At 31.9% G+C, this 62,772-nt stretch overlaps 11 protein-coding genes across 18 annotated transcripts in view; 7 read left to right on the top strand and 4 right to left on the bottom strand.

Moving 5' to 3' along the window:
• The first annotated feature begins 6,490 nt into the window (after nucleotides 1-6,490).
• On the top strand, nucleotides 6,491-9,179 carry LOC107023080 (fructokinase-2). Its single transcript, XM_015223627.1, has 4 exons — nucleotides 6,491-7,029; nucleotides 8,016-8,348; nucleotides 8,674-8,790; nucleotides 8,878-9,179. Exons 1-4 carry the CDS (start codon nucleotides 6,625-6,627, stop codon nucleotides 9,007-9,009), a joined length of 987 nt encoding a protein of 328 aa, XP_015079113.1. The 5' UTR covers nucleotides 6,491-6,624; the 3' UTR covers nucleotides 9,010-9,179.
• A 439-nt stretch (nucleotides 9,180-9,618) lies between these two features.
• Nucleotides 9,619-12,508, bottom strand: LOC107023081 (B-box zinc finger protein 24-like). Its single transcript, XM_015223628.2, has 3 exons — nucleotides 11,946-12,508; nucleotides 10,427-10,735; nucleotides 9,619-10,057 (listed from the first exon to the last, which is right to left on the bottom strand). Exons 1-3 carry the CDS (start codon nucleotides 12,126-12,128, stop codon nucleotides 9,848-9,850), a joined length of 702 nt encoding a protein of 233 aa, XP_015079114.1. The 5' UTR covers nucleotides 12,129-12,508; the 3' UTR covers nucleotides 9,619-9,847.
• Nucleotides 12,509-15,684: 3,176 nt separating this feature from the next.
• On the bottom strand, nucleotides 15,685-16,629 carry LOC107023082. Its single transcript, XM_015223629.2, has one exon. It carries the CDS (start codon nucleotides 16,358-16,360, stop codon nucleotides 15,854-15,856), a length of 507 nt encoding a protein of 168 aa, XP_015079115.1. The 5' UTR covers nucleotides 16,361-16,629; the 3' UTR covers nucleotides 15,685-15,853.
• An 840-nt stretch (nucleotides 16,630-17,469) lies between these two features.
• LOC107021844 (BURP domain-containing protein 16-like) lies at nucleotides 17,470-18,955 on the bottom strand. Its single transcript, XM_015222563.2, has one exon. It carries the CDS (start codon nucleotides 18,906-18,908, stop codon nucleotides 17,694-17,696), a length of 1,215 nt encoding a protein of 404 aa, XP_015078049.1. The 5' UTR covers nucleotides 18,909-18,955; the 3' UTR covers nucleotides 17,470-17,693.
• Nucleotides 18,956-24,742: 5,787 nt separating this feature from the next.
• On the top strand, nucleotides 24,743-30,840 carry LOC107021458. Of its 2 annotated transcripts, none has more exons than XM_015222125.2 (7): nucleotides 24,743-25,109; nucleotides 25,596-25,667; nucleotides 26,305-26,338; nucleotides 26,610-28,410; nucleotides 29,141-29,231; nucleotides 30,201-30,382; nucleotides 30,493-30,840. In XM_015222125.2, the coding sequence occupies exons 1-6, from the start codon at nucleotides 25,030-25,032 to the stop codon at nucleotides 30,238-30,240; spliced, it is 2,118 nt and encodes a 705-aa protein (XP_015077611.1). In that variant the 5' UTR covers nucleotides 24,743-25,029; the 3' UTR covers nucleotides 30,241-30,382; nucleotides 30,493-30,840. The 2 variants fall into 2 exon arrangements, with proteins under 2 accessions (XP_015077611.1, XP_027773909.1); XM_027918108.1 differs by having other exon boundaries at nucleotides 24,818-25,109; nucleotides 30,482-30,840.
• Nucleotides 30,841-30,961: 121 nt separating this feature from the next.
• On the bottom strand, nucleotides 30,962-31,484 carry LOC107022476 (mavicyanin-like). Its single transcript, XM_015223077.2, has 2 exons — nucleotides 31,316-31,484; nucleotides 30,962-31,232 (listed from the first exon to the last, which is right to left on the bottom strand). The coding sequence occupies exons 1-2, from the start codon at nucleotides 31,482-31,484 to the stop codon at nucleotides 30,982-30,984; spliced, it is 420 nt and encodes a 139-aa protein (XP_015078563.1). The 3' UTR covers nucleotides 30,962-30,981.
• Nucleotides 31,485-32,311: 827 nt separating this feature from the next.
• On the top strand, nucleotides 32,312-37,248 carry LOC107023832 (COP9 signalosome complex subunit 5a-like). Of its 2 annotated transcripts, none has more exons than XR_003578996.1 (7): nucleotides 32,312-32,334; nucleotides 32,423-32,879; nucleotides 33,491-33,786; nucleotides 33,895-34,042; nucleotides 34,164-34,246; nucleotides 36,696-36,773; nucleotides 36,892-37,248. XR_003578996.1 is itself a non-coding variant. In XM_015224646.2 (7 exons), the coding sequence occupies exons 1-7, from the start codon at nucleotides 32,327-32,329 to the stop codon at nucleotides 36,979-36,981; spliced, it is 1,146 nt and encodes a 381-aa protein (XP_015080132.2). In that variant the 5' UTR covers nucleotides 32,312-32,326; the 3' UTR covers nucleotides 36,982-37,248. The 2 variants fall into 2 exon arrangements, 1 of the variants encoding a protein (XP_015080132.2); XM_015224646.2 differs by having other exon boundaries at nucleotides 33,505-33,786.
• Nucleotides 37,249-37,854: 606 nt separating this feature from the next.
• On the top strand, nucleotides 37,855-42,890 carry LOC107022700. Of its 2 annotated transcripts, none has more exons than XM_027917395.1 (11): nucleotides 37,855-38,178; nucleotides 39,497-39,610; nucleotides 39,885-40,015; nucleotides 40,210-40,412; nucleotides 40,813-41,094; nucleotides 41,217-41,275; nucleotides 41,442-41,478; nucleotides 41,596-41,667; nucleotides 41,766-41,916; nucleotides 42,011-42,145; nucleotides 42,246-42,890. In XM_027917395.1, exons 2-11 carry the CDS (start codon nucleotides 39,505-39,507, stop codon nucleotides 42,663-42,665), a joined length of 1,596 nt encoding a protein of 531 aa, XP_027773196.1. In that variant the 5' UTR covers nucleotides 37,855-38,178; nucleotides 39,497-39,504; the 3' UTR covers nucleotides 42,666-42,890. The 2 variants fall into 2 exon arrangements, with proteins under 2 accessions (XP_027773196.1, XP_015078782.1); XM_015223296.2 differs by having other exon boundaries at nucleotides 39,486-39,610.
• A 209-nt stretch (nucleotides 42,891-43,099) lies between these two features.
• Nucleotides 43,100-48,572, top strand: LOC107021543. Of its 4 annotated transcripts, XM_027917396.1 has the most exons (12): nucleotides 43,101-43,401; nucleotides 44,238-44,428; nucleotides 44,521-44,581; nucleotides 44,726-44,774; nucleotides 45,428-45,482; nucleotides 45,568-45,655; nucleotides 46,413-46,531; nucleotides 46,917-46,974; nucleotides 47,052-47,179; nucleotides 47,741-47,834; nucleotides 48,028-48,182; nucleotides 48,357-48,572. In XM_027917396.1, exons 1-12 carry the CDS (start codon nucleotides 43,200-43,202, stop codon nucleotides 48,414-48,416), a joined length of 1,260 nt encoding a protein of 419 aa, XP_027773197.1. In that variant the 5' UTR covers nucleotides 43,101-43,199; the 3' UTR covers nucleotides 48,417-48,572. The 4 variants fall into 4 exon arrangements, with proteins under 4 accessions (XP_027773198.1, XP_027773197.1, XP_027773199.1 ...); XM_027917397.1 differs by lacking the exon at nucleotides 44,521-44,581 and having other exon boundaries at nucleotides 43,100-43,401; nucleotides 45,439-45,482; XM_027917398.1 differs by lacking the exon at nucleotides 48,357-48,572 and having other exon boundaries at nucleotides 48,065-48,182.
• Nucleotides 48,573-49,084: 512 nt separating this feature from the next.
• Nucleotides 49,085-51,305, top strand: LOC107021126 (ribosomal RNA processing protein 36 homolog). 2 transcript variants are annotated; one of them, XM_015221726.2, is made up of 2 exons: nucleotides 49,085-49,222; nucleotides 50,231-51,305. In XM_015221726.2, the coding sequence occupies exon 2, from the start codon at nucleotides 50,276-50,278 to the stop codon at nucleotides 51,014-51,016; it is 741 nt and encodes a 246-aa protein (XP_015077212.1). In that variant the 5' UTR covers nucleotides 49,085-49,222; nucleotides 50,231-50,275; the 3' UTR covers nucleotides 51,017-51,305. The 2 variants fall into 2 exon arrangements, with proteins under 2 accessions (XP_015077212.1, XP_015077213.1); XM_015221727.2 differs by having other exon boundaries at nucleotides 49,216-49,344.
• Nucleotides 51,306-59,750: 8,445 nt separating this feature from the next.
• Nucleotides 59,751-62,772, top strand: part of LOC107023494 — an 8,072-nt gene continuing 5,050 nt past the window's right edge. The window contains exons 1-2 of the mRNA XM_015224205.2: nucleotides 59,751-61,770; nucleotides 62,037-62,333. Coding sequence (XP_015079691.1) covers nucleotides 60,790-61,770; nucleotides 62,037-62,333 — 1,278 coding nt within the window. The 5' untranslated portion in view covers nucleotides 59,751-60,789. The remainder of the gene's footprint in view (nucleotides 61,771-62,036; nucleotides 62,334-62,772) is intronic.

Raw genomic sequence — 62,772 nt, 5'->3', positions numbered from 1 at the left:
ATATATATATATATATATATATAAATTTTGCTTATAGTAATTTAAAAAATGGATGTGATTGTGAACAATGACTACTCATATAATCCATTATTAATATTAAAATTATTATTTTACTTTGAAATGGACTTTTAATCTAATATTTCGACTTCACTTAAAGTTCATTACTTACAAAAATTTCATGGCTAAATAATTAATTTCATTTATTGATTGGTTGTCTTTTTCTCCCAACCTCCATTGCTTCATGTTTACTCTTTTTATTTTTTTTTCTCCTTGATTTTCATGCCCCATCACGTGCATCCATTAATCAACAACTTATGGCCCCTATGGTTACGTTGTATTCATTCATAGTACCAAAACAAAAACAAAAAAAGAAAATCACTATTTCTTTTTATGGAAATGTTTGAAGCATGAGAGTCAAAATACTTAATTTTCGCCATTCAGTAGTTTAGACATTGTCTTTTTATGTCGAAGATACGGATTCAATTTCTGTAATTAAGAAATACGTACTCATTCCAGGCCGCTTTCATTGTTGAGTGATCGCTCGCTATTTGACCGAAAAAGATGGTCTGGAAGCTTCCTCTCTCCCATACAAGCAAGACGAGATCACCACTTTTCTCAGTAATAGACTTTCTTTACTTCGTAATTGATGATATGGTTACATAAGTCATGAAAATTTAAATAGAAAAAAAAAATGAAGTCTGATATTTTTTTTTATTATTTTAATCACAAAAATAATTGACCCTTGGAGTATTTTAGCATCTCCCATTAACTTTAAAGGGTTTGAGCATAGAAATTAAAATAATCATTTTAGTGATATCTATATTGAAAAATACATTTCTTTATATCCATTTAAAAAATAGTTTTGATTATGTAGCTAGGTGCAATTATTGAATTTATAATACAAGTGGCGTGAAAAAGAAGTTGACTCTAAAGGTGTCCTACTAATTGAATTAAGAAAGCAAATTGAATTTGAAGATTGGATCTCAGAAGAATGTTGAATATGTTTTTATTCACAAGTCAACCTTCAACCACCATTTTTTCCCAGGATGCACTTGCATAAAGTGTGGATTTTCTTTTAAGTTAATAACTCGTAAATTATATAAGAGGGTTAAATTAAGTATCGTATAGTGATGACTATTTCGATAAAAAAAACATGCAGGAAATTTTGATATGCAGACCTCTTATTCAAAATTGAATCACTTGCTCAACTAATCTGATTATTCAGACCCCTTATTTGGAATTGGATTACTTGCTCAACCAACTCGATCAGGTACGAATATAAAAAAAATGTTGAATATACAAGAATAGTACAATTTCCTTGGTCTTCAGTTAAATATTTGGAATTCCAAAGTAAGACATAACACAAGAATATGTATAGAGTAATTAATATTTTTTGCTTTAACTTTAAGAAGTTACTACTCTCTTTATATTTCCATATATTCATGAAAATTTTCAGTAATTAGCAGTTCGAAATATTTAAAGGACATGAATAAAACACATCGATTTTTTTATTTGTTATATTTTTGAATTTCGAACTATTTCATGTAAATTAAAACTTAAAAGAAGATTGTTTTTTTTCACAAAATTATTATTTTCTTTTTTTAAAAAAAAGGTACGGAAATTATTATGCTTAATTGTTATGAGAACAAATTGGTAGTGTTGGATTTAAATTAATTAAAAATGTGTGGAAAATAATAATGGAGCAGGTAGAGTTAATTACTTGCTTTAATTAGAATAAAAGTTGGTTGGATTTGTGTAATCATTAAACAAAGAAATAAATAGACAAGATTTGGTGAGACACCCTCCCATCTAATGATTTTGACTTTGCTTTGCAAGCAAATTGCTAATTTTAATTTCACTTTCCAACTATAAAATTTGATTATTAATTTGTAAACTAATGGGCCAATATGTCACCTCGTTTTTTTTAATAAAATATTCTTATTACTATTTAATAATAGTACTATTATTTTTAAACCGTCCAATTTTTTCGAATTCATACACTATGTATATAGAATCATGAGAGGAAAGAACCCCTACTGCTAGAGATTGTTTTTATTTTCGAGTTTTGAATTTGAAATATTTCAATTAGTTGTAGTTAGATTTGGGTCTGTTAGATCATGCAATATAAAATTATAATATGATATCATGAAATGAAATTAAGTTTTGTTTGAACATGCGATATGAAATTTTTATGTTAGTATATTTTCTCATCAACATAAGAATCTCATAAGTTGTAAAACTATTAAAATAATCCGATTGTTTATTCAGTCTTTACCAAATAAACAAAATTTATAAAATTGTATAATAAATTATTACTACAAAGTTATTTGTTCTCCACTTAAGTAATTGTTTCATTTTATTTAAATGGTATAATGCACAAGTACCCCTCAACCTATGCCCGAAATCTCAGAGACACACTTATACTATATTAAGGTCCTATTACCCCCTAACTTATTTTATTAATTTTTTTCTACCTCTTTTCGTCCTACGTGACACTATCTTGTGGGCCCAACGCTGGTTAGCTTTTTCTTTCTAGCTAGTGACACGTAGGCCGAAAAGGTGTGTCTCTGGGATTTCGGGCATAGGTTGAGGGGGTACTTGTGCATTTTCCCTATTTAAATTGATCAAATTTTAATTGAATAAAAAAAATTGAGCAAAAGTAGGGTAGGATTGTTTAATATAATTCTTCCACGAACAATCTCCTCACGTTAAACTTGCATTTCTCAATCATAGTACGAATAATATCCTCACATTGAACTTGCATCTTTTTTAATCATAATATGAATAATCTTCTCGCATTAAATTTGCATTTCTCGATTATAATATCAATTCTATTTATTCCATCATAACTTTAATTAATTAATACTTCTTACTTAAGTCCACCTAATGCTAATATTTTTCATGCAAAAATTAACGCAATGTCGTGTCACGTTACAATTATTATAATAACATGTGATATCAAAATGTATATAATTCCAGTTGCAGATAGGGAGAGACTACATAGACTGATCAATATGCTATCATATAACTCCTTTGAATTTGATCTTATTTATCTAATAAAATCTCTGTCTCGAGTAAATGAAAAGGCATACTAAATTCTGTTAAAAAGAAAAACGTATTTGAGCTTCTAGCTCCACCCCTGTACATATGGTGCAATACATATGTATCGAAAAATTAAACTTTAATATAAAAAGAGATGAACCGATGAAAAAAGAATAAATACTAGGGTGAATATTTTCTTGTAATTAAGTTAATATTTACACTAATCTGTATATATTTACCATGTGCATGAGTGGATGTAGATATTACCATTAGAGTTTAGCATTAAAAGCTAGTGAATTTTATGTAGATCTATATATATGTATAATATTTTTATTTAATTATGAACTTGCTAAATAAGTAGAGCTGAAATTAAAATTTCATAAATTGTATGTATTTTCTTGCTAATTTGTGGAATTGTATTGTTGCAGTGTCAATATTTTTTAAGAGAATTGTACTTAACAATTTATTATTTAATCCTATAATAATTATTAAAATAAATGAACAGACAAGGGGATACTCTGATGGTTTCATAAGAAGACCCCATTCAACCACAAATTAAATTACAATCATATGATGAGATTCACGTGAATTAAAAGTATAAAATTGATATTTGCGGATAAAATTATTTTAAATTACAGTTATAAAAGATACGATAAAATAATATCGAATTAAATAGATTAAAGTAAAATATTGAATAAAATAAAAAGAAATATCTAAAATAAAATTAATATTAAATTTGTATTCTGATTAATAGAAACTACTTCAATTAGATAAAGTATAATTCTAGTTCGAAACTTAATACATAGGACATGCCACATTATATCACATTCCAAAGGATAATAATATTGTTAAATAAGAATAAAATAGCAAAAGCCTTTGATAAATATTTTATAAACAAAATACGATAGGTAATTTGAGATTAATAGAGATATTAACTAATAAAATCCAAAACTTAACTATTTATCATTTATTTTAAATTTTTAAAAAATATTGCATTGATACAAGTGGGGCATTATTTAAATAAGATATTGAAACAAGTGGAAATTTATTAAAACTAAAAACTACCAGCCTACCAAAACAGAATCTTTGAAAACCACTCGTGTTCTTTATAATATTATCACCTGATATTTATTTATTTAATAAACAATAATTTCCTTTTCTTGAATTTCAACTCTTAGTTTTTATTTGTTTGGCGAAGTGGGCGGTGCTTGAAAATTATGTTCTATCAAATAAAAAATAAAAATATATACATAACGTTTTTAATAATCAAAATTTTAGCATGGTTAAGGTATTTGATACGAAGATGTGCCATGTCTTATCTAATATATATTTTTTTATTTTTAATTATTTGTTCATTTTGATAAATCAAGAAATAATAAAAAAAATATTTGTTATAACTTCAATTAATTACTCTGGAAAAGGTAGAACACTTTTATAATTTTAAATTTTTAATTTATTTACCTCACAATTTATAGGAATAAAATAATAAAATCACTGTATTAATATTTATTTTCTTAGTGTCAATTTAAAAATGAACAAGTAATTAGATACTAATGAGTTACAAAAATAAATGTTACTTTTAGTTTATTAGTTAGAGACTTATTAGTGCTACTAGACTGCTAGCCCATATATAAAAACCCTTATATTAAGAGTCTGTTTGCATTGCTATGCTAAAAAGAATTTCATAAACACATTTTTAAATTGTAAGAAATATGTTTTTTTTTTTTAAAAAGTAATTTGTATTAAACTAATTTATTTGAAAATATCTTAATAAGAAAATTGTGCTTAGTGTAGTTTTCTTTTAAAAAAATGCTTTTGAAAATTAAATTACGATAAATGATAAGTATTAATATAATTTTAATGTTAAAATTATTTTATAAAGAGAAATTTGGTTTAAACATTTATTATAAAAAAATGAATTAACTTATTATTTATATTAAATCAAAATGTTCATATATATATATATATTTTTATTTTTTTATTTTTTTATGACAAGAAAAATCACAATAAAAAGATAACATCATAAAATATTAATTAAAATTTTTATCGTTTGACTCTAAAAATTAAAAATGATAACAATTAAAAAAAGAAAAGAGAAAAGTATAATTTCCACTCTTTTTTCACATTAAAAGTTACTAAAAATACCTCTACTTATAATTGTATAAATCAGATATACTTTGACTATAAAATTAAAAATATTTTTTCTATATAATTTTAACTCAAATATACTTAGGCTAGAAATTTTAAATATATATAATTTTTACTACAACCTTTTTTAGAGATAAATTAAATAAATTAAAAAATATCAAATTCTAAACAAACTAGATTTTCCAAGTAATTTTAATTTTTTTTCAAAACATTTATCTCTATAATAATATTAAAAATTATCTAGAAATTATTATTGTTTTAGGAATTCAGGATTAAAATTAGTAAATATGGTGATAATAGAATAATTTAAATAAGTTGTATCACGTAGTTATTATTATTAAAAAGCAATATGACGTATTAAACTTTTCATTTTGTGCTACATTCAGGAGGAAATTCGAATTAAAACAATCTACTATACACAACTATACTTTATATTTTTGTAAAAGACTGTATCTTACTCGAACTTATGACTAATTTTAAAACAATAATTTCGCTACTTCACCAACAACTTTTAATTATTTTTAATGAGATTAAGAAAACTCAAAGCCACAATTGAAATAGGATAAGGAGTACTAATTGTTAACTTAGTTGAATCCTAATCCCATTTGTATTAATTACTAATCCTTCTTCTACCAAATAGATTCTTTACCGGTCTTTTGTCCCAATGTTCACTCCCACTGAAATTCATACTTTTATCTTTTCACTAATTATACTTTCACAATTATACTAAAAAAAACTCAATTAATTAATAAAAAATCAAAACAATATATAATTAAAACCAAAAATAACTAAACCATCAATGATCTAGTCAATTAATTATTAATTAGACTTCAAATTGTTCAACTTTTAGAAGGATTTAACACCTAGATCCTAGAAGATTAGTTATTAGTTGAATAATTAGGAGATTATTTAGCATAACTTTTACCATTAACTAATAACAAGTCAACAAAATAAAAATTAGCAACAAAATTCTTCTAGATTTTTCTTCTATCCCCTTTTATTTTATTTTTTAGCACTAATTTACTAAAAAATCGTATAAAATATTTATCTATTTTTTCTAAAATCTTCAATATTTTTTGTGGGATATTTTTCTTGTCTTTGATCAAGTTAATAAAGGTCCTACATCCACATAAAAGTGACGTGCCATTTAAGATTAATAATAATTACTATTAGCCTAAAATATATATGTTGCATTATATTTATTTTTTGGATAATTATTACTCCTACTACAATACTTTTTTTAATAATAAAATAAAATAAATCTCTGTGCGTAATTAAATAGTTTTCTCTTCTTCATAGAACTCTTCAACCACCTTCTATATAAAGCTCCTTATAATTTTCACTTATCCTCCTCCTCTTCTTCTCTCTGTTATACTATATAAAAATCTATAGATACACCTATAGATACATATATTTTCTCTATTCATCGTCGCCATGGCAGTTAACGGTGCTTCTTCTTCTGGTTTGATCGTCAGTTTCGGTGAGATGTTGATCGATTTCGTTCCGACAGTCTCCGGCGTATCCCTTGCCGAGGCTCCCGGATTTTTGAAAGCTCCCGGCGGTGCACCGGCGAACGTCGCTATCGCGGTGACGAGGCTCGGAGGGAAGTCGGCGTTCGTCGGGAAACTCGGCGACGATGAGTTCGGTCACATGCTCGCCGGGATTCTGAAAACGAACGGCGTAAAAGCCGAAGGAATTAATTTTGACAAGGGCGCCAGGACGGCTTTGGCGTTCGTGACTCTACGCGCCGACGGAGAGCGTGAGTTTATGTTTTACAGAAATCCCAGTGCCGATATGTTGCTCACGCCCGCTGAGTTGAATCTTGATCTTATTAGATCTGTAAGTTATTTAATCTGTTTTTTTTCCCCAACTCGCATTGGATTTGATGATCTGTGCGTGTTTCTCACGTGCAATTTCGTTGTTTTGTGATCACGAAGAAGCTGGTGAGTTTGTTGTTGTCTGTTTTTGACTCAACTGTAGTAATTAATTAATAAATTGAAAAAGACGTAAAACTTATTTTTATTTTTAGGTGTGTTGGTTTGGTGTCCTCTTTTTTTTTTTTTTTTTTTGACTTTACTGTCATTTTTCTAATTAACAACGTATCATTTTTTGGATCCAATCCGGAATCGCCTTAGTATGTCCACACATCCATTTCAATAGCGATTTCGCTTTTGTAAGTAAAAGGTGATCCCTATCCACTTTTAAAATTTTGTTTGTTTAAAGAGAGACAGCTAGAATTTTGTCAATTAGGAATTCAGTTAGAGATAAAATTAGGAATTATTGTGTTGCATGCAATTAAGATGAAGGTGTAAGTGACACGGATTTTTCTTGAAGAGTGGGGGAGTGTTGTCTGTTAGCTTAACACAACTTTTCCTGCCTTTCAGGTGTTGAAATCTCAAAGACCTATGCTTTGTCTCTTTCTCTTTTGTTCCCACTTGCAGTAGATTTTTAGTTCACATGATATTTGCTACAAAACCAAATTGATTTGTTTGCATTCAAATTAGTTTTATATAATAGATGTCGAGTCTACTCTGTGGCTTGTGGCTAGTTTGTGTATTTATCTTTTCATATTTTGAATCAAGTGAAAATTTTAACTTTGTCACTGTCACGCGAAAAAGTGTATAATGACGATACATACTAGGAGGAATAGTATAGAGTGTATCGAAATCTTAGAGCAAAGAGTGGAGCCAAAAGGGGTAGGTGGGGAAGTACAGTTAAATTCATGTCAGGTGTCATTATCATGGAGTCAGTCATTAATTGTAGCTCACAAACTAATTAATTTTTGTATGGATTATAGTTTAATTTGTGAATTTTTGTGTATATAGGCTAAGGTTTTCCACTATGGATCAATTAGTTTGATCGTGGAGCCATGTAGAGCAGCACATATGAAGGCAATGGAAGTAGCAAAGGAGGCAGGGGCATTGCTCTCTTATGACCCAAACCTTCGTTTGCCGTTGTGGCCTTCAGCAGAAGAAGCCAAGAAGCAAATCAAGAGCATATGGGACTCTGCTGATGTGATCAAGGTCAGCGATGTGGAGCTCGAATTCCTCACTGGAAGCAACAAGATTGATGATGAATCCGCCATGTCCTTGTGGCATCCTAACTTGAAGCTACTCTTGGTCACTCTTGGTGAAAAGGGTTGCAATTACTACACCAAGGTATATTCTATCTTTTGGTATTTCGTTTTTAAATAATTTTTATACTATCAGGGTCGTAATTGATCATATTTTATTTAATTGCTTAATATTGAATTCTCTAGTAGATAGCTGTAAAGTGGTAGGTAAGAAGAACTTAGACGAACCATTGTTGTTTAATTTGTAATTAAAGTAAGCAAAGGAGGACCTACATTATCTTTTCGCCGTGCTACTAATTAGTGTGTCCCCTCATGCCTAATAAGGGCGTTTATTTTTTAAATTAGAATAGAGAATATTGTGTAATAGGTTTTGATAATTTGATCTGACTTGGTTCTTTTTTGGGGTGTAGAAATTCCATGGAACCGTTGGAGGATTCCATGTGAAGACTGTTGACACCACTGGAGCTGGTGATTCTTTTGTTGGTGCCCTTCTAACCAAGATTGTTGATGATCAAACCATTCTCGAGGTAAAATAATTACACCTTTTCTTGGAACTAATTTAAGCGATAACGTGTCAGTATAATACACTAATTTGTGTAAAAAAAAAATTGCAGGATGAAGCAAGGTTGAAGGAAGTACTTAGGTTTTCATGTGCATGTGGAGCCATCACTACAACCAAGAAAGGAGCAATCCCAGCTTTGCCTACTGCATCTGAAGCCCTCACTTTGCTTAAGGGAGGAGCATAGAAACATCATGTTATCTTTTTTCTTTTTTCCATCTTCATATATTTCCCCCCCTTTATGAGTTTTTTTTAACTTTGAAGCTAGTAGGAAGCCTTTTCAGTTTTGGATTTTAATGTTTTGTTGTGATGAATGTCCATCAAGGCACTTAATAAACTAAGCTTTCTTCATATGTATCTTCCTTTTAACTTCTCCTTTACATCATTATATTAGTATATTTCATTATCCAATTCTATATTCTAGGAGACATAGTTTTCACCTATTTTATTTGTCATCAAATCCTAGTAAAGTTGGGAATTTTGCCCAAGAGTTCATGAGTTCGATCATAGCTTCAACTGTTAAGTGCAGTAACTGATGAAGGATTGCAAGAGGCTCCCAGGAAAACTGGCGCTTGGAACATGAATGTTGCAAAAATATAGCATAACCAGCGCAAAATTAATATTTGTTCCTAGGTCAGAGTCTACAAGGTAAAATCACAACTGTGGAGTAGTTCTTGTAACAAAACCAGATTTTACTTTGTAGCAATATGCATAGCATGTCCAAGAATGCATCAATATGTTTTTAAATTGCTATAAGAAGAAGAAATTGATGCAATTCTACCAAAGAGGCGAAAAGTAAGCAAGATAAAGGATATCTTAAGCAGAATAGTGTTTCCTCTACTTACTGAACATGTCTGTTGACAATATGAGCGCACTGCGAAAGTAAGCAAGATAAGGAGTATCTTAAGCAGAACAATACTTTTTCTACTTACTGAACATATCTGTTGATAGTATGAGAGCACTGATTAAGTACTACACACAAGCACACATGCACATTTTAATTGAAAACTTCTTGAAGTTGGAGTTCAACCAAGATCGGGGACAGTAAAATACTCATCATCATCTGGGATTTCAATTCTGGGCTTCTTGTAAGGCATTTGATATTTGGTTGTCCTGTAAATATTTGTATTGCTCGACTGAGGTACTGATAGCTCGGGCACTTCAGCTGCTGTTTGTTCACCAAAGAGATCAATGCCTCCTAACCACTCAAATTCACCAAGCTCAAGTAGATCCTTCTGTATTAGATTGAAACAACCAATATATAGGTTATTCATTACATATTAGATGAATAGACAATGACACCGTAATATACTGAATCAAGGGTCACCACATTTTCACATATTAGACTGAACCCAAGGTCAACTTCATATATACATGTAATGGTGTTATAAAATGTCTCTCTATGTATCGAGGAATCTAAGGAAGTCGTTTTGCATATTTGAGTGTTTCAAATTCAAGTTCAATGCTATGCATAAGCTGCATTACCAAGAAAATCGATAGCTTCTCATCTAGAGAAGTCCTCTATACGTCAATCCGCCAGCCACCAACCCAAGTGGTAGAAAATATAGGATACTTGCAAAATGAAAGGAATAAGTTTGTATTACCTTGTCACTCGACTCATAATCTGGAAATCCTAGTAAATCATCGACAGGCCAAGATGGTGATGTTATACCGGACAATTGCTGTGGAGGCATTTTCAAGCCAACTTGTTGGGAATTCTGCTGAGGTGGTTGTGGCTGTAGTTGGTTTTTTACTGATTCCTTATTACAGCTTGAGCTCAAGGCTACACGGATTCCAGTGGCTAAGAAGCGTTGGTGGTTCTTAGCGAGGCTGCTGGCTGAATGAATTGCTTCGTCACAGTCCTTGCAAAAGAGAGCTCTATCCTCAACACAGAAGATGAAGGCTGCTTTATCCTGCATACATAATAGTTCAAGTTAAATGCAAGCAAATATAAAAGTCTCACAAAGATGGTCAGAGAATTTCTGGAAAAGACATTGATCTTTAACTTCCAATCTTTTTTCTCAGGTATGTTTACATCATTTTGACAGATATAACCATGTTCAGAAAAATCACTTTTAATTATCATTTGACTTACATATGCATATTCCAATTCAACTATAAGGTAAAAATTCTATGTGCAATAATATAGACATGAAACTTCTTTGAGGTTTCGGGTCTTCGAAAGGGTTGATACCATCACAAAAGAAACCTTTTGATTCCAACTTTGAAACTCGGTGGTTAACAAGTCCACACATCTACTTTCTCCACTACAACACTAGGCATAGTTTCCCATCAAGGTAAAACTTGTGACGTCCGCGTACCATACATTCAATGTTGTACTACCTTTGATGTTGAACCATAGCCCTCTGAAACTATCCCATATCCATGAAATCATTTTCACTATGCCCTATCTACACCTATAACTTCTTTCTTGTTTGAGGTTCTTACTGGTTATGACATGAGGTTTAAGATGCGCAGTCTGGTAAGCCTCCATTCCTCCCTCTCCCCTATATCTTTAGCTAGAAAAGCAAGAACTTTATTATCATACTCCCTCTCAGTGGCAAATTTATATGCTAATTTTGGGGCGCGTAAATCCATGGTCTCTCTGTGAAACTAGATATTTTAGGTATATATTTTGTAAAGCTAATGGTGCACTTAGTTGGTTGAATGCTAAGTTATTCGAATAGAGAACTCGGGATCAATTCCCACTTAACACATTATTTTTGTGGTGCACCCTTTTTCTACGATTAAAATCCTAGATCCGCCTTTGCTCCCTCTGCTTTCATTTTGTGTTTCGGGTTGAAAGATCAAGAAGTTTAAGAAAGTGGTCAGAGACTCAAGTGGTCTTAAACTTGAGATCAACATTACACCCTTTAAATACTATGACCTCAAAAGATGTCACATGTTGGAATTGAAGATCAGGAGCTAAAAAGGTAAGAAGACAAACGAATTGAAAGAAAGAGAGTGATAAATACTAAACATAGAAATACAAAATTAACTATATGTGAAATGGTATTATTAATAATCTAATCAGAGTCTAATCAAAAGGAACATCACATGTTAACTTTAGACAAAAAACAAATTATTCCATGAACAGGGCAACAAAAAAAAAAGTTCCCTTACTTGGCAAATATCACAAGGAGGAAGCTTGTTAGATAGGCACTGAAGATGAAGCCTTTGGTGCTTACTTGCTAATTTATTAGCAGCATGAACTTCAATATCACATTTTGCACACAAAGCAGCCTCATCAGCACAGCAAATCACAGTAGCTTGAGCTTTCTCACACACATCACACTGTATCTTCATCTTTTAATCTTTTATTACTCAACTCTTTGCCTCCTAACACTAACTTCAAGACATACCCTTTTGAGTTTCACACAAGAAAAATTGAAAAAATAGTGTCTTGAAGCTTTTTATGAAGAGAACTCAGAACTTTTCAAGATTTGAAAAAATACCCAAATTCTTATATGCCAAAAGGGTCAGTCAGACAAAAAAGAAAAACCCTGCAAAAATCAAGAAAACCCAAAGCAGGTGATTTAGTCCAAAATACTAAAAATGAAAACTTTCAATCAAAAACAGAAAAATGTAGTGTTTGTAATGGGAAAAATGGGAGGAGAAAGTGGAAAAGAAGAAGAATATAGACAATGAAATGAGTGGAAGAGGGAGATTTGTGTGGATAAGAGAATAAGATTTGCGTATAAAATACTTGATGAGTATTGAGACAGCACAGTATTAGCAGGGCTCCACTTTCTTCCCTTTTGTGTGGCTGCTGGGTTGCCGTTAATATTAGTGGCTATGAATATTTGGGCATTATTTATTTCTACTCCCCTTTCGTGGACGATGGCTGTTGGTGGGGGTTTGAAATACCAGATTCACACGCATCTACCTCAATATATCAATGATATTTTTGGAGTCGGAAGCGGATAGAGGATTTGAAGTTTATAGATTTGATGTTATCTCCTGCATTCTGAGTAGCAAATTAAAAATAATAAAAGTTAAAAAGAAAAATACAAAAAACTATTCAAGTCCACCGAACCCGCTGTGTGTCTTTGAGAAATTTAATCCTCTCAAGTATCCGATGTTGCATATTAATTTCTCCCGAGATAAAACGGATTAACCATTAAAGAAGTAGTGGTGCCTCAAACTTCAAAAATTTCAACGAACTCAAAATGACAGCAACGATTCACGCACCGACACGATCGATCGATTTTATTTTGTAAGAAATGTATTCAAGAAGAGGGAAGAATTCGATGCAGAAAAATGAGAGAAAACCTCTCTATTTATAGTCAACAAAGGATAGAGGTCACAACTCTTTGAAAATAACATACCTTTCAAAAAGGCCACAACCCTTTGTAAAAGGTACAACCTTTCAAACGGTAAGAATGCTTTGGAAAAGACATATGCTTTAGAAAAGACATAATTGTTCATTAAGGTTACAGTCTTTCGGCAAAGGCATAATTAACCCTTTAGCGGACTCTTCATTTCCTGTTTACACCTTTAGAACCCAACATTTGAGATGACGTTTAACTTATTGTTCGTTGGAGTGGGGTGATAAGAATGTGTTATCGAGATTTTAAAATTTGTTTTTATAAAGGAATTATTAGATCAATTATGTTTTTGATCAGTTAAAATTACACGTTTTGAGAGATAAGGATGCATAGATTGATAAGAGATAAGATTATGAATTGAGATATATGGGGCATGTGGCAGTAGTTTTTATTATGGGCAAGATGCAAGAATTGAGACTGAAATGATTTGAACATGTTAAGAGGAAAAGTGTACATGTGGTTCGATGAGGGTGTAAGAGTTGACCGTGTTAGATTAAAGATGAAGTAAAGGCAAATCGAGAAAATAATGAGAGACGTGATTAAATATGATATGACGTGTTTTAATTTAACGATAATATAACTCTAAATAGAAAAGCATGAACGTCTAGCTTTTATGATAGATCGATATGTAGGTAATAAAGTGTTTTCTTTCTTCTAAATATTAGAGCAACGTCCTTTTATGGAGCATCTACAATTCTACATCTTCTATTATCATTATTATTGTGCTAATATTATCTTATTCTTAATTGTATTATTAATTATCATTATTTTTCCTTTTTAAGTTAATACCACCCAAATCTGCTGCGGACTTTACTACTAAAACCTCAAATGGAAAAGTTTCATCAAGGAGGACTAAATTTTATTTTAATTAGTCGAGGAAAGACACAAATTCAGGTTAAAATAACCATATTGTAATTCCATTTCTATTTTAATTATTTTTTTTTTAGAAAAAAACATAAAATAGAATAGATAACTATATCGAAGTATTTTATGTGATATAGAAGAAATAAAAAAATATTTTAAGCCCATATAATTTATTGTGTATTTGAAGAGTGAATTTGTTTCTCCCAATCAATTTTTATTTGTAGAATTATATAGAGAAGAAAGAAGTGTAAAAGATTAAATAATCAAAGTTAAGGCAATGCCTCTATATTTATATAGCCGCAATTTGGAGTTCGTGAAAAATGTCTGTTCGAAATATAATATTGTTATTTCAAAATTGATATACATATTATAAATTCATAATCGATAAAATTATAAAATTTAATTTTTATGTACCATTTATTTTTTTTCTTTATTTTTTTATTCACATCAACTTTAACACAACAATAAATTGGGAGGTTGGGAGTTCAAATTATTGTTGTTTTTGTGGGGTGACAAGTGAAGAATTGAGATTGGTGCATTAAAGTGTCACTTTCACTTTCAATATTGGTGTTTTTCATACTTAGTACATTGGCTATAAACGATCAAGATCATTCTTGAATTATTGTTTTTCATGGTCCAGATGATCCAATTTATGTGGTTCTAAATTATCCCAACACACTATATATTATCTTTTGCATTATTAATCCAGATCCTTCTAACCCCTCCTTTGATTTCACGTGTTAAATTGGGATGAAAAAAAGACGATACAAATTCAATCGTTCGATATTTAGAGAAAATGATGTATAGCCCTCTAATCTCAACTACATACTATAAAATAGATAATTGGATTTACTATCATATAAATATCGATATATACGTATCAAAATAAAGAGATATTTAAGCGCAAGTAAGGTAAACTCAACTAATTTATGGTCACTATCATGCATTACTATGGATATGTGTAGCGATAGGTTTGATTTTTTTTTTTTAGTGTTTATCGGTATAACTTCTTGATTATCAATTTATATATGTCAAAATCATTAAGATACATACTTATTCATTATCGGTGTTATTATTGATCGTTATTGAGTGAATCGCTATAACACTAAAAAAAATCTTGAAATTTCTTAAAAACAAGATGACAAACCAAATAGCCATGCACATGAGTACATATATTAAATTTTGCTCAAAATAAACATTGACATTGTGCAATAATCGAAAGTTTGCAACAACCAAAAATAAAAGTTATGAAATTAAATTTTAAGTTAAGAACTTTATATACCAAATAATTAAACTATAATTTATTAATTTGCTATTAAATTATCAATTAACTCGTTAAGCACCGATAAGTCAATACTAAAATAGTCAAAGCCTTATCAAGAAGATCCGCTAAACCAATATTTTTTTTTGGTTTCAAATTATCAATTTTAATTTGATTATCAATACTAAAATAGTCAAAGCCTTATCAAGAAGATCCGCTAAACCAATATTTATTTTGGTTTCAAATTATCAATTTTAATTTGATTTTGAATAGCCCTAAATACCAGAGCTATGAATCAACAAATGAGAGTAAAAATTAAAAACATGACACTACGTGGCAATGTTAAGCAAACACTTTAGCAAATCTGTTTTTTTTTTTTTTTTTAGAAAAATAATTTATACAAATTATATAAATGTAGATAAAGACTGTTAATCATCTAATTACAATTATTCTACTTGCTTTCAGTCTCTTATTAGGGGTTACAATAATTTAAAACATGACTAATTTGTACTTTTTGGATTAACCAAACTTGTAAAAAACTTTTATCCATTTTTGTAATTAAAAAAAAAAGCATACGTTTAAGCCAAGCTGACGTATACCGAAGTTGCAACACCGAGCGCGTAAGCACCAATCGCCGCCGCAATTAATTCTTTCCCAGGCTTCACCACCGCACCAACGCCAGCAATCCCCAAAGCACCAAGCGGAACCCGCTTTAGAAGCTCTTTCCCTGCACACGAAACGACAGCGTCCGAAAATACCTCCACTGAGAACTCCTTGAATTCCTTGTTCCCAAGCACAATTTCACTCTCCTTTTCGCCGGATCGGCGCGTTGACACGATTTTGAAGGCCTTATCGACCTGTAATCGGGTCGGAGGCGATTTAACCCAATTGTTTATGAGAGGGACGGAGGGAGAGAGAGAAGCGTGCAGGCGTTCCACGGCGGAGAAAAGCTGGTAGGGTTTCACTCCGGCGAAAGCGTGCTGTGATAGGGAGAGACAATCATCATAGACTGAATCACATGCCGAGTTGAATTCGGATGAATTTTGGAGTGAATTGCTAACTCTCTTAGAAGCTGAGAGCCCCATAGCTGTAAGTCAATTTTGTGCTTCTTCTCCCTGCTTCAGATATTTTGGTGCTATCAGAAGTTTTACCCGAATTTCTCATGGGTCAGATACACCCTTATCCGGCCCATAATAGGATATCCATATCCGGGCGAGTATTTAAAATATAGCCAAAATTTCAATTTCTTGCACTTTAAACACTTTAAAATAACTTCATACGTGTGAAGTTTAGCTTATTTAGGCATTTTTATATGAGGTTATAAGATTATCGACAAGAGAAAATTGAGTATCATGTCCCTCGAAATATCTTTTTTTCTTTAAGAGGGTGGCGGAGTTCGGATTTTTATTGAGAGGTTAAGATAACATGTTAAATAGTGCTGACAAATAGTTTGTAGCAAATTTCAAGCTAAAACATTGAAAAATGTTGCTAGCCATATCTGAATCCACGCGCCTACTAGTTTCTGAACCCCTATAACGGCCCAAGCCCTTACTTGTGTTGAGGGGTTCAATATTGAATATATGGACATAAAATATACATTTGATTCTATATCATTGTATAATTTTTCGATTCAAGAGTTCGGATAAACACTTTCAACTCCATGTAGATCCACCATTGCCTCTAATATGATATATCAAAATATAATAAATATCAAATAATTTTTTATTGTATTGCTTTTGCAGAAAACTTAAATGTAATAGCAGCTAAGTTGCTTGGATTGTGTCGCACCCGTGTCGACACAACATGGGTGTAGGTGTGAGATCTGTGTTTAATTTGGTCAATCAATTTTGGGTACTTTGACCAAAATCAATGGGGGCAAAAGTCTAAACAGTTTCAATATTTTCTGTAATCAATACAAAAGCTAAGATGAAATTGAAGAAAATGAGATACCTTTTATATAAAAATTTCCATGTCACTCTTTTTTCTCTAATCTCCTCGCGGGATTCTCCTCAAGTTCTCCACAAAATATCTCACAATTTAGTTTTATAACTCTATTTTTAGATATAGATGAGTACCCACACCGATGTTCATATTCCTGAATCTTAAAAACTAGATTATAAAGAATTCGATCTCTTGATCGACACCCGTACTCAAATCCGAGCAGAATAGGAGTATTAACTGAAAGTTATTAAAATACACATAAAAAGACCAAAGGGAATATCATTTTCTAATAAAAACCATCACAATACACACTTCACACAAGAAAGGGAAAGTAAGGATTTGGACTTTTTTTTTCCCCATAATTACAATACCTTACTATTCCTAGAACAGAGAAACAAGAAAAAAGACAATCCATTTTTACAATTACACTCAAAGCTTAATTAAAATGCATAAGTAGACTCTTTTTTTAATTTTTTTTTATGCATGTGCATCATCTCCAACCCAAACAAGATCAGCTTGTGACATCCAATGACAAACCTCTCCTTTTCCAGGTGAAAAATTCAATTTTTTGAAAACTGGATGATCAGCTGGCCATGAGGAAGTATCCATATGACAAACAACCATAGCTTTATTAACATGAACATTAGTGTTTAAATCAACTAGCTCCACCGCGTAAATATTAGTTGAAGATAGCAAATGACAAAAGTATGTAGCAAAAGGAAGGAATATCTCATGGCATGAGACACTCCTTTGGGAATTGATTTTATGAAATTTCTCAATTTTTAGTTTCTGTCCTGACCCTTGTATGCTTTCTGTTGTCAATGAAATTAGGTGATTTTTTTTCAAGGTACTCTTTGAGAACTCTATCATTTCTTCTAAGGATTTCGCGCATGTTTTAACTTCTCCTTTTAGAGTAGGTGCATTGCAATTGAGGATGGTAGTTTTTGTGGTATCTTTTGTGTATGGTGAAGTGAAAGTTTGAGGGAATAAGTGTTGGAGATGGTTTGAGTTAATGGAGATCTTTGAGGCAATTTGTGATGGAAGAAATGAGCGATGAGGGAACGGGTTCACTAAGTTGTCTAGATGGACTGTGTTTCCAGGTTTGAGGGTAGAGACTCTGAAGAAAGAGACTTCTCCAAGATGATGACTATGAGAGTGTGAAGTTGCATATATTTTTGATGTATAGACCTTAGCTTGTTCGGGAAGATTAGCTGGATAGACCTTGGCTTGATCAGGTGTGCTGGTCGCGTAGAATATCTTAGAATCTAGATTGGGGATTTTGGTTGTGTAGACCTTAGCTTGATTAGGAATTTTGGAGGGATAAACTTTGGCTTGATTTGGGAGTTTAGCATAGAATTTAGCTTGATCAGGGGTTCTGGTTGTGTAGAATATCTTAGAATCTAGATTGGTGATTTTGGATGTGTGGGCATTAGTCTCAGAAGTGCAAAATATATCAGCAAGCAAACAACTTTGAGTATCAAAAGAAAATGCCTTTTTGGACACTAATGAAGTGTAATATTGAGAGTTAATCATGTTCATTGGAGATAATTTAGAAACAAGAGATGGAGGCATTTCATTGACAACATTTTCTTTCCAAAACTTGAGTTGATTAGAACCCACAAATGGTACAGAATTACAAGTAGAAGACAAGACACTTAACAAGAAAAACATAAACCAATGTGAAGTAGCCATTTTTTTTTTTTGGAAGACTTGAATTATATTAGTGTTGCTTGAGATATTTTTATCTTATTCCTTATTTATAATGTGAAAATCCCAGACATTGTGATATCAAGTTACACTTAAATAATGTTAAAGTTCTTGAAATAATGTATACTATACACAAGTAGAAGTCTCTTTTTCATGCAAATGGCCAATTTAACTAGAGATAAATCAGTCTTATTTTGTACTTACTCCGTTTAAAAAAGAATGACTTTCTTTCCTTTTTAATCTGTTTTTAAAAAATGATCTCTTTTTTTTTTGTAATATCTCCACATGGCATGTTAAGGTCATAAGATTAAAGGCTAATTTTATAGATTTGACATAACTATAATTTAAGATCACATGATCAAAAATCTTCTTTATTTTTTAAATTCCGTGTTAAATCAAATTAGATCGTTATTCGTGAAACATAGAGAGTAACTTTTTTTCTAGATTATTTGGACAAGACAATGATATTGCAGCTGCTTGCATTATTAGCTAACAAGAGAAAATAGTGGTTAATGTTGAAAAAACAACTACTCTATTACTTTTTGTCTTGTCTCAATTTATATAACTTACTTTTTTTAAAGTCAATTTTTAAAAGAATGATACATTTCTATATTAAGTAATAATTTGATTATAAAATATATATTTCAGTATTAATGAAATAATTTATAACCATACAAATTTCTATCATTTATTTTGAATCACAATTTTTAAATTTTTTATTTTTTTCTTAAACTCTAAATCGAGTTAAACTCTTTCATAAAACGGGACAAAGACAGTAGTATCTTTTAGAGATGCATGCATTTTTGTTACCAACTAGAAAAAATAATTAAGTTAAAAGCCAATATATAGTGGATTATCCATAAGCCATGATAAAAAGGAGAAAACAATAAAATACTAATAAACTTTAAGCTACATCACTATGAAATTACTAGTCCTCCACGCTTAGCTAAATATCTCAAAGTTCGAACTCTTAGAAATAATAAAAAATCATATTAGAAATGCTGTCTTTTAAAATGGATTTGACAATGTAAAAATTTGAATTTAATCAGACACTAATTGAAAAATATAAAAGAAAAAGAAAAGAGAAGTGTGTCCACCAACAAGTGCTTTTCTTCCTTGTGAATTGTAAAATTTGTTACGTGATTATTCATGATTTAATCTACTTCATGTTATAAGAGAAAAATGACAGAAATAAGTATGATTTGTAATATTGAGACAAAGTAAATAATTATATGGTACCATAGATAAAAAAATGACCTGATAATATAAATTTTCTTTACACGATTAATTTATATATATGAGTAAGCTAATAATTATATAGTACATATACATGGTGCTTATCCAATAGTGTTCATTTTCACTAAAAATGATGACCACTTGTATAGTGGTATTAATATAGCTAAAGTAATTAGAAGAAGAAAAGCTTAGAGGATGAAATTTAGGCTGATCAAGATTTGGCTTTAACTTTTTGTTTATATCATGGATCAGTGAAGATAAGTTCTTGCCTATTTGTTAATGGTATCTATTACTATACTAAATAATTGGGATTAGCACTAACCTATAATTATTTGAATTATTCCTAACTAGAGGATATAAAGGAAAATTTGGGATTTAACCTTTCCTTTTAAAAACATTTCTAATTGCAAAACAGGGAATGTAAAAATCAAAAGAGGGGTTTATATATAGTACTTTTAGTTCCTACGTAAATTTTAGTTATCTTTTTTTTTTAGTATTTCATTAAGTATATTTAACTTTAAATTTTTTGTAAATGTACCGTCCACTTTTGTCTTTTGATCCTCTGTATGAATATTTGCAATTTTTCAGAATTATTGATCGATTAAATTATGCAATGTTAAAATTATATTGTCATTCCATATAAATATATTTAAAAATATCCAAATACAACATATTTCTTAAGCAAAAGAATTAAAAACATCAAGAATGGTATTTTTCCATTAAAAGAGACTCTCTTTTTAAATAAGTAATTAATTACGGATCACCAAAAGAGTTAAGGTAAGATGTATCCGACCCCTTCACTCTTAATGAGAGATATTGGTTTTGAGCTCATATGGAAAAAATAAAGTATATTAGGAATGTTTTCCTCTTAAATAAGCTTACATGATGCAAATTTAAATCAATTATTTTTAAGTAGCTTTATGTGAAAATTTCCCAATTTAAATCAATCAAATCCAATACGAATACATAAGAAAAGGAAAAGGTAATTTTAGGTTCAACCTATTTCTTTTTATAGATTTTCTTTCTTTTTCTTTTTTCTTATTTTTCACAAACTCACCCCTCTAAAAATATCTTTCCTCAAATTCCGAAAACATAGGAAAACCATTAATTTCCATAATCACAAACCCTTATAATCCCTTAATCCAAAATTAACCTAAACAATTGCCATGATTATTTTTTTTAAAAAAATCCATAATCATGGCAATAAACATGACAAATTGTTGTCCTTTTTTCTTCGTAATTGTTTTAATAATATTTCTTTCTTCACCTCAATATTCAGATGCTGCTGAACAACAAACAAGTTTCGTAAATAAAATGTTTCCCACAATTGAGGTAACATTAGCCAACGACAACAATTTCTCAATCTATTACATGTGCAGAGATTTCGATACAATTAATGCCTTAACAAAGCTATCTCCAGGTGATAATTACAAATTTAACATCTCACAAATTGCTTTCCCTATGAGATGGTGTTATTTGTACATTAATCCTCGTACCCATGGATTCTTTTGGGCTTATAATGTGAGATCCAAATGTACAAAATGTTTTTGGAGTGTTACAAATTTTCCTTATTTATATAAAGCGGATCGTGTTAGGTGGGAACGTGAGAAGCTTTTTGTCCCCGTTGGGTTCAATATCAATGATTATTTGATAAAGAGTATTTGAGACCAGAGTCTATCAGAAAGATAGGGATAAAGATCTGCGTTCCCGTTACGTTAAAAGAAAAAATATAGAGGGGAGAAAAGGAGAGGGATATGAAAATGTTTGGAATTTAGGATTCCAAGGTTTATGAAGGATTCTTTGATGTGAATTGAGAATTTGAGATTTATAGACTATATTATGGTCATTTGTAAAGTGTCATTAAAATGAAATGATACTCATTTAACTCCTTTAAGCTTATACATGTTCATGTTGTTAATTTGGTATAACTAAATGTTTGTTATGCGTCAATTGTCTCGTAATGCTAAGAAGAGAAATACTATTGAGTTTATTGGTTAAATAATTGACTAATCTTTTGAATGAGTCTCGATCTCCCATTTGGTTCATAATATTATTGATCAACAATAAACTTCGTAATTAAAGTGTCATGACAACATAATGACTTCGATCCCAAAGGAGTGCTAGCCGTGACCAGTTGTGCTCAACCATGATCAGTTGGCGATCTATTTCGTGAAGTGTGACTTTTTTATTTTATTATTATTGTCATCTGCTAGCTGGTACATATTATGAGGTTTGATTAATTCAAATTCTTGTTAAAAAAGTTTACTTTGAAAAATAAAAGCTTCCTATCAAAAATGACTTTGTATAGAAGGATACCTTTAATTATCTTTGAAGCATGACATAAAATTGGAATAAATTTATTAAAGCATCATAAATAAGTTGGTGAAAATCATTTTCTCTTTTAATTTTATCTAAAAACTACAACTTCCTCTCCCACACTTAGTAGATCTCTCTCAGTTTACATAGATATTTCATTTTAATATTTGTCTATTTGATAGGAAATAACCTATTTTCAATTAAATATATATTTTTCTACTAAAACATTAGAAAATATTCTAAAAAAATATTCAGAACTTGCAAAGTATTTTACATGATTTGAGTGGTCGAATCCCCCTTTTATTTTTGTCGGCTGTGAATTGATTTAACTTTTTTTTTGTTATTTGGATGATTCTCATCACTACGTACTTTATTTAGTTTGGGGTTGAGCCGCTCTTGATCCAGCCACCACCTTATTGGATTTGAGTAGTTGAAATGAGCTTTTTGAGACTCTAAATGACTAGAGAAAAGATTCTTTTGAAGTGATTAAGTGGAAGAAAAGAATTAAATCACAAAGTTATTTTTTGCGTTATGAAAGATCATCAATACTTTATATCATATCATACATGTTTTTTTCATTAATCATGTATGAAATCATGCAAAGGATCTGAACCCATTCAAATGATGTTCAGCGGGCTAATTCAAGTAGCTCTAGCACAATCTGAAAGATTTGATCGTGCTATCCTTATCTTCTAACCAATCGATCAATCATGTTATCCTTACCTTTCAACCAACCCACTCGATTTAGTTTTGTACCATTATATAATCGGACCCGACAATAAGAATTTACAAAATAATGTTCTTTCTTTTCTCTGTGTTCTTTTTGAATGGAGATACACGAGGGAAAGCTCATCTTTCTACTCTACCCTGCATATAAAGTGTAGCTTTCTACTTTACACCGCACATAAAATGTAAAGCAGGGAAGGAACAATTTTGGCCCAAATTCAAAGTTACTTCTAAATATTTGATCAACAAAAAATAGATAATTCCATGTTCGAATTTAATATATCCTCTAATTATTTCCAACTTTTCTGTAAGACTATTCTTTTATTTTTTGCTGCATAGTCATAGGTCTATGTTTGTCGAGGTTCAAATATGATATTATATTTCTTTAATATTCCTACAAACTTTAGTGAATTTTGAGTTATAATAGTGTAGTTTTACAAAGTTGTAATTGTAACCATAATTTGGGTTACTAATAGATGTGCTTGCAAATTGTTATGTGGCTTAATAGAATTGATTATTTAAAACCAAAATTTAGAAAAACTCTTATGTTTATTTGTTTTTTTTATAATATATTTTGTTCTAATAAATTCTAAAAATAGATGATAATTTATTATGATTTAATAATTTTTTTTTTCAGTTGACGGTATATAACTTTTTTTATAATAGTTTGTAAGATGAGAATATATATATATATTATATAAATTATTGAACGTTATATAACAATACAAATGTTTAAGTCTCTATTATTGATTATACTTTTAAAAACTTTTTCAATATAGTTAATTATTAAATAAACTATCAAAATTGTTCTAAAAGTGTTTTGAAATAATTTCAAGACTTCACTTCATTGAATATAACAATTAAAGAAATTCTTTTTACTTATATATTATTTCATAATAATTTTAATTACAAAAACCAACAGATTGTTACTTTAAAAGACATTCAAATTTAATATAATATATTTTTAGATATAATTATTTGATAATCTAATTAGTTTCAGCTTGAAATGTTTAATAAATTATCTTAAAAATTTGAAGACAATCTTACAAAACCAATATAAGTGAACTAGACAAATTAAAAAAATAAAAAAGTAGCTATAAATTTAATTGTGTATAACTAATTACCAATTACATCAATAATAAAAATTTTAAAGTATGTGAATAATACTCCATTTGTTTCTGTTTATATATCGTTCTTACTAAAAATAGATGGTCCTTGAATATCAGTTTCACGAATAAGATTACGCCATATGTCCATATTTAGTCTTTCGTTAAAGTGAAGAACATGTCTGCCCTAGTTTTTGGACGATACAAGCACATATATCCCCAAAGTATGACAGATGATATGAGCATACCGTTTACAATAGTTTAGGTGTATGTTTATCCTTTTAATTTCCCTTAGTTAATTAGTATATTCCTTAAGCTTGGTTAGATTTCATTTAAAAATTTATTTTTTATTTTTGTACAATAAACTTTATAATTTATTTTATGTTTATATAAGTTTTAATTAATAATAACAACTACTACATACTAATTTTTTAATATTCTAGGGTACTTTGTTTCTTTCAACGGTGCTCTCTTTTTGTTTATGTCATGTATCTCTGTGTGCTGCGAACTGATTTTTTTTTATTCTTTGTAATTTTGAGCCCCCTTGGCGGTAGGGTTGTGCCGCCGTTGATTCAGAGACTAACTAATTTTGGTTTCTTCCCAGAGTTCCTCCATTTTTGTCTGCTGCGGAACTAATTTGAGTGAATGCTTGTTGAGGTGTTTTTTTTTTTGTTGAAGGGAATTATAGAACTGTTTTTTGTATTGTAAAGGAATAGGATAATATGGAATCCTACAGGGAGGATTGTAAAGATTTGGCTTCTCAATTGAAGAAGCAAGATAAAGAACTTCGGCTCAAGAGAAGGTAAGTTTTTTTATTTTCTCTGATATCAGTTTATTTTAAACTACAATCGAATTTTCATCATTTAGTTTTAGCACTACATTGATGATACTTTCCAATTTGATAGTTGCTTTCTTTGTTTAATACTCTATCGGTTGAGTGGTTTCATAATATTTTTTGTATTGATTGGGTTTGAGTAGGTATGTACTTTGATATAAAATGTAAAATATGTATAATTTATGTAAATACGTGCACAAAATTACCCGATTAAATTTATTTTGGCAAAAAGTTTTGAATAATTTGATGAATTTTATTTTTGTATATTGTTTAGATTTGTGAAAATTGTGTAGAGAGTCTCAAACATTTTAGGATGTTCTAAAGTGGTAAAGTATCATATAAAATATGATGGAGGGATGGAGGGAGCAATTTTTTTTGTATCAGTAATGCAATATAAAGTGTTTGTGGGGATAATATTCAGTATTGCTTAGGCATGTGAAACTAATTTTGCAGGTGGTTAATGGACTTGGATTTGTCCGAAAGAGAGCAAAAAAAGATGGACAGACTCAAACCTCCCGGTGATATGTGAGAATTTCCTTTCTCCTTTAATTCATATATATACACACTCAAACTCTTCCTTTTGTTTCTGTTGTATAAGTGTTGTCCTGGTTAGTGAATTTATCTCTCCCTAGAAAAGGCATTTTAGCGGTTGCACTGCTTTTGTGTTGCTGAAGTATTTACGAAAAAAATTGACTATTACATATGAATGTAGTGGTACTTGAATGTGTTGTCTGTCAAAATTCTTCTTCTGTAAGCTTTGGCCAAGTTAGGGAACAAACAAACTTAGAAGTATTTAGACTTGATGCACACATCTATTCAGGCTTATACAATGTTAAATGTTGTAGAGATGGTGCACTTGGCACTTCTTTTGATATACAGAACTATGAGCCGCACTGACTACACAGCAGTGCTCTCCATTACTTTTGAAGATGCAGCAGCAAATTTATCTCCTTGAATTGGCTCTTTTAAAGCGTTGTGCTTTCTTGATGAAAGTTGTTTTCCGATATTCTATCTACATACTTATTAGAAGTTTGCTTTCTTGATAACTTGTTTGTGCATATTGTTATCTGGATTCATAATGAATTGGCATATATTCTATGTTGTTTTCAAGTAATGGTTTGCACTTCAAACTAAACCTTGACTCTGTTGTCTGTATCTGCAGGAGTTTACCTGAATCATTGCTTAGAGAAGATGATGTAAGTGTTCCCTTCAATGCTTGCTAATGTAATGACATGCTACAACTCAAAATTGTTAAAATATTCCCGACTGTATTTTTTTTTTGCTTTTTTTTTTAAAATCCAAATGATACTGCACACGTGTATTTTCTGAACCAAAGGATATCATTCACTCCCTGTTTCAGAGAAACCTGTTCTTTGTTTGTATTGAACATTATCTGTTGTTGTCAAACTAAATTCCAAAGGGTTTTCCCCGCTAAGCTGAGATACCTTCTTTGTGCCTTAATTCCAGTTATATTATGAGAATATTCGAACTTCTGTTGCAAAGGCATTTGGAGTGCATAAGGGTGAAAGGACATATCATGGTGGACCAGCAACATTGCTCTTTGATTCAACTGAGAATTTGAGAGGCATATATTCCATGCTTGATAAGATGAACAACAAGGGGTTATGCTGTATTGCTGAGACTGTAACTGGATGCTCGATTTCTTTTGAGAAAACCAATTGGCAAATGAAAAGGATAATCAAGCAGTTTCTTCCCAAAATTCTCCATAAGCATGATGATTCCAGTCAAAGTCGAATTAAAATAATTTCTCAACTCCTCAAAGATCCTCAAAACTTTCGTGTTAATCATGGGGCTTCTTGTTCTACCTCAGAATCCTTTCGCAGTTCTGCTATTTATGTTCTGGATAGACTTGAAGAGTTGTCTCTTCTTACTTTGAGTAAAATGCATAGGAATCTGAGGGATGTCACAGGTTACATCCCTTTACTGCAGCCTCCTCGAATATGTTGGAGTATTGGAAGTTTAGTTGAACAAATCAGGAGGACTTCATTAAGAATGTTATCGGACTACGAAGAAGGGGATGAACCACCAGAACCCCTGGCTAAGGCTTTGTCCATAGCAGCCTTAATGCTAAAACCAGAACTTGATTATTGTCTCTCTCCGAGTTTTTTCCGGAAACTTTCACCAGATGTAGAAGCATTGCAGAATGATATAGCAAAAGCAATCAGTATTCTAGATGATAAAACCAAAGTGAGTTTTGCAGAGCTGGGAAATTTGCCTCTTGTGATGGATTCTAATAATAAAGCTGCCAGAGAAAGTGTTCGTTTGCGTGTGAACGTGAAGAAACTGTTGACTGAATATCTTCTTGAATGCAGCGACTTGGAGTCTACCCCTGAAAGTTTAATAGAAAGTCTAGCAATAATTAACAAAAAATATAGGCATGAATATAGCAAAACCTACTCAAACAAGGAGGTAGAGGAAGAAGTAGAATGTGTGCTGACTATTAGTGCTCAGATAAAACAGATTGTTTGGGATTCTCTCATTGAATGTGATGTCAGTGAAGATTTTGCAAATGCTTACGTGGAGAATGCAGAGGATAGTTATTATGAAGGTGGTGATGAAGATGAATATCTTTCTGATCTTCCTCAGAATTGCAAGTCAGATCCTAATGTCTCATACAGCCAAGCAGAAAGTGTCGGCGAGATAAACCAAAGTGATTTTCAGTCACCAATCACTGCTAGTCGAGATGATGGTTTATCCTCTCTGCTTTCATCCAAACACAAGTTGAGCGTCAAGATTGAGTCAATGTATACCGATGGAGTAGATTCAATTTATTCCAATTGGTTTGACAATTCCTCATCATTCTTAGAATCAAAAGCTTCTGAAGTCACAAAGAGTATGAGTGGTAAAGATATCCATTTAAGAAACATAGGCTATCAAGAAGGAAGGGATTCATGCTCATCTTTTTCAACCAGAGATCAAAATAGTTTTGCTACACATTTCTCACCTAATGAAGTATCAGGCAGGAATGATATGGAGGAAAAAGTAACTGTCGGGGACTTGGGATGTACACCACCAAAATTTACATCGTCAAAGTGTTCAGAAGAAAAAAGCGTATCACTTCACAGGCAAAACTTGAGTAGAAATCAGTATCTTCTTATCCAGGAAGGTTCTGATGAAACAAGTATGGTTGCTTATAGTCTTGTCGGCTGTATTTTAAATAAGTTTGCTCAGATGGATGGGTTACAGTTATCTGAGGACGATGTATCATATCTCCAAGGCAACACTTCAGATCCCAAAATTTTTGAAGGTACTTGAACACTAAACTCTCCTTGTGCTGCTACTAGCGTCTCTATGGTATGAGAAAGGAAATGAGATGTTAGTTTTTTTTTTTTCTTGTTTCTTTTTTTTGCATACTCAGAACTAGCTTAGAATTGAGACCTAGTTGTTGTTACCTCTTTTCAATCTTCTTTTTTGGTGTGGGAGGGTAAGATATGGGGTCTGAACCTTGTACCTGAATGAGTATCGATTAAGCAACAAACCTCTTGTAAAGGAGAAATGGAAGAGAAAATGAAGGCAGAAATGTAAACAAACAACTTAGGCCCATGATCCATTTATGATGTGTGGTTCAGTTGTGAACATTCAGGGGGTAGAATGGTTGTTTATTATCTGAAAAAATTCTGTTTGAGTGAGAAACTGATGCAGTGATATGGTAAATTCTGGATCCTAACATTTGTAATCTCTAAAAGGGAAGCGTTTGTAAATTTCTCCAAGTTATTTTCTTATTGCTGAGACCCTAAAAAGGTCGAAGTTATGAATGATTCGAGATAGCTAGAGTGCTTGTCAAGGAAGTGTCGGATTTAATGTGATTTTGCTATCACTTCGACATAATTCAAAATTCTCTTTTAGAGTTTTTGAAATATGAACCTGTACAAATATATATACCCCTACACCAGTTCTATTGTTTTCCATTCCTTAGTAAGTTATGAAATTTTGTAGTTTTAAGGGTGGTGATTACTGTCTGTTTTACTCATTTACAGTGCTCAAGAACAGGCGAAGTTCTTGTGATGAGACCACTAATTCCATTATGCTCCATGCTCTTGAAGAGATAATTCCTTCTTTTGCAAACAGGTACTTCTGAGTCTGCTGCAGGTTTCTTATTACCTCTACACATTATCTAGTGTTATTTATTTTGACATGGAAGGTAAAATATCATGAGCAGGGAAGCTGCTCGACTCAGAGAAGCTTATTTTTAAACTAATCTTCTACTTATGACCAAAAAAATATAGATTGTCTACTCTACAGGTCCAATGACCAAACAGTTATTGTAGTCTAATCCTGTGGCCAAACCTCAAATTTCTTTGTGCTAATCTTTTTTTTCTTTATATATATCCGTCAATAAAGGATTATAGAATGTTCCAGAACTCTAAAATTGCCTCTCTCGCCCTAAAAGAAATAAAGGAAGTTTTCCAAATTGCAGAACTATGACCAATTAGCAAAATATGACCTTTTCAGCTTGGTTCATATAATTGATGTTATGGCAGGATAAGTTCAAGTTATTATTGGTAAATGAACTTAAGCGGTAGGCAAACTTCAGTGTGAATTGATGGTGTGACAGAGTATAGATGGTATTAGAATAAGTGTATAATAGATGTTTATCCATTTAACCTCTGAATTGAACTTCAGTAAACATGATTAAGAATCATCTTTAGTTTCGGCACAAGGAGAAAGAACTTTGCCTCTATGCTTGCTATACCTAGTTTTTCAGTCTCCATTAGTAGCTTCGAATCGTGACACAGCTGTATTTTAGTCTTATCAAGTTATAACATGCTATGTGCACTCCCCTGTCTAGTGAAAGTAAAAGCCAATATGACATATTATAGTGCAGACCAAGTATTTCTGTTTAAGAAGGTGATCTCGCTCAATTTGTCCGAGTTTACTTATCCTGTCTGCCTTTTGTTTTAGTAGAAGGAGGGATTTTTTTTATTTTTTTTTTGCATTATGAACGAAGAAGAGTAACTCAAATCACCTTATAGATTTCTGTGTTATTGCATGTACTCGTTATTGTTTCTAATGCATAGTTGTCTGCTGGACATGCAGTAGTAAAGAACAACTGAAGGAGTTGTTGGGTGTGGAGTAGCCTCTGAAGCCTCGAGGCATTGATTGGAGCATAGCTCAAGATCTCAATTACGTAGAGACTTTGCTAGATTTAGTTGGTGACGATATCTAGCAAGGACAACGGTTTCTTCGTCGTTGAAAGAGAGACTCATTTCATGTGTATGGTATGCTTACATGTAACTGTACTTTGAAACTTCTGAATCAAATGAGGTCATGTTTATGTTTGTTATTTTACGACCTTTTGTTCTATTTGTGACTCGAAGAAAATTTTCAGGTGTTCACCAATGCTGCACTCTGAAAAGACATACTATGGTTCGTGCTGGAGATACAATCTGATGAACAACCACAACATACCCAGTATATTCCCACAAGTGGAGTCTGAAGAGAGTGGTGGACGTATCCCCCGTACGTTTATGGGATAGAAAGGTTGTTTCTGTTAAACTTACGGAAGAATGTGAAATTTTGGCCAGAAGAGTAGAGAGCCTAGTTTTCTTTCTTAAGCCCAGATATGTATTTATAGCTATTGCTGCTTCATTAATTTTATTTGTTTTAATAGATTTCTGGTAATACACATGGAAAATAGATTTCCTGTAATATATATATCTGAGCATTCTTTTGCCTATGACAGGTTTTGTGAGTTCAACTGAACTTATTGCCTCTGACTCAAACCATGCAAAAACATAAGAAAGAATTACGATTACGCATATATAAGATTACTTTAATTCTGATTTCACTGACTCTAGATATCTTAGATTCGTATCGTCTAATTCTTTAATACACCAGGCTGGTTATCCTTATCTTTATCTTCATTTGGAGGTGGTACATTTACATAAAGCCTCTGGCCATTGATGCAATTTGTATTGTTGCTGGATTTGAAGTAATAATCTCCAGGTATCAACAAGAATGCTGTTGCTGGACTATTGTTATACTGCCTGGAAGGAGTGTTGGAACTGCATGCATAATAGTCATATTTTGCAATCTGCAGCAAATCGTCTGGCTTTTGGAATCTAAACTCTACAAAATAAATTGGTACGAAAAATTTGATGAATAAAAACACTGAACTAAATCGATCTATGTAAAATAAAATCGAATTTTACCCAATTCATCTCCAGGTTTTAACTTGATAGTTTTACCCCAATCTTCATAGTAAGTAGGGTAAGGAGCAGAACGCCAGCCATAGCCTTCTCCAACAGTGTATCTTTCTGAATTTACTGATTTCACTAAAATTCCAACAAAAAAAAGTAGAAAAATTAGTATAACCTGCATTTTGTGTAATTTTATTAATATAATTTTATCTTATTTTTCTTAATTAATCCTGTAGCTATATAGCTAGTTAATTATAGCAGTGAGTGCAACTGAACTAAAACCTTTTATAAATGTTCTACTGTTATTCCCATAAATTAATTCTGTTATTAAAAGTGTTGAATGTTACGAGAAATGTATTAATAACAAATTAATGTTGCATTAATTCAATTTAATTCTTCCATGCATTTCAAAACAGTTAGAAACAGGTAGAGGCAGTGTCAAACTTGTAAGAATTGAAAAAAAGAGAGACTGCTAGTTTATTTGTGATTTTTTTTTTGTAATAAGTCGAATTATTTTGAAATATATAATGCAATAATAATATTTTTGAAATAATGCGATAAATAGATTCTTCAACTACAAATTATAAAAATAAACTTTGAAAAAGTGAATCATAATATTTGTTTTCTACCGTCAAATATATTGAGAGATATTTAACGTCTGGAACATTAATATTTAAAATATTTACAACTTATTGGATACTTGAAGTATCAAAGATAAATTTAATTTATTAGTTTAATAATAATTAAATATCTATCTAGTTATTTTACAAATAAGTAAATATTGTTTTTTTGATTTAATAGTGATATTTTAAATTTAATATATATTTTTCTAATTTTCAATTGGTTTGAATTTGAAAAGATATTTAGAGCAAACTTCGATCAATTTTTTTTCTTCATAGACCTACCCTCGTTAGGATACAAATATATACAAACTAATATTTGTACATAATTTGCAGGTTACAAAGAGGTTAAATGTGTAATTTACTTTGAAAATATAAGGAATATTATTTAAGATTAAATCCTATGATAAGGTCTGATTTAATCTTTTCTTAATTCAAGTAAATTTGTTCTAATTAACCTTGGTCGATTTTTAACTTATAAATTCAGATTGTAGCGCAGTGCTCTGCAATTGCCCCTTCTCTCTGAAGTTACAATGGACGCTCTGAATTCTTACGCATCGTCGGCGGCGATGGCGCAGCAAACCTGGGAGTTAGAGAACAACATCGTAACAATCGACGCGCCGTCGGGGTCGAAACCGGAAAACTCCGCGTCGGACGCTATATTCCACTACGACGATGCGGCACAGACGAAGTTTCAGCGGGAGAAGCCGTGGGCGAGTGACCCTCACTACTTCAAGCGTGTGAAGATCTCTGCTCTTGCTCTTCTCAAGATGGTTGTTCACGCGCGTTCCGGAGGTACAATTGAGGTCATGGGACTCATGCAGGGTAAGACTGACGGCGATGCCATCATTGTAATGGACGCTTTTGCCCTCCCCGTTGAAGGCACTGAAACTAGGGTTAATGCTCAAGCTGATGCGTATGAATATATGGTCGAATATTCACAGACCAACAAGCAGGTTAGTGCGTTTATAAAAAAAGATCAATTTTTTATGAGTATCTAGTATACTGTGAGCTTTAGAATAAACCTAGTCAATTTTGAATGAATTTGTTGGATTTATTGAATATTGCAATCAAACTGGTTCAGATGGAGCACAACTGTAGGTTGATATGGTAAATGCCTTGGGTTTTAGAATTACTCCCTAAGTATTAGAATGTTACCGGTTCAAATGGAAACTAACTGAATTGTGAAGTTCGTATAGCAGATCCCATTTAGCTTGAGATTGAGGTTTTGTTCTCATTCGCGTGACGGTCCAATTTGCTTTGACTAGTTTGCCTAGCAGTCTGCTCTAGCTTACTTGACCATAGGGACTTGCAACTATTGTTGTAACTTTTTTGATTGACATATATGAAGAGGACAATAATATAAAACTTATTATCCTTGATTGTAGACGAACCCCATTATGATATTTCATTCTGCTGGCTTGAATTTGTGATGTTTTTTCAGTGAAGAAGAGAATATTACCTAGTTTGATCCCGAAACCTAATGACCATGTCATATTTTTGTGTTCGGTTCCTGAATTGGAGTGTGCTTGTTACTGCAGTTTGTTCTGACCATTCTCTTACTCAGACTTTTTGGTATAGGCTGGTCGTTTGGAAAATGTGGTTGGGTGGTACCATTCCCATCCTGGTTATGGATGCTGGCTCTCTGGCATTGATGTATCTACGCAAATGCTCAACCAGCAATATCAGGAACCCTTTCTTGCAGTTGTTATTGATCCAACAAGAACTGTTTCTGCTGGAAAAGTTGAGATTGGTGCATTTCGAACATATCCTGAAGGATATAAACCTCCAGATGACCCCATCTCGGAGTACCAGACCATTCCTTTGAACAAAATCGAAGACTTTGGAGTACATTGCAAGCAGGTCTCCTCTTTGGCATGAGCGCATGCACTCACACACATATTAAAATCTAGGTCTTCAACTCTGCTTCACTCTGACTGTTAGCTCACCAGCTTTTCTCTCGATTTGCAGTATTATTCATTGGATATTACATATTTTAAGTCTTCTCTCGATTGCCATCTCTTGGACCTACTATGGAACAAGTATTGGGTGAACACACTTTCATCATCTCCTTTGCTTGGAAATGGAGACTATGTTGCTGGACAGATATCTGATCTTGGTAATATCATTATTGCCTACATTTTGCACTTTCTTTTATCATCATAATGATTTGATTCCTGCATATGAGTTTACATGATATTGTAACACCTCAAATTAGTTGATCCCATTAAATCATGCAGCTGAAAAGTTGGAGCATGCTGAAAATCAGCTGTCCAATTCACGTTATGCATCCTTAATGGCACCCCCTCAAAGGAAGAAGGAGGTATTTTCTTTTACATGTTTTTCTTTTGGCCTGGATAATTCTTACTCTAACTTACAAGTCTATCTCTTTCTTTGTTTTTGAGAATATTAGTCTGGCATAAAAAAGGAATATCAGTTTGCCAGTTCTTTAGTCTTTTGGATTTGTTGAAGCCATTTATCTTTGTATCTTTTTGGCATGTGGTTCCTATTTCGACATTATCAACCCAGGTAATATTTTGTGCTTACAGAGTGACTACTGTTGGAACTTTGTAGCTTATAGCATACTCAGCCTCTTGATCATATTTTTCTGGGCCATGAAACTGCTTAAAATTAAAGTGTGCATGGATGTGCAAAGAGTACTAAATATAAATCTGCCTCCAATTCACCAATTACATTTTCATTCCTTTTTTTTTTTAAATGATGAGAGTTGCTAAAATTTAAGTAATGGAACACCTAATGCGTGCTTATAAAGATCAACTAGAAGAAAGTAATGCAATACCAGAAGAAAAAGGGATACATTCTGTATTCAAATGCGGAAATATGGTCTGTCGATCGGTTATGGATTAGGTTATTGCAACTCTTAGTAACAGCGTGTACGTGGAAGTTTAACTCTCAAGAAAGGGAGAAATGGCCAAGACAGTATGAGTGAAGAGTTCTCTTACTACTTTAAACAGAGATATCAAAGTAAGGTATAGTGGACTTGAAGAGTTCTCTTACTACTTTAAACAGAAGATATCAAAGTAAGGTATAGTGGACATCGGAGAAGTTTCCTTCTCATTATCTCATGTGAATGTGTTAGAGTATCACCCCAAATAGAAAACTAGTCCATCATGATAATGTGCCAATATGATCCTATCTTTACCTGTGAATATTTTGGTCCTCTATTGTAGTGGACCTGTGGAATAAAGACGTTTGTTACTTCTGTGGTTAAGAGTGGCTAATAATCACTTGCCAAATATTGGATCTGTGAAGCAGAACTAGGTGGAAAAGGTGAGCTGCATCATTATTGAATTTCTCTGTTTATTACGAACAGGTGTCTGTATTTTCATTCTCACATTAGGGATTTGAGGTTTGTTTGGGGGTGGGGGGTGGGGAGCAGACTCATAGAAGTGATGAGAAACCGGTGAAAGGCAAATGAGTGGAAAACAAAAGCTATAGCATTATATTAGCAAGCAACTTACCTAGCGAAATTTGAGGATAAGCTTTGTGATTGCAATTAGGTATATAAGGCATAATACTAACCTAGTGAAATTTGAGGATAAGCTTTACGATTAGAATTTGGTATATCAGTCTCTGCCTTGGGCAGTGATTTCAATCTATCTTAATGTTCTCTCTATTTTCCTTTGCACATGCGATATTTGTACCGTGGAAAGTGGATCCTGAAAGCATTGAACCAACCATTTTCCTCAACTTCCAAAGTCTATTTTAGTTTGCACGTAACCATTTTTTGTCCAAAATTAGCTGGGAAGTTACAGAATAGAGGATAAAATATGACTAGGCAACAACGTATTGTCTGGTAGTTTATCATCACTATTACTGTTCTCTCTATGACTGTTACATGCACTTGTAGAAAGGGATGAGCTTGATAGAGGTACCGGGGCTGATACAATTCTAAAGACAAAATTGAGAATAACAAGAAGAAAGTAAAAGAAACAAAATAAGATAGAAGGGTAGACACAAGAAATGAATCAAAGACAACCAATTCAATATAGAAATGACCTCCTTTGAATATCCTATCAGACACCTAACCAATTAGAAAGAACTTTAGGGAACTAGAATATTCCCAAGAAATCCTTCTTTCTAATCTTAAACACAACCAAAAGCTTAAAGCAAACACTCAAATCTCTAAGGAGTAATAGTCTTTATGTTTGATAATAATCTACCTTTCAAGATAATAAGTACTACTTTTACTAAATAGAAAAAGGAAGATACTTGCTATTACAATTTTACCCTTAGTGAAGGGCCTTGTTTGATTGTCTTCCTTTGGGATGAAGTCCCTAAAATTCATAAAGTAGCATGACCAACTTGTTCTTTCTCCTTTCTTTCATCATCCCGAGCTACCATAAATACATGGAATGATGGCGTCCTCGGGAATCGGGACGGCTCCATACTGCACTCAGGGGTGGAGACTTTCACTTTCTTGTAATGCAATACCCTTTTCAAGTATGTATTGTGAAGCAATCAGTAATTTGCTGCAGTAGGTGGGGATGTGCCATATTATTTCACTTCATGCATCTTACTATTTGTTTTTGTGCTATTGAGCTTGGTTATGTGGTAGTTACACAGCCTTGGCCTAAAACTTCAGGCTGTGCATCGAGTGCTATCAGACTCTGACTTCATTTTTCAGTAGTCTTTTGACTTCTTTTTTACCTTTCTACTTATGCATGCTTCATTAAATTGCAAAATGCAACATGCATCATGAAACTTAGGTTGCATAGTGATACTAAATGTGTTGGTCCTCTGAGTTGCAGGAAGAATCTCAGCTTGCTAAGATTACACGTGATAGTGCTAAGATTACTGTCGAACAAGTTCATGGCTTAATGTCGCAGGTATATGTTGTTCTGTTCTTATTTTAGTCACACATCATTCATCTAGCTCTAATTCTCTGAACATTTCCATTGCTGGATAGGAATGTCTCGACACTAAGTATTTATCCTTGGTTTGCAGGTTATTAAAGACATTCTTTTCAATAGTGTTGGTAAGTCAAGCAAGTCACAGACGGAATCCTCAGGTCCCGAGCCCATGATCGAAAGCTGAGAAGTTCATATTACTATCAAATTGGATGTAGACCAACTTGGTGCAATTTCTAGGTTTCCTTTTGCAGTTGACTATATACATCTTTGACTCTATTTATGTAGCTTACAATGAAGTGATAGTTTACGGTGATTGGCTCTCTTAGATATCATGACTTTTGCTGTTCAATGGGTTATGGAAGATTTTGTCAAGTCTTTCACAAGTTCTTTTCCTTTTGTTAATTATAAGTTCAGTTAATCGACATGTTTGGTTTGGTGCTTCCAAGGAAAACCGGCTCTAAGTGAAATGTTGGTCCAAGTTTATGAACCATCACCGTCGTTTGGTCGGAACAAAGTTATTCTATGATAATTGATCCTGAGATTAAGTTATTCTACCTGAGATAAGTTATTCTATCGCTACTATACGTTGTATCTCACACCATAGTTATTCACTTTTTCTATTCATCACACTTCACAACTATTGAGTAAATATTCTCTCATTTCTATATATGCGTTCTGGATTTCACTTAAATTTTCTATACTTGTTAATCAAAGTCTATCATTTCTATGAAAACATTATTAATTAAGGGGTAAAATGAGAACACAATGCATTTAATTGTATCTTTACTTCTTATATATTATAATAACAATTTTGAACCATCTATTTTTTTAATAATAAAATGACAAGTATATAAAAGAGAGAGTAGTAAATTAGGCACTTCCTTTTTCTTCACTTCATATATATAAAACTATGTGCACGGCAAAACCAAAGAAACTTGAAGAAAACATTTATCCAAGTTTAATACGCTAAGTTAATTTTTATTATGTTATCATTTCATATTTCCTATATAAAATCCCGTATAAGTAATTTTTTTTGTATGATAATTAAGTAGTTATTTCGTAAACCTTTTCATAATTTTCTATAAAGGTGACTTAAACTAAGTTGAGAATTCCAAAATTTTATATATTGCTTGTATACATAGTACACAAAAAGGGGTTGAAAAATTAGAGAGGCTGCTGTATGCATTGTATACAATATTAACATTGAAAAAAACCATTTGGTTAACTGACCTTTCCTCTTCATGAATGTGAAATTGAACTTTTCTTTTTCTCATAAAGCTCTTTATAAATAGCTTGAATTTTTGGGTACCTCAATAAATTTAATATGATTTATGAGTTTGTATATAAGAAGAAAGACTTGAACAAACTGCACAACTATCTGGTAAGAATTCTTTAATTTGTGTTTGTTTCCATGTATTTCTTGGACTCTATCCGTCTCAAATTATCTGTTGTGTTTCTCTTTTACATTTTCTTTGAAAAATAAAGTCAATCGATAGATCATTATTATTTTATTGACTATTTTTATCTTCTCTCTTTTTGGAATACTATTTTATCCTCATGTTTTAAGATATATAATCTTTCTTCGTTAACTATTTACTCTGTTTACGTGCTTGTAGTTCTAGAACAATTATTATCAAGTATAAAATAAAAAAATAATTAATTTTTTTTATAAACTTTTAAAATGATAAATAATTTGAGCCTGAGGAAGTACTTAACAAACAAAAGAATAGACTTGTTCCATGCACGCTCCCAAGACATATAGAAAAGAAGTTTCGGATTTAGGTCTTCTACATGGAGTCGTCTTTGTTAGAGAATGTTTTAATCTCTAATGTGAAACTTTTCGGTGTGAATTCAAATTTAATCGAACTCCAATATAAATATCACATACGAAAATAAACTTTCCAATCGTTAGTATTTAGGAAGTCATTGTACAATTAGAATACATAATTAAAGTTCAATTTTTAGATTTATCTTTTGGTACGTAATATCTTGATTTTTCATTCTGTATAATAAAAAAAATGAATTTCTTTTTTATATATAATAATAGTGAAGATTTTTCTTCCATGATGTTTTTGTAGTACTAATTACGTAAAAAGCAATTTGATTAGGAAACAAACTTTTAATTCGATAATATTCTTTCATGAAAAAGAAAAAATAAACTTTGTCTTGGTCGGTGGAGCTTTTAAAAAGTTAGCTGGACTTAAAAACATAAACACTACAAAAAAAGAGTTAATATAGGAGAAGGATATTTAATAGAATTTATTTAGTTATTTCAGTATTTATAATGCATAAGGATTAAAATTATATTATCTTTTAATAAATGATATTGTTCCTTACTTTCACATAATAATCTACTTTTTTTTTTTGTCTTCGTTTACAAAAGCTTTAATTTTTTGTCCACATTCACCTCTATACGTTCGACAAGGTAGATTAATGTACTTTTTTATCAGTATTCGACAAAATTTAATAATTTTGATAATTCAGTAACAATATAACAATATCTTTGTTAAGAACTCATAAATTAAAATTTCTGGCTCCGCCTTTACTGTTATGTTACTATTGTTGTCATTATTTGTAATTATAGGTAATAATTTTTTTTGAATAAAACTAGCTTATTTTTAACTCTGTCTTGATACGAAGTTCAAGAAAATATAGTACTAATTATTAAGATGTTCTTTAATCTTATAGTTACTTGACAGGTTAGAAGATGGAGTTTATGCATGGGAGGAAAGTGGTTATAATCTTGCTATTATTTGCCCTACTCTTTATCTTTCACTTCACTAATCTTGAAGGATTATCAACCAATCCACCAGGTAACAATTTTTTTTTTATATTAATTTTTTTTCGTGTGTTGGGTTTCTCGTTTTGGTTTGTATGACTAGAAATAACGTTTACTAGTCACTTTTGAGTTTTTGTTTTTGGAAAATTGTCTTATACAGTTTTGTCAATTGTATCGACTCCAGCATTGTAGTAATAATGCAATACATTTATAATATATTTAAAACTAGCTATCCTATTAAGCTTATTGCTAAGAAATATTGTTTTTAATATTAATTAATGTGATAAATTGACTTGTTGATTATGCAGAAAGAAGATTAGTTGAGTTAGATTATGCTTCAGAAGCCACGCAATCAGATGATACAGTGAGAATAAATCCTTTGAACAATTTCAAGAAATACAAAGGAGGATTTGACATTACAAATAAACACTATTGGAGTGTGAGTTTGCATATATTATCCTAACGTGTTTAAGTTATATACATCGTCAGTATTAGAAATTTTTTATAACATCATGGAACTTCATTACAAATCGATGACTTAACTATAAATATCCTTTGTGTGACCTGATACGAGTTAATAGGATTAAAAAATAACATCTAACATGAAATTTCAAATTTTTTTTGCTTGTGCAGTCCACAATTTTTACAGGTATATATGGCTATGTGATTGCAGTGATATGGCTGTTGTGTGGCTTAGGATATGGAGTATTTCTTGTAGCCTCTACCTGCTGCTGCTCTAAAAGGAAAAACAAAGAGTTTAAGAAGAAATCAACTTGTTATAAACAATGTTATCTCTGGCTGACCTTCTCAGCTATTTTCTTGACAATTTTAGCTATGTAAGTTGCTTCATTCTTCACTTAAATACCCCCACCCCACCCCACCACCCACTCGTTGTGGTGGGATGGTAAGTATTCCTCTATATTACCAAATATCTTAGGGTTCGAGCTCTGAGAGTGGTAAGGAGGTCTTTTTTGAGTCGTAGCAGAAACTGTTTTTGAGAAGTTGAAAGCTTTTTTCTGATAAGTACTTTTAGAACCTTAATCAAGCACGAATTCGCTACTCTAATATTGACAAAAATGTTTAAATTAGTCAAACATTTTTTTCGAAAAGCAAAATAAGCAGATTTCGCAAGTTTGACTAAACAGACTACCAAAGAATAATATATATGCTCTGCATCCTTGGTTTCATTTATAGTGGAAGGGTTACAAAATTGAGATACTTTCACTGTTATTGCAGAACAGCTACAGGCCTGGCATTAGGAGGGAATGCAAAACTTCGTTCGAGAACAAATACAGTTGTGGATATTGTCGTTGATACAGCAGAGGGGGCATCGGAGACTATATACACTACTACTGGAGCCCTGAGAGCGATGTACACTGACTTAGCACATACTGATATACGTCATGAGGCTGCTCGTTTCCTCATTCCCACCTCTAGAAGTCTTGACAGACAGGCTGCTGATATACATAGGGAAGCCACCGAAAATAGGCGTTTAATCATGAAAGGCCTTGACATATTGTAAGTCTTCATCCTCAAGTAGATGCAAATCCAGGATCTAGAGTTAGTGTGTGCTTTCGAGTCCATACATTTTCTGTTGCTAGAAAAAAAAAACTGACATGCATGCTACTTTTTGTTGGCAGGTATATAGTAACTACATTGATCATTTCACTCAACTTGGTTGCTGTAATTGCCCTAACAGGTGACTACTAAATCGAACTCGACTTTTCCTGTTGTTCGATATTATTTCAAAAGAATCTTGAAATTGCCCTAACAGGTGACAAAAACTTATCCGCATTTGGTATTTTTGAGTAGGGCTGTCGTTAAATATCTAATTCTGACTAAAGCTGCAATCTTTTTCATTGCAGTATTTGGAATCCTCAAATTCAGAAGAACTCTTCGCCTGTAAGTATATCACTTTAGCCTACTGTTTAGATATAGTATACCTGACATACACTTTCCAAGTTCTTGGCAATACTCCGATAGTTTCTAATGTTTGAAACATTTTTCTCATCCATGCAGGCTGATTGCAGTGTGTTGGATCTTTACAATTCTGTGCTGGTTATTTTTCGGGATTTGTTTCTTTCTAGACAAGTAAGTATGAAAACGATTTCCGATAACTTCTCAAGTTTTGTGTTTCATCTAAAAAACTCTACGGGTACTGATGATCATATTCCATCTGTTTATTGTAGCTTTGCTGGAGACGCATGCACAGCTCTAGAAAGTTTCGAGATAAATCCCTATAACAATAGCTTGAGTTCGATCCTCCCTTGTAATGAATTACTCACTGCAGAATCAATCCTACATGAAGTCAGTGAAGGGATTCATCGAGTAGTGAACAGGGTAAAATTTAGTATCACAGCAAAATAAGTAATACTACTGGTATTTAGAGCAATAAGTTTTTGTTTACTAGTCTTGATAACATGGAAATTTGCAGGTAAATCGAGAACTAGCTACAAATTATGGAAATGTTGCACAAATCTGCAATCCATTCTCCGGTCCACCTGACTATAACTACGAGCCTGATGAGAACTGTCCATCTAGCGCAATCAGGATAGGAGACCTCCCTCGGGTATATATAACTCAAAGGCTATAATTCACAGTTTCCTTCACACAAAGTTACTGTTCTTAATTACATTTGATTTGACGGAATTTTCTCTTCTTGTATGAAGATAATCAAGATGTTGACTTGCACGAATGAAAACTGTATTGGTGGAGTCTTGATTCCGCTTAGGGACTACAATAACATCGAGGCATATACAACTGCTCTCAAAAGGATACTGGATGTGTACCCTGGAATGGAAAGCCTAGCAGAATGCGACACAGTGTATGATTCGTTCTCTGATATCCTTGACTACCACTGCAAACCATTAAAGAAAAACGCGCATATGACATGGGGAGGACTTGTTTTCCTGTCAACAGTGATGGTCGCATTAGTCCTCATGTGGACATTTGAAGCACACCATGAGCAGAATCATCATCACAACTTTGATAGTTCTATCAAGCCTCATTCTCCTGCAACAGTAGATATGATAGAATTAGGCAAAATTAAAGAAGCTGAGGTTGATACTAATCCTAGATCAATAACCTAAAATGACATCTGATTAGGTGTTAGCTTAGAGAATCATACATATTTAACAGATTGTAGGGATTAGAAAAGTATATATAGGAGATCAAAGGGATCTCTAACATAGCAATGTAGGAGATTTTTTATTGTTAACAAAGCTAAAACAAGCCAGTTTATTGGGACAAACCCTTAATGGCATGTATGAAATTCAAACAAAGAAGAAATGCATCTATTTCTCAAATTTTTTTCACCTCGGAATCTTACTAGCCCAATTGATTTTTGTAAAATGAATTTTCAACCTGATGGTTTGATTATCCACATTAAAATCGTAATAATTTTTTAAGGGTTCGGTTTGAATTAACTTTTGACTTATAACTTATAAGCAAAAAGTCACAAGTTAGAAATTTTAACCTATGACTTTGGGCTTTAAATAAGTTTAACTTTACAGAAACACTTCAAAATTGCTTAAAAGTAACACCGATCCAATCATGAAAAAAAAAAGAAAAGAGAGAGTCACAGGAACATATGAACGCAGGGGGAATTGAGTCAATAAAGATCCATGTCGATGAAAATGGAATCTCAGCCAGCATCTCCGGGATTCGGAGCGTCACTGCAACTGAAGGACTGCATAGAAGAGCTGCTGAGATTCACACTTGTTTCCTCCATTGACGGCACTTTTGAAATTGACTTAGATCTCTCTAAAGACTACTGCTCCACCCTCTTACAAGAAGATCCCTCCGACTCTTTTCCCAATTGTACTGGTAACTCTTACTTCTCGCCCTCTTTTGCGGTATCAACTATTTGGAGCAACTGAACTAAAAGTAGCCCATTTGCTATGCAACTTTTCGTATTTTTTGTAAAACAAGCACTTGATCCTTAATACGAAGTGAGGTTTGACGAGAATAGAGTGTACAGAGGCCTTACCCTACCTCGAGCAAGTATTTTCACTAAAAGGTTCAAATTACGAAGAAGTAAATATATAAAGAAAATTGAATGGTTCAACATCTGTTATAGATATATATACATAAAACATAATTTTAACTATGTGTAAATAATGTAATTTTCTGCCCCTGCCTACCTAGAGGTAAAGAGATGTTTTTGATAGGTACATGGCTCAAGGAAGTTCTTGATCCTTAACATTTGATTAATTCATTGTGATTAACCTTGCCATTAAAAGATTAATGGCATACAATGGAAGTATAAAGCAAATGTATAATTTACACTTTCTTTTTGTATTTTTTGGGCTAAATGTTGCCATGACTTAAGGAGTTGGTTTAGCTTAGTCATGAAAACTTTACACCAAACATAAAAAGAGTCCTCCAAGTTTTTAGTTCAAACACGAATAACTAGTTTAATCCCAAATAGTTGGTATTGTCTATACGGATCTTTTGCTTTTATATAGAAAGAAGGGCTGTTACTCCCTTCCCTGGAACAGGGATTTGGAGAGTAGGTGCTGATTAATCCAATGAGAATTGTCTATCTTTTCTTTGTAAAAGATTAAAGATTCTCATTTGTACTACTTATTCCAGATTTTGGATACTTGACCCTCTATCAAGTTTGATAATTTTCTTTATCTTGTGCTTCCTGTATATGGCAGGTCCTTCTGAAGGAGTTCCGTTATATCCTTTATACAAGCGCCTTGCAGCATCCTTATTTGAAGCTTTTTCTTCTGAAGCCTTGCCAAGGACAGAAAACAAACTTGCTGTAATGCAAGAAACTAGTTCTTTGAAACAAAAGGAAGAAGAGTGGGCTAGTTTGATTAGGGAAAAAGGTTCTCATTTGCTCAATGTAAGTTAAACATGTTATAGTGTTTCTTCCTTTTGATTCAGTTTCACATACATCAACCCGAAGTAATATATATTGGGTGTTGCTAACTACAGGTGCTAAAATCTGTGGACTTTGAACTCCATGTTCAGGAGCCTTACTTCTCCCTGCTTAGGAGTATAAATATCTGGATATATTGCTTTCCCCTAGCAAAATTAATTTCCACCTTGTCATAGATTTATATTTCCTTTAGATTTTAATGCATTTTCACCTTTGCTGTCATAGTGGAATTCAATATTAAGTGTTCGAAATTATTTGCAGATGGACAGAAAACAGTTGAAGGAAGGTGTGCTGTTGGACACTACAATAAGTATGACTTCATAATGACTTGTATGCATTTTGCTTACTATATTGACTGCTTCTGCCGTCTCCTCATTAAACATGTTGTGCTTAATGCTAATTCTCAAGGTCTCTAATCAGTTAAGTTTGTGTGGCAGCCTTAATAAATCCACTCAATCAAGTCAAGTGCCAAAATACTATCCTTAGAATACCTTTTGGTTACTAAAACTGTAGTTGGTTAAAACTTGATTTTCTGTGTCGTATGATAATTTGGATGCCCTGAAGAGGATGCCCAAAGAGTCATGTATGGTTGTTTATATCAACCCTGATCAATGTTTCCATCACAAGAAGAATTCCCATCTCTAATGTTTTAGATCATGGGGACCTTCTTTATTAGTAGTTTTTGTTTAACGTGTTTGCTAGTATCTCACTTTATTTCTCTCATAACTTTTTGAGATTGTATTTCATGAAATAACCACTTTTAGTACAGTGCTGAAAAGTTAGTTCAGGTTTATCTTCAAATGTGTTGAAACCAAAACCCTCACGATTCAACTACAAGAAATATCCTTTCATTCTAAAAGGACTTGCTTAAAAATGGCAGGAAGCATCTTTGATACATTGATCATCTACAAGAATATTTTCTTCTCTTTTCCTCTCTCAGATGAAGTTATTTTTGGATGTTAGAATTGAATCAGGTGCTTTGATCCTCATCAACAAATGTTTAGTTCTTCAAGTTCAGGTGCATTCATCATGTACATTTATTTTCTTTTTATGTATCACTTTGGTACATCTTATAGTTAACTGAATAAAATGTCCATTTGCAGGAAGTCCGTCATTATCATTCATTTCGTGAGATGTTAGAAGCAGAGAGTCTTAAAGAAGTTCTTCCTGGAGTGGATACCACTGAAGAAGGTGGAAATTTCTTACTGTATGATAGAGAGGATGTTACTTCTCACTCCATACCTACCATGATTGTAGGGACTTTTTAATATGTTTGGAAGACCATTAACTTATGGATAGGCTTACAAATATCTTATGTTTGAATCTAAGAGTAGTATCTTCTGTAAGATCATCATTTATCTTATGGATATGTTAACAAATATCTTATGGTTGCTCATCCCTATCTTGAAAATCCCAGCTTCCGTTCTCAATCTTGTTATTCTTTTCACCTCACATCTAATGCTCATCATTTTAATGATGTGAAGAACACAAAACTTGAGAGTCCAAAAATAGAATTATTGTTAAATAACTACGGTAATTCCTAGTTTGGTTTCTTATTGAGCTATTTGCAATCATAATTAAAGCCAAGTTATAGTTGGTTTCTTGAAGGCTATCAGAGAAACTGTAATATAATTGGACCATTTGAGACCTTATCTGCTCTAAAATCTTGCAAGTGTAAAGCAATATGTTCAAGTGATAACTGATATGTGAGGTAAAATCCCTGATTTCTCTTGTTTTCTGTAAGTTGGTACTGCTTAGTAGATCCATTTTTATTTGTAAATATGGAGGAACTGAAGGTGAGGCTAATTGTATACTGGACTTTGTTGCTTTCTGCTAGTAACTAACTTTTCAATACTTGGTAATTAGTAAAATGAATAACCAATTTGTAATTTTTTATGACAAATGTTCCTTATATGCAAGCTAAGTTGTATAAACATGACAATTTCAGGTGTCCAAGTTTACCGGAAATTTTACTCAGAAGAGAAAGAAAGGTCAAATGGTGTTCTTGCTATCAGTGTTAAGAAGCTGGTTTCTCAGCCTTCCATCGATCTGAGTTCCATGCTATCCGTGAGTATGCTTTTAGCTCTACTTATCTTGACATTGAAGGTGTAAAATTTAGATCATGTCAAAATGACATAATGCTATCATTGAAGTTGTGTTCTCCTGTAAAGTTAGAAATGATTCTTTCAGATATTTTTGTCAAAAACTTGCTTCTTATTGACTCGCATGTCCCTACAACTGTATGTGCTTTGATATTGCATGAGATGCCCTAGGTATAGCTGCTTCGGGATCAAGCACAAATTTTAACTTCTATTATCGTTAACACACTTGTCCTCCTACAAGTGTATGTGCTTTAGTCGTGCATTAGTTTGCCCTTAGCATAGCTGCTTTGAGATCAAATCCAAATTTTAACGTCTGTGTTAAGACTACAAAGTTTCATATATTGTTTCAGGTGCATATAGAGATAGAAAGATGTTTGTCAAGTCCTAATTCAGAGTCTAATTTCGTTCNTTAGCATAGTTGCTTTGAGATCAAATCCAAATTTTAACGTCTGTGTTAAGACCTAATTCGGAGTGTAATTTCGTTGAGGAACTGAGCTATGCTGGTGTTCAGAGGCTTTTAGGATTCATATGTACAGCTGGAACAGTTTCTGAGGCACTTCCACCGCCAACATCTTCTCTAATCTCATCATTTCTGTTGCCACATAATCCAAATGTATGATATGACCTGATTGACTATGTTGGTTTTCTCCTTGTGAAATACTCTCGGACAAACTTCTACTTCGTTGTGAATAAGCTGTTTTTATAGTTATTATGATTATTGAAAGTAAAGGATTATTGAGATGACATTTTTTTAATAGAAGTAAATTGAGATGACAGTAAGATGAGAAAGAAGAGAGAACTGTATCGCGTTGCTTCTGAAGCTCCATCAACCTCTTTGCCACATTTCTTGGCTAATAGAAGCAAGCTCTTCCGCTTGCCTTGTTATACGTCAGTAGGACACCAAGAAGTTAGATAGAACTTCAAATGTCCACTTGATCGAAACAGGTGACAGGAGTTGGACTATTATACTGAAGCAGGTTCAGGCTCCTTACTAATGTCCATCCTATGTAAAGCAATACCATTTCTTCTCCATTCTGTTACTATTTGTCTTAACGAGAGGGGTAAGGTGGACAATGGATGACATGTTGAACTATTTAAAGTAGGAAAAGAAAAATCTTTGTGCAGGTTATTTTACATAAGAGAGCAATCCTAAGGTATCTAGTTTCTGCAACAGGCTAAAGGTTGTACATTGACTGATGGAGCGAGGGCATTGTCAAAGCACGTCAACAGGAGCATTGACAAATACTGGGGTAGTTTTTCTGGAAGTGGTTAGTTCCTCACTTCAGAGCTCTTCAACATAAACATCCTTGATTTGCATTTGAGGTTCTAATGCTTGAGTTGTGCCTGTTATTTTTCTTCTTTTACGAGTACATTGTTACTTCTGGAAAGCAATTCCTGTTATCACCTGCTGCATGATACCAACGATTCATGTGCTACTGTCTCGTGTTTTTCACTTTCCAGATTCTGATAAAAATAGGAATGCCCTGGATGTCATCAGGAACTTAATAACGTGTTCCTGCTGGATGAATATTCATATTGTTCCACCACATGGTGTTGTTTTTGAGATTAGAGTTGCTAATGGTTACGGTGCACGGTGGTCTAAAGATGGAAGTAAGGTACATATACTCTGTTTAGTGCTGAGCTGAGGTTCCTTTTCACCATTCATGAAAGTTTATATATCACATAACATAGTTCTTACAAGGTTTCTGATCACTTATCAATGAAAAGTAAGGTTTGTTTATTTCAAAAACTAGCTGGTGGAGACTAAGAAATTTCCATTGGATTTGCAGTTTATTGGTTTCCTTGAGCCCTATATGGAGGATGGCCATTCAAAGGGATGGAGGCACTGAATAGCAGAAGATACAATACGCGTTTGATCATAGAATTTTTTTAAAAAAAATAATCAGTTTATTTGAACCTTTGAATTATGTTGTAATTATATGTATCATTCCCTTCTGTTCTCATTTGTTATAACATTAGACATTTCACTAATGCTTAATTACCAATGGATTACCACCTAAATAAAGAAACATTTAACCCTCCACAAATAGTTCAAGATAAAGAAAAGAGGAATTATCTCAAATTTATAATAGCAAAAAAATTGTTTGTGTTACTTGACACGTAAAATTTGAGAAAACTTGGTAAGAATTAACATGTCTGCTGCCCCAAAAATCATGTAATTGAGACAGTTTTTTTTTGGTCGCTACTAAAAAAATATGTTCTCTTTTAATTTATTTTGACTTATATAGAAATTAAATCTCTTTATCATCTTATTCAAAGTCTAACACTAAAAAATACTTAAAACTATTTTGGCTAAAAAAATAAGTTAATTCAAACAGTCAACAGGTGTTTAATTTTCATATTATAACTCGATTAAATTAGAGTTCGTACCAAAAAAAGTATAACACTCTTTCTAATAAAGCGACTTCGTTGAGATATTATTATATTAGTTTAAGAAATTTCTATAATTATAAACTTATAAATTACAAATGATAATTTTATCGTTAAAATATGTGATTTTCGTTATTTGCTCTTTAACTTTTTTTTATTTTATTTTCTAGTGCTTTGGGCCGAGACAAGTTACAGGAAAATACCCTAATAACTCGAAAATACACGCTGAACGGAAGGTTCCCTATTGTTCCGCTGCAGCTTGAAGGTACCAAACAATTTCTAACTCTTTAATCCCTTTTGCCCATATATTCGATTATATACTTAGGTTTTGTTGCTAATTTGGGTGACTTCACTGTGAAATTCATGTATTTTTGTGTTTCAAACAAGGTAAAATTTATAGTTAGGTCAATTTCTATTTAATGAATTCTGTCATGTTTAGTCTGTTTATTGGCGAGAATTTCTCCTGTTATTTTTTTTTTAATAAAAAAAAATCAGCGATTGTATTGATGTAACTTCGTTTTTGTTGGATCTGTTTGTGCGACTTGCTTTCTTGTGAAAGCTTACCCAGTTTGGTTTTGCTCTGTACATATGTATGTAATTCTGTTAAATTGTTTGAATATCGTAATTCAATGTGCAAAGTAGGAATAAGGATAAGTTTGTCGAAAATGAATTGTTTTTTATTGCCTTTTGCTTTAACAGGTTATTTGTATTAGTGAACTTAGCAAGATGAGTGCTAGACCTTTCTAGGGTTAATGTATGTAGGCCTTTCTGAGTTGATGTATGTAGTAAAATAGAATGTCATGTTCGGGAAGACATATTGTGTTGCCTTTTTTCAATTTCTCTTTGAAAGATTGGAGCTTTGCCCCTTTTAAATGAGTACAAGCTGTTGAATTAATTGGCTGAAAGTCCGTGGGAGTAGGGGACGTGCTTAGTGAAACATGGAGATGTTACGTGCACATCCTCTACTAGTTACAAATGATCAAAATCTGGTGGTAGGCTTAGACCGGGGATTTGTGCTTGTTTGAGGTAGCAGGCTGCTTGATGGATAAGTCGAGCTGTCAAGATGTAATGTGAGTTTGACCTAGAACCTTTGTTGTCAATGAAGAAACCATTTGACTTAAATTGAGTGTTTACTTGCATTTTGGTCTTGCTCAGTCGGCATTGGCTTTTTTTTGTAAGCCGGCTAGTTAGTATTCTTCTGTTTTAACTATTGGGTTGTGTTATATGCTACTATTGTTGGGGTTCTTCCTTACTCCTGCCAATCTTTGTACAGCAAAGTTCTCAACTTCTTATACTCTAGTGAAATCAAATTGTTGAGATGAGGAAAGATAGGCCAGCTGTTGCAAGTTCAAGTAAAATAAGATTCGACGACTCTGATGAACATGAATCTTCATCTGAAGATGAGGAGGAGAAGGGGATTGAGGAGGAGCTTGCTGATGTGACCTTTGAAGAATTGCAGAGAGCGCGGTCTGATGGATCGGCTACAGTGTATAGGAAGCTTAATTCGGAAGGAAAAAGTAGCCGAGCTAACAAGAACAGGCCAATGGAGATGAGTAGCAAAAAACCAGTAAGCCGATTTAGGGAAATAATCCAAGTTCCTAAAAGGGCCACTCGTGACCCTCGCTTTGAGTCTTTAAATGGCCAGGTAGATGAAGAAGGGTTTAAAAAGAGATACAATTTCCTTTATGAGGATAATCTTCCAGCAGAAAAAGAGGATCTGAAGAAACAGATGAGGAAATCAAATGACCCAGAAGAGAGAAATGAACTGAAAAGTCGTGTTTCTTGGATTGACAAACAATTGAAATCGGCAGGAGTGAAGCACACTGAGAAAGAGATTCTGGCAGAGCACAAGAAGAAAGAGAGGGAAGCTGCTAAGCAAGGAAAACGACCTTATTATCTCAAAAAATCTGAAATTCAGAAACTCAAACTTATTGGGAAATACAAGTCACTCAAAGAAGCTGGCAAACTGGAATCATATATTGAGAAGAAAAGGCGCAAGAATGCTGCGAAAGACCACAGATTCTTGCCATATCGGCGCCCTGGTGAGCAAGAAAACTAGTGAAATGACATGTTTGTATGCTGTAGCAAATTTGTTTGCTTTGGTTCTCTCCTCACAAATATGTAGAGAGCTTGCTTTTTAACCATGACCATGTGCCTTTTCTTTTGTTATCGTTCAGCTGATTTCTATGAACTTATAGTGGCTATACTAGCTGTATTCAGAGCTTGACAGAGATGGTTGAATTATAGCATTCACCCATAACAATACAATCGAGCAGTCCATCCTTCAAGTGACTCATTTTGTCTATTGTTGAATAGATACTCTTTTATAGAAATAAGTTTGTCCATTATTAGTGAGGCTACATCCATTTCTTGTTAGTGCGGAAATCCATTAGACATATGTAGTGTGTTGAGAACAACTATGACGTCTAATATTAGGTGATTTCTTCACATATGTCCCAAGTCTTGATGGATAGAATTACCCAACATCTAGTGGGATTCCATCGAATTAGTCGAGGTGTGAATAAGCTGGCTTAAACCTCACCCCATTTTCACTTGGATAATCATTGCAGAAAAAAAAAAGTTATTCTGGTAGAAGTTAACCACTCATTGTTTTGATCATAAAGAAAATAATTTTGGTTTATTGAGATAGTGATAGTTTTGGAAAAGAAAATTATTTGATCTTATTGTAATACGTTTACTTAGGAAAACCCACAAGCTAAAACTTCAATTCTCATTCATACAAGTCTCTGTCCAAGAAAGGCCATCAATCATAATCATAATATAAATATAAATTTATAAGATGAACCTAAAATGAAACCATCAACATCAAGACAAGGACAATGAACCAAATACTTCTTGAAATGATCATTCATTTTTGCCATTCACTAAGTTATGTCCCCATACATACTAGTGATTCAATGCATTTTGGCTTAGTGCTCAAATTTGTTACTTTCTTAGACAAAAATAGAACCAATAAGGCTTCGAGCCCAGTCGAGAGTGAGCTTTTTGATATTCTCTTTTCTCACGATCATTTTAACGAAAAAGGATATGATTGTTAGGAAAAACCATCTAACAAAAATATTTATATATTCTTGTTCATCCACATGTTTGTGTATTTCTTTACTTTTAAATGATAAAGGAGATGACAAAGGTTTTTTTTTTTTTAACATCGCAGTCTCATTAATGAGTGTAAATTAATAATCAAGCTTATTCTTTAGTTTTGTATTTGTCAATCTTTATCCCATTTGTCATATATAGTTTTGTTCGAGTAGTTTTACTTTTAGCTTCCATCTACTTGGATGTAGAATATTTTACATCAAAGATAAACTTTTTTGGGGAGGAAAACTTTCGTATCAAACTATCTTATGATTTTTTTTAAAAAAAAAATAATTAACTAATGATTTTCATCGTATGTGACAGCAAGAAAAGCTAATTAGCTAATGGATTATAATCATCATTTAAACTTGATAAGTTTAATTTTTAATATTTTTATGTACTTGTAAAATTATCAAAATTTTAGTATATTTATATATATATATATATATATAAAAAGAATCCGTTGTTGAACTATTGACAATCTTAGAAACATTTTTTTACTTGACTAACTGAACTTAGGTAATTCCTGATATGCTATATAACATATCAATTAGTCTCAAACTCTTGTTGAGCATGAGTCTTTTAATAAATAGTCAAGAAAAGTGTTGAAAATACTTCTAAACTTGACAAGATTTTAAAGATATATTTTATTTGTGTTACAAGATTGAGGTGTATTTAGTAAAGAAATTTTTTTAAAATTATTTAAAAATTATATTAATAATTTACGTCAAATTTAAAATATTTTTGATACTTCTATGTATAAATATACCAGACACAAACTCCAATTCAAGTGATTTGTGCCTTCTAGTTTACTGAAAATGTTTGGCCAAGGACTTAAAAGTCTAATTTTCTGAAATCATGTTATTTTGATTCCTTTTTCTTTTGTAAAAACTAATTTGTGGTTGATCGTAAATTTAAAAAAATATTTTTGAACAATAGTATTTGTCCAAACTTTTTAAAAAGGCTTGTAAGTCTTTTTTGGAGAAAAATATATTTAAGCTTTGAGAAATAGAATTTGATACCCAACCTAACAAAAAACAATTATTTTCTCCAAATAAAAAGAATTTACACTAACAACTCTTTATCTTCCTTTTTTTGTAAATTAATGTTTTTTACGAATTAAAAGTTTAGCCAAACATGATATTTGTATTAATTAGTATCTATTTTATAATAACAAAAACAAATGATTTTTGGGGCTCTAAAAAAGTATTTCATCGATTGTTCCATAAATGAAGGGTGATTGGTAGCTTTCCAACTTTATATTATATTATTTATTGATATAAGCAAAGTCATTTTTTGGGGCCCTAAGAATTTACTACTTTGATTTTTTTGCTGATAACTTAAGCTCGTTTTAATTTTATTTCGTATGTCTTTGTATGGACGTGCTCACCATTTGATGACAAGAAAAGGAAAGTAATTGAAATATAATTAAGATGGTGAAAATGAGTATAGCTATTTAAATTTCCTTGATCAGTATTTTTATTGGAGTCTGACTAATTTGAATTCGTGTATTGCTAGGTTATAGGATCATTTCTGAAGTCACACTTTCAAGATGATTTTTTTCTTTTTCAAGAGATCGAAACTGAGATCTCTTGTTCAATCATTTTACCATAAGTCACGTTGATCTAGCTATATTAGGCGACAATCTATAGCTTGTTAGAATACATTTAGATTACGTATTAAAATAAAACGTGCATAAAATAGATGAAATTATTGTAAATAGTGATTTTCTTCATATCAAAACGATGAAAAGTACAATACATTTTTTTTAAAAATGATGTCAAAAATTTACTATTAATTTATCGGAAGCAAATGTCGAAATTATGAACAAAGAGCAAATAACAACGTTAGTTATGAATTTATTAATAACTTTTTTATCACAAGTGTAAAATAGAAAATATCAATCTAATATAAAACGAAAAGAAATAATTAATCTTTATTTGGTCACACATTATCTTAAATCTTAAGAAAGTAAAACTATTTCTAAAAAATAGCAAGTTTATTTTTCCTTCTATATTACCAGTACTACTTATTTATTTTTTGAGTGAATATATATATTTTAAAAAATATCCATGAAAATTGCTAAAATAGTGACAAAAATTAGGTAGCATATTAGTCGGTGGAGTTATATATCTCACCCCTTTAGTATGAGCATTAATTATATGAGGGTCCAAAAATTTTCAATTGTCATTATCAATTGCTATTTGTTGAGGCTACATGAGGACCAACGTTCACAATTCTACTCTCAATATGTCATTATAATCTTTTCGAAAATAGTCTCTTAACGGAGTCGCTCAATTGATTGATTATTTAATAAGATAAAGATCCCTTCGTAACTAATTTCCTCTTCATTCTCCCTTTTCCTATTTCTTAAAAAAATAGAAACTCAATTATCTAATTTATTTTTAAAAAATATATTCAAGAAGTTAAATTTCTCTTTGGAATCTAATTCTTCGTTTTAGATTTTATTTTTTTTTCCCTTGTATTTCATGGTGGCATGTTTTTCTAGATAGCGTTGAAAATTTAGGATAATCCATGTTTTTTAAAAGTAAAATTATAGAAGGGAATATTTTAAGTCTTTTTACAATAATGTCATCCAGAAATAAAGCACACATAATGCACTCTCATGAGCTGTATTTAAGATTAAGAGCATGTTTGGAATAAATTAAAATCAAAGATTAGTTTTTTTTACTTATTATTTAATTTTTGACAAATAAATAAAAATTATTATCCAAAAAATTTTTTTTAATCTAATTTTGATAAATATTATTGAGGTAAGATATGACGGGATGGAGAGAGAGTTTAGAGTGGTTGGAAGGGGTTGTTGGGGGCATGGGGTGAGAAGGTCAGGAGAGGATAGGGCGTGGTCGGGTATTTATGGATCAGAGTGGATGTGACAATCACTAATGAATTTTATTTTCTCTACTCATAGATCGAGTTATTCCTAAAAGAATTATGTTCAAAGAATTTTCATGAACCAATCATAAAAAAGTTAAATATAAATTTTCCACTAAACATTAATTAATAATATGATAAAAACAATAATGAACTTGTTATTGTAATGGTGAATAATTGCATTTTTTTTTATAATACAAATTAAATGTATAAACTACAAATTATTATTATTTTTTTTTTTTTATGAAAGCACGTCGTTAACATGAATAATATTCTTGCTTTACTTAATTTCTTACCAAATATAATGGACTTTTTTAGCTTTGAGATATGCTACTAATCATAATTAGTAAAGGCAAAAAGATGAAGAAGCTTCATGCTTAAATCTTAACTAACTTTACGCTAATCATTGGTACAACAACTTCTCAAATTTAATTAATTAACTTCACTAAGTACTTTATTCTTTATTTTGCCTAACAAAATATAATTATGAGTTAAAGACCTTTTTTAAAAGCAGGTAAAATATCATTAGGTCACTAGCCATCAACTCCACCTGTAGATATTAACCTAAATGGTCTCTAATCCTTAGGGTCCACCATAATTAGGTGATCTAAAATTGTTTTTTAGTACACTTAATTATAAAGGAACACAAATTTAGAACCTTATCAACATTTTAAAGCACATCGAGAATCGAGATATACTTTCTGAAATACTACATTCGAATTCACGAGTTACTAGTCTAATAATTCTGAGAGAATTGGTAATAAAAATAATTAAATTGATCAATTCCAAATAAATTAAGATCGATAATGCATATAATCAGTTATCACAATTCATGTTGCTCGATGCTTCGATCCATTAAAATAAATCTAGGTCTAAACATTATAAAAAGATTAGTGTAATTCTCAATTATCACATGGTTATCCTGTAATTGCTTTCTAGTCAATAACAAATATTTCAATTAATAATTGTAATCGCATCGTACATATAGATAGGGACTAATTAACCACCAAAGCTAAATGTTAAAAATTGGTAATTGATTTCTTGAATATAATTAAAGAGCTCAATTTTTTTTGAGATATATGAGAGAAAAAATATATTCTATTGCTATTTACGTAACGATTTATTTATAATAATATGGCGTTAATGTTTAACCAAAAAAATATATTATATTGGCTTTTTGTTTCTTTGATAGTAACAGATTAACAACGTTTTGATTTGACAACAAAAAATTGTACAAGTAATTATAAAGTCCTGTCCTTATTTTTTTGAAGTTTAAGTTTGATCTATCAAAGCAATTAAGAAATACTAAAAAATTAAAAAACTTGCCAAAATTTTCTAATTTAATTTTATTGCAACTACGTCATTATTACTGATTTATGTCATAATCATAAATACAACTTATATGACGTTTAATGATAATAAGTTTTCCTCACAAAAATATTTAGAGGTAATAATTGCGATGTAGTTATCATAAATACTTGAGTTAATGTCTACTTTCACATTTTTTGTATAAAAGATTTAATGTAAGTTTTAAATACTTAAAAATACATATGGTCCCATAGTATATATGAGTAAAAAGCTTTAATTAGTGATACAAAAACTTTTGCTACAAGGCAGCTAAGCTATAATGCCATATGACATTCTTTGCAAACATTAATTAAGCCAACGGCAATGAAAAAGTCAAAAAAAAGTGCATGTGATTATTATTAATTCGTGTAATTAATAATTAATATTGCAAACGTCTTTCTTTATCAACATATAAAGTTCTTACCCCTTTAGTCAAACGGTTAAATTTTACTTTTTTTTTTTTTACGAAGTAATTTTTTATTGTTATTTTTAAGTTTATGTATGATAAATAAAAGTAAATTTTATTGAATAAATCTGATGCGATAAACTCAATCAAGAAAGCAAACAGATGGTTCAAAACTTTAATCCTTCAATTTTATGAGATCACCTGTTATATCAACTTGATCAATACTCTGGTAGATTTTATCGAACTTTGTCTAAATATTATAAAAAGTTCCTAGGTAATTAGGTGTTGTTTGGTTTGAAAAAGTAAGAAGTTAAAAAATTTTGTTTGGATATCCTAGTGAGAACACAAGAATGCTTTACTCCAAGTATTTAATGCTATCTATATGTAAGACACTTCTTGTGCAATTACTAGCATGGTTTGTTTAACCATTTAATTTTATGAAGTCGATGAAATTATTATTAGAGGTAGACTTAGGTTACGATATGCTAATTTGATATAGCAAAATCATGAGCAAATGATCAAGTATTTAACGATGCACTTATTAGTTTCAAGAACAAATAATATCTATTATTTAAACAATTATCGTGTATCTTATATGAAAACAGACTCACCACTATTATATTAGAAAAAAAGTATAGCAATTTCTTTGTTATTAACTCCTATAACTAACCTTAATTTGTTTACCATATTTTTCTACATGAATTAATTTTTTTATATTAATGCAACAAAAACAATATAACTACCCTATAGAAATATAGCTAACTAACACATGGCTAAAGAATTAGGGTAGATTTGTAGAGATATATTTTTGCATTATGGCATTCAAGAGAAGTACTTCATATAATTTAATTAAACTTTTAACATTTGATTTATATTATAATTTATAACCCCACAAAGGCACGAGGCATTTTTTTAAAAGGTCTATCCCAGTATGATTTAAAAAAATAATTATTTCATTTGAGATTTTTTTTTATAAATCAAGAAATTAACTTTCATTGTAAAAACAAATTTCATATATTAATTTTAAAAATTTAATTGATTATCTGATGCAATATATAAAAATGACAGGTTGGAGTATTTTTTTTGGGAATTTTCACATACAACCAGTTAAAAATAACCTAATTACTCTCCACAGCTATAGTTTGATAACTACAATTCGTAGATACATGTTATATGAAGGAGAGAGGCGAGCGAGACTGGAAGAGAGAGGAGAGAGGAGAGAGAGAGGGGGAAAAGAGATGTGAGAGAGGTGAATTGTATAGGTATATCGGTTAGATAATTGTATATTATACACATGTAATTGTATTCATGGCAAACGAGATTGGAGAGGGAGGAGAAAGGCGAGCGAGATTGGGAGAAGGAGGAGAGAGGCGAGCGAGAGAGGGCAGAGAGTGGGAGAGATCAGGTGAATTGTATATGTATATAATTGTATATTACACATATGCATTTGTATATATGACAAGCGAGATTGGGAGAGAGAGGAGAGAGACGAGCGAGAGAGGGCAGAGAGTAGGAAATGGGTGAATTGTATATGTGTATAAGCTAAATAATTGTATATTATACGTATTCATTTGTATATTCTGGCAAATTATACATATACAAACGTGACTAATTATACAAATCGAAATCAACTCACGTAATTAATGTATAATATTAATCGCAGATGAAAATTATAACAAACTATAGCTATGATGAGTAATTAAATAGTATAAATTTATTTCATCGTGTAATTTTTCTTTTACCTAACATGCATATATTTAAAACTCATTTTCCACCTTGCACCACGTGGGTACAAAATTTATAATATCTTCCCTTTTCCATTTTCTTCTCCCCCACCATTTGCAGGCGTACACGCAACCCAAAATTTTAAAAAATTTCAAATAATTTTTATATATTTTGGAAAAAAAAAAAAAAACAAGATCTAGTGTGTGACTTGTGTAATTTTCAATTTACTTATTAAATACTCCATATTAGTTTTAAAGATATCTCTATTTTACTTTGCTAGTTCGAGAATAAACATTTAATGCTATTCTTTAAGTTATTTTTATCTTAGTAATACTCAGTTAATTTCAATTTATATGACTTAATAAAATTCACCTTTTTTTTCTATCCTGTTTAACAATGATAACTTTAAAATATCAATTTTATTTTTAGTGAAATGACTTATAATCATAAAAATATTTATAACTTATTTTAAATCGTTAATTTTATAAATATTTTTTTTATTTTTAAATTTAATTTAATTAAATTATATTATATAAATCGAAAGATAAAAAATATCTCTCTAAGAGAGAGGTTCCAGCTAATTAGGTGAGTGTATATATGGAATCTCCAACTACTGAAAACAGTTTTATAAACCGACAATAGCATGACCTTAGCACATGCACCCATTTGCTATACAATCAACCAATATTATAATATATGACCTACCCAATTATATATATACATTTATTAAAAATTCTCTATCTAAATATAATTTTTTTTTCTTCAATGAAAGTTAGTATTTACCGCAAGTATAATAGTGATTGCGATAACTGATAATGATAATATATAAGTAATACTCTAATATATAGTGGTAACTAATGAAATGATTATTATGATAATTAATATTAATAATCGTAAATTGTGAATAAAGGGAGATATCGACTAATTGCGCTAAGAGCAATGGGTGGTATATATAGGTGATAATGGTGAACGACGATGGTTAGGATGTATTAGAATTTTGCTATGAATCTTAATTATTTGGACTCATCATGAATTGGTTGTTGTGTTTGATATTGAAGTATCTTTACGTTTGGTTGTTACAATATTTGGAAATTAAGAGAAATAATTTTTCTGATAAAAATAGGATAGATAAATTTCGTAAGTAATATTCTGACTTATTTGACATCTCCAAACACTCCTCCACCTTAGCTTCCATTGCCACCAACCCCACACACATCTTTTATCGTGTTTGTCTAAATTAAAAATAAATATTTTTGAGATAATATTTTATTTTATTTAATTACAAAACACAAACACAAAACCTTGATGAAGAAAAAAATGAGTAAAATTTAAAGATGTCCTTGTTAGATTCTCTTTAGCTCCAATTTTTTGGGCTCTGTCATATTCTCTGAAAAAACAAACCTATTCCAACAGAAAAGCATTATTCTTTGGAAGTGAAAAAAAAAAGAAAAGAAGAGAAGAGAACATTATCAATGGATAAAACTTACAAAATTTTTGTACTATTTTTTTATATTATATTTAATGAATTTGTTGTCAGCCGGACCAAGTTGAATAGTTGGAATGAATCAATCATGTGATGAATGATGATTTCTTCATCTCTGGCATCAATTTTTGTTGTGTTTTCCATTATACTAATCTCATAAAAAAGAACCCATTTTGAGGACCCTTCACTTCAGATTCAGAAGCCCACTTTCAATTTGGACACTTCTCAAGTTTTCTCCTTCTCTCTCTCTCTCTCTCCTTATCTTTCACACTTGTGACTTAACTAATCAAAAAGTTGCCTTTTTTACTTTGTACTGAGGCAATCAATGCTAACCCTGAACCCTTTTTCCTCATCTCTACTCTTTCTGTACAAGAATACATCAATATATATTTTTATGGACTACTGTACTAGTTTATTACTTTGTTTTTTTTACTTAATACTAATAAATGTATAAATGCCAAACCCCCATTTTGTTCCTTCCTCTTCTTGATTCATTTTTGGGGTTTCTGGCTTTCTCTTTCTCTTGACCACTAATGGCATCAAGTTCTTGAATCAATGAAAGTTGGATGCTTTTGTTGGACTAAAGAAAGGTGCTTTGGCTGTGAATCTCAATAGGGTTATAAAGGTTTGATTTTTTTGATCTGTTTGAGTGGTTTTGTGGGATTTTCATTTTTACTGTACTTGTATGATTGAACCCTTCTTGGAGAACCATCTTTTTCCTCTTTTGAGTTAGAGTTGTTAGCTGTAATTTTTTTCTTTGTTAATCTGGAAATTGGGAGAAAGAGAGAAAGAAGCCCTTTTGCTAGATTTCCTTTGTGAAATCTTGAAAGTTCTTCAATTTGGTATCTTTTTCTGGTAATGCTAATTGAAGATTTGGGGAATGGCTACTTTGGTACCTGGTGTTCTATTGAAGCTTCTTCAGCATATGAACACAGATGTGAAAGTTGCTGGTGAGCATAGGTCATCTCTGTTGCAAGTGGTTAGCATTGTGCCAGCATTAGCAGGTGGGGAGCTTTTTCCTAACCAAGGGTTCTACCTAAAGGTATCAGATTCTTCTCATGCTACTTATGTATCTTTGCCTGATGAACATGATGATCTTATTCTTAGTGATAAGATTCAATTGGGTCAGTTCATTCATGTTGAGAGGCTTGAAGCTGCCTCACCTGTGCCTATACTTAGAGGGGTCAGGCCCGTCCCTGGACGACACCCTTGTGTTGGAACCCCCGAAGATATAGTAGCAACTCATTCTTTAGGCTTCCTAAATAACAATGGTAATCTGTCTCCTGGTTCAAAATCGCGAGACAAAACTAAGTCTCCTTCAAAAGCATTAGGTAATAGTCATGTGGCGGCGAAAGATAATAAATCTGCAGTTTCGAGATCAAATGGTGGTACCAAACAGGAAAAAGTGGAAAAAAAGAAGCCTACTTTGACTTGGTCGAAGTCTCACTTGTCAAAGTTAGCATTAAATGTAGTGGAGAAGAAGGATTCTCTAATGAGAGTAAAATCATCTTCTAGCTCAAGATCAATACCCACATCTCCTACAAGTTGTTATTCATTACCGACTTCTTTCGAGAAGTTTTCAAATGGGGTTAAGCTACAAGCAAAGGTTAAGGGCTTGGAACGTTTGGAGAAAGCAACAACTAAACCTGGAGTGGAGAAGTCTAGTTCTGTTCGTGGGGCGAGTCCAACACCGAAGAGACTGCTGGGTGGGAATCCATTGAAGAATTATCTTCAAGGACTTGAATTGGAGCCTAAGGCCCTGAGGAAGAGCTGGGAAGGGAATATGGATTTGAAGAGTAGAGAGAGTCCCAGATTGAGGGTCAACAAGCATGATTTGAAGCCTGAACTGAGGAGCACTTCTGTAAGTATTCTGTTTTCACCCTACCTTGTTATATAATGTTTCTGACTGTTGGGGTATTGGTTTAAACTGATTAAAATGTAAATCCACTTTCCCTTTTATGATTCAGGGCATAGGCTATGATTGGCTTTTAATGAAGTGAAATTTGATCAATATTCTTGCAGGATTGTTTTCTGCAAGCAGCACGCCACCTTAAATTGTCATTTAATTATTTGACTCTTGATGCATTTAATAGATTTTGATACTCTATGTGAATTCCTTGATGGCAGGTTCCAAGAAAATCAACTAGTGAAAAATTGACAAGTAAAGAAGATAACCGGGGAATACTTGCAAAATCATCCAAAGAGGAAAATAAGGCTCATACATCCTTAAAGAAGTCCACAAATGGAGAGCCTGTTGACGCTGATAAATCAAGTAAGCAGAAAATATCCAAGGGAAGAAAGCAACCTGGGGAAGTCAATAATGGCTTACAAGACTTGGTCAAAGTTGCTGTCAGTAATAGAATTTTAGCAGATGGAAATGTTGCCTGGTCTTCACTCCCATCTTCTCTCACAAAGATTGGAAAGGTATGCCATTCTGAAGTGCTTGCATTCTTTACAGCTTGATGGCTTCTCCGTTCACTCCTTAAATGTTATTCGTGTATATTACATCTATAACCATTTCTCACCCAGAGGTCTGTAGCATTTAAGACAGTTCTAACCATGTTAATGCAGTTCTTGTCATGTTTATATGCTGTGGTCTCAGAGTTATGTTTGCCTAGTATATTTCCTCTTTAGTTACAGATTTCTGAAAAGCATTTTCTGTTTTCCCATTTTTTCTAGTCACCTGATGGTTCTGTAGTTTAAAGGTTTTTTAATATTTGAGTAGGCATGTGCAGCCATGTATTTGCTTGTGAAATCTTATCTTATTGGGCCATTAAAGTGCATTATCACACTGTTACCTTTTTCTTTTTAAGTTTATTATCGGAGATCGGACTACTTATTTGATCTCTGAAAAATACCATTT

Source organism: Solanum pennellii, chromosome 6 (assembly GCF_001406875.1).
Source record: "Solanum pennellii chromosome 6, SPENNV200".
Classification (NCBI taxonomy): Eukaryota; Viridiplantae; Streptophyta; class Magnoliopsida; order Solanales; family Solanaceae; genus Solanum; species Solanum pennellii.
The sequence above is the reverse complement of the archived record's forward strand: the minus strand, read 5'-3'. Positions and strand labels throughout refer to the sequence as shown.

What these genes read in the sequence shown, in the direction of transcription:
- LOC107023080 (XM_015223627.1), top strand. Translation starts at nt 6,625, where the DNA reads ATGGCAGTTAACGGTGCTTCTTCTTCTGGTTTGATCGTCAGTTTCGGT. An exon ending in ATCTTGATCTTATTAGATCT is followed by an intron (nt 7,030 to 8,015) that starts GTAAGTTATTTA and finishes TTGTGTATATAG; the next exon opens with GCTAAGGTTTTCCACTATGG. An exon ending in GTTGCAATTACTACACCAAG is followed by an intron (nt 8,349 to 8,673) that starts GTATATTCTATC and finishes TTTGGGGTGTAG; the next exon opens with AAATTCCATGGAACCGTTGG.
- LOC107021126 (XM_015221726.2), top strand. Translation starts at nt 50,276, where the DNA reads ATGAGGAAAGATAGGCCAGCTGTTGCAAGTTCAAGTAAAATAAGATTC.
- LOC107023081 (XM_015223628.2), bottom strand. Translation starts at nt 12,128, where the DNA reads ATGAAGATACAGTGTGATGTGTGTGAGAAAGCTCAAGCTACTGTGATT. An exon ending in CTCCTTGTGATATTTGCCAA is followed by an intron (nt 10,736 to 11,945) that starts GTAAGGGAACTT and finishes TTATGTATGCAG; the next exon opens with GATAAAGCAGCCTTCATCTT. An exon ending in ATTATGAGTCGAGTGACAAG is followed by an intron (nt 10,058 to 10,426) that starts GTAATACAAACT and finishes AATCTAATACAG; the next exon opens with AAGGATCTACTTGAGCTTGG.
- LOC107023832 (XM_015224646.2), top strand. An exon ending in TTGGAGTACATTGCAAGCAG is followed by an intron (nt 33,787 to 33,894) that starts GTCTCCTCTTTG and finishes CTCGATTTGCAG; the next exon opens with TATTATTCATTGGATATTAC. An exon ending in TGGACAGATATCTGATCTTG is followed by an intron (nt 34,043 to 34,163) that starts GTAATATCATTA and finishes TAAATCATGCAG; the next exon opens with CTGAAAAGTTGGAGCATGCT.
- LOC107021458 (XM_015222125.2), top strand. Translation starts at nt 25,030, where the DNA reads ATGGAATCCTACAGGGAGGATTGTAAAGATTTGGCTTCTCAATTGAAG. An exon ending in GAACTTCGGCTCAAGAGAAG is followed by an intron (nt 25,110 to 25,595) that starts GTAAGTTTTTTT and finishes CTAATTTTGCAG; the next exon opens with GTGGTTAATGGACTTGGATT. An exon ending in CATTGCTTAGAGAAGATGAT is followed by an intron (nt 26,339 to 26,609) that starts GTAAGTGTTCCC and finishes CCTTAATTCCAG; the next exon opens with TTATATTATGAGAATATTCG.
- LOC107021543 (XM_027917396.1), top strand. Translation starts at nt 43,200, where the DNA reads ATGTCGATGAAAATGGAATCTCAGCCAGCATCTCCGGGATTCGGAGCG. An exon ending in GCTGTTGGACACTACAATAA is followed by an intron (nt 44,775 to 45,427) that starts GTATGACTTCAT and finishes TTTGGATGTTAG; the next exon opens with AATTGAATCAGGTGCTTTGA. An exon ending in GTTTAGTTCTTCAAGTTCAG is followed by an intron (nt 45,483 to 45,567) that starts GTGCATTCATCA and finishes GTCCATTTGCAG; the next exon opens with GAAGTCCGTCATTATCATTC.
- LOC107022700 (XM_027917395.1), top strand. Translation starts at nt 39,505, where the DNA reads ATGGAGTTTATGCATGGGAGGAAAGTGGTTATAATCTTGCTATTATTT. An exon ending in TTCTTGACAATTTTAGCTAT is followed by an intron (nt 40,413 to 40,812) that starts GTAAGTTGCTTC and finishes CTGTTATTGCAG; the next exon opens with AACAGCTACAGGCCTGGCAT. An exon ending in TTCAGAAGAACTCTTCGCCT is followed by an intron (nt 41,479 to 41,595) that starts GTAAGTATATCA and finishes TCATCCATGCAG; the next exon opens with GCTGATTGCAGTGTGTTGGA.
- LOC107023082 (XM_015223629.2), bottom strand. Translation starts at nt 16,360, where the DNA reads ATGGGGCTCTCAGCTTCTAAGAGAGTTAGCAATTCACTCCAAAATTCA.
- LOC107021844 (XM_015222563.2), bottom strand. Translation starts at nt 18,908, where the DNA reads ATGGCTACTTCACATTGGTTTATGTTTTTCTTGTTAAGTGTCTTGTCT.
- LOC107022476 (XM_015223077.2), bottom strand. Translation starts at nt 31,484, where the DNA reads ATGCAGGTTATACTAATTTTTCTACTTTTTTTTGTTGGAATTTTAGTG. An exon ending in AAAACCTGGAGATGAATTGG is followed by an intron (nt 31,233 to 31,315) that starts GTAAAATTCGAT and finishes TTTATTTTGTAG; the next exon opens with AGTTTAGATTCCAAAAGCCA.